General features: G+C 47.2%; 1 protein-coding gene and 1 long non-coding RNA gene across 2 annotated transcripts in view; one reads left to right on the top strand and one right to left on the bottom strand.

The window, feature by feature from the left end:
• BCL6 (BCL6 transcription repressor) overlaps positions 1-4,412 on the bottom strand; it is a 17,621-nt gene extending 13,209 nt beyond the window's left edge. Inside the window, exon 1 of the mRNA XM_086843242.1 lies at positions 4,242-4,412. The gene's annotated coding sequence lies outside the window, so the exon portion shown is untranslated. The remainder of the gene's footprint in view (positions 1-4,241) is intronic.
• A 45,111-nt stretch (positions 4,413-49,523) lies between these two features.
• On the top strand, positions 49,524-56,167 carry LOC147651318 (uncharacterized). Its single transcript, XR_015274486.1, has 3 exons — positions 49,524-49,779; positions 50,112-50,324; positions 54,833-56,167. It is a non-coding gene; the product is annotated as an uncharacterized LOC147651318 (long non-coding RNA).
• The last annotated feature ends 15,277 nt before the right edge of the window (positions 56,168-71,444 follow it).

Below are 71,444 nucleotides of genomic sequence, written 5' to 3'. Positions count from 1 at the left end.
ACAAGGAAAAAGGAGGACTACATTTGCAGTCTAAATTTGCAGTCTGAAGGAGCTTACTGGTCAGATGCTGACTTTTGGATACTGATCTAACCAAACTGCAAACTGTGAACTCCTGAGGTTTGCCAATGCCTGCTGTAAACATGGAAACCAAGTGTCACTTTTTGCCAAACAGAAGAATGGTTTAAAAATAGATCTAGAGAATACAGGCACTCGGCATACAAGGCTCCTGTTTATAGACTCCCATGCTACTATAAAATGGAGCAAGAGGTTATGAGCACACAAGCAACTTTCCACCAAGTTTAGATTTTGCCAACTTCTCAGAAAAATGAAAACAACATTTCAGACTCCAGCCGAACCAGTAAAAGCTCTTGGAGTGAAGTTCCCAGCCCAGGTATTACAGCATACAGACTAAAACAGGCATGAAACAGTTCTTCAACCTTAACACCATAAATGTATGAAGCTACATAAGTTGCACACTGAGAAATGCATTTGCTGATTAGAGCTTATTTTATTAATCTATAGACTTTGCAAAAGGTTTTCTTTCTTGTGGAGAATCCAAATAAAATGAGAGGACAGTTCTACCACACAGGACTGGCACACAAAGTTATACCACCTGTATTTATATAGGGTTTTGAGGATAATGTTACTGTTTACTAAGAAAAAAAATCTGCTCCAAACCCAACCACTATTCCTACAAATTCATATTGGGCTGCTGCAGTTGGAGGCTGAAAGCTTTCCCTGCCCAAGGGAAAAAAAAAAAAAAAAAAGAAGAAAAAAAGCAAAAAAGCAAGGATTTACAATACATCCTAAATTAGGCAAAAATTCAAGGACAGATTAACACCACAACTCGGAAAGATTTTCACATGTGATTTCATGACCAGACCCAGAGAGAACTCCATATGGAAATGTCAGTGACTTTAATAAGCACTCGGTTTGTTTCCAATTAGGCTCCTTAAGTAAGTTCAGTGGCATCCAGAGTTTCCTCTGCCACCTTCCTCCAAGCTGGCAAGCATTTTTTTTTTTTTTTTCTTTTTTTAACGAGCAGTTAATAAACATGTTCCCACTCTCCCGAGGCTGCCAGCCCCGCGCGGAGCGGCGGGAGGTGACACTAGATGGCACCAGTTCGCTTTGCTGCAGGACCAATTTTTCCCCTTGGAAAATAAAACACCCCAACCAAACCTGGAAAACATATAATTTTGTCGATGTAATTCTGTTTCTCTTAAAACGCGTCTGAGCAACATTATTTTTATGAGCTTTTCCAGCCTTGTTTTGAAAAACTTAATGTTTCTGCTAGGTTTATTTTTGTACCATCCAACAGCCGGCTGAATCCTCCCTGCACTGCAAACAGGGATGTCTAAAAAGTGTCACAAAGACTTCTGACAGATTTTTTTTTGTTGTTGTTGTTTTGTTTTTGGGATGGGATTTATAAGAATCACTTCTCACTCCAACTTCTTCCTTTGCAATAATAACTAACCAGTTAACCTCCACTTCCTCTCCCAATATTGACTCAGACAGTCAGAACTGAGGGGGATTGGAAATTGGAATTGAAATGCATCTCAAGAGATCTTTGATCTGTTTTGCCAATCAAAATCGAACACCAAGTGATGAACTCTTTTCTTACTGGAACAATGTAATAATCCATTCTTCTGGAAAATTTCTAGACACCCTTTGACTATTTTAATGGCTTGGTGATGTTTCATGGGACAAAATGTTTGCCATCTATAATGCAAGCTTTTAAACCTGCAATCCTACCCTTAGGAGAAAATGACAATCTTCGGTTTTGCCTCTCCATGCATACATAAAGAGAGGATTCCCCTAAAATATTTTTAGAGCAATTTTTGAACTGCAACCCCTTCAAGGACTGGAGGAAGGAGCCTGCATTTGCTCCTAAAACTCTTATCCTTTAAATCCTTGAAACAGTATGACAAATAATATTTTTTTAAGCATTTAAAAGCTCGGGAGAGGAATCAGCAAGACTCCCAGATCAAATAAGGGCCTGATCCCAAAGCTGGCCCTGCTGACACTTCCACTAGCACAAGCAGGAATTCGGCCCAAGACACAGATGTCGGACCAATGTAGCAGCTTCTCACTGAGCCTCCTCGGTCTGTCCCCAGCCTCCCTTCGCACTGATCCTGCGCCTACTGAAGCCAGTGGAAAAAACTAACAGGGGACGGGTTTGTTTTTGTTGATTTTGACTCATGATTTTAAGCCCAGATTTGCCTCTTCCCTGGAAATGCAACAGGGGGGTCAAAGGCAGCTTTTTAGGCACATCTGAGAGGCTGCCGCGGATTTTTCTAAACAAACGCCTTGCTTTCTGTTTCCCTCCTTCCCAAGAGGTGATTTCATAACATTTCATACTGTGACTTTGCAAACTACAGGCGGGGGGGACGGCGGGGGGGAGGGGGGCGGCCGGGAGAGGTCGCTGCCGTCCGACCACGAAAGTTTTCATAACAAAGTTGGGCTTTTTCGGTTTTGTTTTGCCTTTTATTTTTAAAGGGGGGGAGGGGGAAGCTTAAAAAAAAAAAAAAAAATTAAAAATAAATATATATATATATACGCGCACACAAGATCACGCACCCAATAAAAACAATTAAAACCCCGCAACAAAGCAAAACAGAGGGCTGTCTCTCTCTCTCTCTCTCTTGCCCGTCCGCTCTGGGCGGTTTCGGGGGCGCAGCGGCGCGGGGGCTGCGCGGCCGCTCGCTCCAGGAATAGCGTGTGGCCGGGGGCCAGCCCCGCGGCTGCCGCCGGCAGATTTACGAGCGCCTGTCCCCACGCCAAGTCCGCCGCGGTAGTAAACACAGGGCAAGGGCTGCGCTGGGGGCAGCGGGGGGCTCCGCACGCATCGCGCCCCGGACCCCGTCCCTCGCATCCCTCGCTTCGCTTCCCCCGCCCGCCGCCTTCCTCCCGGCGGGGGACGTCCGCTCCTCCCCGCGGGTGGTGGTGATGTTGTTGTTGTTATTATTATTATTATTTTCAGCCCTACGCATGATATTCAGAGTCGCTTGGTACACTTTTGCCCCTTCCCGAGTTGTGCATCGGGGCTGTGTTCCCGGCGGGCAGCGGCCCCGCACGCACCGTCGAGGCGAGCGCGGTCCCGGCGCTCCGCGCTGCTCCGGGGCCGGCAGCCGCCGCCGGCCGAGCCTCCCCGCGGGCTCCCCCCTTCCCCGGGCAGGGAAATGCCGCAAGTCTTCTCCATCACCGCCCGCTCTTAGCCCGGGGCTTGACAGATCACGGCGCAGCCCCGCCACAGGTTGCAAAACGCACCATCCCTTTCGCGGTTGCGCCGGGGACGGAATAACAATAATAATAATAATAATGCTTTAATAACAGAATCAGAGAGAAATGGGGGCTGGCACGGAAAGGCCGGTGCCCGGTGCCGCCGAGCCCCCGCTCCGCCGCCAGCCCCGCTCCGCGGCGGCGAAACGACAACAGCGACACAACACGCACACACCACAAAAAAAAAAACCAAACCCCAAAAAAACCACCCCAAAAACCAGAGAGAAAAATTTTATATAAAAAGAAAAAAAATTAGGGAAAAAAAAAAAAAGGCAAAGAAAAATAACACACCCCGAGCGAAGGATCCAGCCATTGAGAGCGGACCCCGAGTCACGCCACAAGCCCGGCGGCCGCCAGCGCTCGCCGCCGTCCTGCGCCCGCGGAGCGGCTGCAGGTGCAGAGAGGAGCCGCCGCCGTCCCCCCGTCCCCACCCGGCCGTCACGCGTGCGGGAAAGCCAATAATCCCAGATAACCGATAATCCCCGGGAGAGGACGGCGAGGGGAGACACCCCCACCCACCCACCCCGCTCCCCTCCCCTCCCCTTAGACACGCTCCCAGCGTTAAAGACATGCAGGCACCCCTATTTCCTTAATTTTTTCTCGCCTGACAGCGGGCAAGGGAAAAGGGGGGGATGTGTATGTGAATGAAATAAATAAATAAATAAGGCAGGGAAAAAAATTTCAATTGAGATGATAATAATAATAGTAATAAAAAAAAAATAAATTAAAGGGCACCTGCAGCGGGAAAGGGGGGGCAAGGAAAGAGGAGGGAGAGGAAAAAAAAATGGGTAGAAATATATAGAGGCGGCTCCGCGCCAAGCGTCGGAGCGCGGCAGGGAGGGAAAGAGGAGGGAAAAAAAAAAGGAGAGAAAAAAAAAAAAAAAAAAAAAAAAAAAAAAAAAAAAAAGCGAGCGAGAGAATTAAAGGGTAAAATCGGCCGCGGCAATAGAAGCAGCAATCACCTGGTCTCCGGGCTTTCCTAGAAACTCCTTGCATCACCACTTCTAAGAACCCCAGTTCTAAGAATCAACAGAGCCCAATTCTCGGAATTTGAGCTGCGGACTCTACCATCGCGAGCGGCATGGGGAGGGCCACGGACCTCCCCCCTCCGCGCCTTCCCCTGCTCCGCGCCCCTCCCGCTGTGCGCGCCCCCCCGGAGGGGCCGCCAACCGGGTCGGCGAGAGGGGGGCGCGCATCCCGGGGGGTCCGCGGCGGCGGCGGGGGTCCCACCGTGTGGCCCCCCGTTCATCCCCCTCCCCGTTCCCCCCCTCCGGCAGTGGTCGCGCCCGGGCGGAGGGTCACGTGGCGGCGGGTGCTGTCGGTGACGTGGGGGCGCGCGGGCGCGGAGCAGCGCGCGCGGCGCGGAGCGAGCAGCGGCGGCGGCGGCGGCGGCGGGAGAGGAAAACGGGGGGTCCCGGGCACAGCTCCGGGCGGTGCAAACACACATCACACCCCCTACCATCACCAGCCTCCGCTTCTGGGGTTGTTGGTTTTTTTTTTTTGGTGTTTTTTTTTCCTGTTTTTCTTTTCTTTTTCCTCTCCTAAACCTCTCCGAAAACGAGCGAAGAGATCTTGGAAAAAAAAACAAACAAACGCGCCTTTTGTTTATTTTTTGATATATATTTAATTATTATTTATATTTATTTTTTATTATTTATTTATTTTGGGGCGGGGGGTCACTTTCGCATTTCTAAAAAAGCCCTCCCCCCCCCTAAAAAATACCCCAAACCAACCAAACAGCCCAGCGATCAAAGCCAGGAGCCAGCGGCGTTGTTCTGGATTTTTACTTTTTTTCTTTAATTATTTTTTCCCTCATTCAGCTTTTTTTTTTAATAATTTTTTGCTAACAGCCACACTCGGCTCAGGGGCTCCAATGGGATTTACTCTTGGGGGGAAGAAGCTTTTTCCTTAAAGATGGTTCCCCATGAACTCCCCATATTAGTTTTTGGTTTTATTTTTCTTTTTTTTTTTTTTTTTTCCCCTTTTTTATTTCTCTGCCAGAATCCTCCAGACAAAAAAAAAAAAAAAAAAGTATATATATATTTTGATGATTTTCTCTTATTTTTTTTTTTTTCCATCCGTGTTCTCTTTTCCTTTCCAGGACACTCAAGTGGTGGGTTAATTCTGTGTAGCTGTTTTGTTATTGTTGCAAAATAACCTGTAAGTCTATAAATATTCTGCTTGTATGGAATTGTTGGACTGTGCTGGGGATGCAAAATCGCTTTGGCTTTTCTGGAAAGAGATTTTATTTCTGCACTTTTTTGCGTCTTGTTGGGCAAAGGCCTTTGCTGGGAGGTGGGAGGGGGGGAATAATGCAAAGCCTTGGCAATCAGTGTCTCGGCTGGGTTTCACGGGGGCTGCACAGGGAGGGGACCGGCCACCCCACGCTGCCCCGTTCCTCTGTGGAAATGCGGCTCCCCGGATGGAAATCTGTGGACATTTCTCGTCTCTGTCCCCCAGCATGGCGGGTTTATTCTCGGGGGGGCCTGCAGCAGGGGTTGTGCTTGGGGGTGGTTCGGAGCGCTCATTTTGCTTTCCCGCTCGGGTTTTTGGGCTGCGAGCTGCCGCTCGGGGTGCTGGGGAGCGGGGAAAGGCACGCTCTGGGCTCTGAAGGCATTCCCGGGCCTGGTGATTAATAGAAATTTGTTTACGAGAATCACCACCGCAGGTCACGGTGCCCTCGGTCCGCCGGTGCAGTTGCTCGGAGCTACTGATTCCAGCACTGGCGAGCCCTCGGAGCGGCCACCTTGGACACAAAGTGCCCGGGTGCTGCCTTTATTTTGGTTTCTCAGCCGAGCTCTTGAACTGAAACATTTTAAAGCAAGGAGGTTTGGGGAGGGGGTGGGTAATAAATTAGGAAGAAAGCCCTTCTGCTAATACGACTCGTCATTAAAAATAGCGCGGTGGCAAGACAGGGATGGTACTCCCGAGACACTCGAGGTGGTACAGATATGCAGGAGAGACGGCTTCCCTGTAGTTGACATGCGACATGGAATTCCCGGGGAGCTGGGTGACTTGTGCCACTCCGATCCCGGCCCCGGGCAGGGGGGGGCTCCCGGCTCTGCGAGTGACCAAAGGAGGGACGGACCCAGGAGTAGCGACTCTGTTCCGGGATTTTGATTTGTTTTGTTTTGTTCGGGTTTTTGGGGTTTTTTATTTGTTTTTTTGTTTTTTTTCCTCAGTACTGAAACCCCAAGGAAGGGGGTTGTTGGGGGCGACAGATGTGTTTGTCATTTCTCTGCAGTGTGTGACGCTTTGGCTTTAGCCGGAGCCCGGCGAGCCCGGCGCCCGCGGGACGCTCGGGAGCAGCAGCCAGAGGGAGGGCTGCGCCCGGGGGATTTTTGGTGGAGACCCGAGGTCGAGCACAGCTTCCGTTCAAGTAGCGCTATTACGGGGGAGATTTCTCACTCTGCCTGGCCGCAGCCAAGCCGGGCTTGCATCAGAGTTTCCATCCTAACCCGCCTCGTTGCGGGGACATAGGGAGCAGCCAGCAGCATCTCTTTCGGACTGGGAACCGAGCGGCCTGGGCGCCTTTGCTGAGTTTTTGGCCTTTCTGCTCTGGTGTCGTACCTTCTCCTACTCCCTTACTGTCGCTCAGGGCCCGGCTGCAGATACCCACGGGCTCTTGCCACCCACCTCTACACTCCACTGCTTCCTGCTGCCCCCAAAGCAGCAGTGGTCCCTGTGGTGCCTCGATGGGGACTTCAGGGAGCTGGGGATGGAGTCATTTCCCTGGGAGCCCTCTCCCAGCATCGGCCAGAGGGACCTTGCTGAGTGAGGCCTTGCCACCCTCTTCCTTTGCCTTCTTCCTTTGCCCGTCCCAGCTCTGGGGACCAGCACGGCAGCCGCTGGCAGTGGTGGTGGCTGCTAGGGCGGCAGTGTCCCAGTGGGACAGCTTCCCCTGCCTCCGCAAGCCGACAGCAGTGTCTTCTCTCTGGGGCAGAACGCTGGCCCCGTGGTGCGGAGGGTCAATGGTGGGAGCATGCAAAGCCACCAGCATCCCCTTGTCGGCTGTGGGACGTTTCTCAGCGTGGCTCCTGCACACCCACCAGGTGCCTGTGTGGGACGTGGAGCAGCAGCAGCAGCTCGGCCCTGCCTGTGGGAGGCTGTGGCAACCTTGCTGGGGGCTTGAGCCCCACACACCCCTCTCTCAAAAACACCCTCTACGCTGCAGAGAGCTCCTCACCCAGGCAAGGGTTTGGGCCCTCAAGTGCCACCCCTCAAAGTGGTGGCAGCGCTGGAACAGGGGTGATGCTGCTGGGACATGGTCCCCCTTGGAGCTGGAGGGGGTATTTCTGCCCATGCTGGAGTAGCTCCAAGGAGCAGGAGCAGAGGCAGGAGCAGTGCTGGGCATCGCCATAGGTGCCTAGCACCCTCCCACGGACTGTCCCTCTCCAGCTTTTTCTCGTCTTCCCCTGGCAAAGCTCGTGGGATGAAAAGCAACCCCTCTGCTTGTGTGCTGGCGTGCAGGGCACAGAGCAGTGTGAAATTATTCAGCCGTCCCTGGGAGCTGCAGCTGGATATTGAAGGGTCTTAGAGCTGGAGGTGCTGCTTGGCAGCGAGGGGAGTCCTGGGCTTGTGTTGTTTCCCTCCAGGGGACACAGAGCAGGTTTTTATGGTATATTGAGGCCAGTGCGTATTTTTCCCAGGTGAGCCGCACCCCTGAAAAGAAGTACCTTGTCTTCTACAAAACACTGCTTAAATAAACAGTACCCCACTATAATTTTTTCTTTTGAAATTAACTCCTTCAGGCCATAAGGCTTCCCCATCCTCACACAAAAATAACTGACAGGACTCCTAAAGGGAAAAAAAAAAATAAATGTGTGAATGAGCGAAAAGTTTAGCCTGACAGAAGAGAGCTGTGAACCTCTCCTCTTCCCCATGGCCCTCAAGGATGGGTTTCAGGAGCAGCCTGCCCGTTTCGGGGCTGGGTGCCGCCGCATGAATGTTACTTAAAAGGAGTTTTGCGCATATTAATGCGAATGCAGCAAGGCCAGGCTGCGCAGGGACAGCCGAGTCCCTGCCTGAATTCGACTATCTTGTTTTCTAATCTAACCTACTTTTTTTTCTTTTGCCTTTTTTTTTTTTTTTTTTTTTTTGTCAGAGGCCAGTGCTCTGCAGGAACCTGTTTTCAGTGCAATCTCAGAGCTTTTTGTGGGTGTCTGATTTCTGTGACACGTTTTGGTTTCCAGTATGAATGTAATGTACAGAGAACATCATGACACTGGTCTAGGTGTATGCGATCTTATCAACCTGACATTTAAGGTTTTTTTAAACCGTCCAATTGATCTGATTTGCATAAAAATCACATGATTTTACTTTTTTTCCTCCTTTTTTTTTTATTATGTATCATCATAACAAACTACTATGGTTTACCAGGCTGTTTTGTGTCTGGCAGCATGAACATGGGCCTGTTTCTCTCGTCTTCATTCCTCCCTGGTGGAGGCTGGGGATGTGAAAAGTGGCACTTGGAGGGGACTTGTGATCCTGGCCAGCCACTGAAATCCTTAATAAGCAAATGTGTACAGTTTAACTTCCCAGAAAACAAAGCAGCTGAGCATGCAGGCCATGCAGTTGTTAATTTAAATAGCCGAGACTTCTTTTTATTGATAAGGAAACTCCTCTGGAACAGCCCCCCGGATCCCAGCAGGCTCCCCCTGCCGCAGCCGTCCTCATTACAAAACAAGGCCGCAATTAAAATAAACTCCAAGAGCTAAACAAACTGCTGCCTCTCGCTGGTCATGTGTTAGCTTTAGCCTTTAACGCAGAACAAAATGTTTTCCTGGGTATCGGAAGAGGCATGGGCTCCGACTGGGAGGAGAAGAGGGAGCAGCTGCTGGGTGTATGGGAATGGCAGGGACTGGGGTGCTGCAGTGCTCATCGGGGCTCCTTTCTCTTGCTTTCTTTTTATTTTTGATTGTTTTAAATTTGAGTGTTTTTAACTCGGTCTTTACTGCAAGGGAAAGGGCTGGAAGTGGAAAAATTTAATGTCGTGGTAAAACCTGGCTGTCCCAGCACGCCCTGGGCACACCTGACAGTACCTCACCCTCGGCCAGCTGGGCTCCCACTGAGCCCACCAGCCACGAGCCCCTGGCCCAGTCTGTGTTACACCCTTCACGTCTCGTGCAGAGGTGGCTGCAGATACCTCTTGGCATCTGCCAGCATCTGGAGGGGTATTGGGAAGGGAAGCACAGGGTGCCCTGGAGGACAGGACCAGGGGAGATGGGTGGAGGGAGGGACAGCCAGGGGCTGTGGAGGGGTGTGTGGCTGGCCAGCCTGCAGTGCCTCCATGCCATGCCATGCCATGCCATGGCTCCCCACACCACCTGAGAACACATTTTAACCCCCGTGCCATGTCTGGACATCCAGTTTGGGGTTATGAATCACACTCGGATGAATACTCTACAAGAGGAGCTGCTCTGATGATGGAGGGGTGTGCATCCATGCCGTGCGCACATCAACCCCCAGGATAATATTCTGGCAAAATTGCCCACATAACTGGCATATCTGCTTGGTGCTGGCTGCCAGGAGACAGTGTAGACTTGCCTGTCAAAAATTACTTTCTTGCCACATAGGAGCAAGATATCTGCCTGTCTCCTGCTTGATTTCCCAAATTGGCTGAGCGTAAACAGCAGCTCTCGGAAGGTGGGTAAGGACTGTCCCCATTACACTGAGCACACACAGCCCCATATCGGTTCTGCCCCATCTTTGATTTAAAAGAGAAACTTAATCCAGAAGTTTTCAAGCTGCAGATAATTACCTCCCACCCCCCCTGGGCCCAGTGGATTTTTAACCAGTTATGGACCAAAGCCTGTCCTTGCCTCAGTGCGGCTGTACCGGGCAAGAAGGCTCCTGGCAGGGGACATGGTGAGGGAGCCTTCACCCGATCAGCATCCCCAGTCCAATCCCTTGCTCGTCCCCTAAATCTTGTCATCCTGGCACCCACCAAACTGAAGTGTGTGACCTGTGGAAGCTGAAAATCTCTGGCCCGTGACTGAGCAGCACTACTGACCTCTTTTCTTTTCAGCAGACCTGTCAGCATTCAGACGTTATGATAAAAAAACCTCACTAACCCCTACAGATACTTCCCTGATTAGGAGTTGTGCTGACGTAGTTCAAACCCAATGTCTAAGTTGCTTTGTTGGGGGAAAAATAATAAAAAGAATAAAAGGCAGTGCTTGCTTTGGATGGTTTATGGTATTATTTATTACTCCTATGCCTCAGAGAATCTTGCAGATACCTGATAATAAAAATCAGCAGAGAGCCTAAGAAGAAGGACAATGCCTCAAACTTTTACAGGCACAAGCACATTGTAATTAAAAGAGGGATTTGCATTGACCCTGATTGTTTTGAAAAAGGCCTCTAAAGTTCAGGCTAAACTAGCCTGGGTTATTTCTGTTTTTTCTTTAATAACTCCCCGGACGTCTCAGCCAGCAGAGTGCTGTGTGAATTTCAATTTCTCTCTTCAAATAAGAAGACGTAATTTTTATATTCTTTGAAATGATCTGTGCAATTTTGTTCACGGAAACTCTTTGATTTAGACTTAAAGGATTTAGTGACTGGATAGGAGGGTATCTGGAAGTAATGGTGAAAATGGTAATTATTTGTTTTACTGCCTTCTGGAATTCTTTTATTTCTCTGTACTATCTCTAAAAGCATGTCTGGCAATAACAAGCTGTCTCTAAAAGAATTCAATTAAATGTATTGCCAACAGAATATTTTATAATTTTTTATATCAGTAGTTAGAGTGTTAAATAATATATTAGTAGATTTATAGACTACATTTAGGTATGACTATGTATAGCTACAGTAAAAACTCAGAATATTCATGTAAAAAGGGAGGGGAGGAAGTTTGGTTTCTGGGGTTTAAGATTTTTTTTTCCTCGTCCTTATTTGAGTTTCAGTTTTAGGACTTAAAAAGAATTAGATTTTCACATCTTGTTTCTGTTATTCTCAAATGACAAGAAAAAGTCAGCTATTTTTTGAGACAAAAATTCCCGTGAGATTTCTCCTTGTTTTAAATAATTAAATATTAAAGGAGTAAGAAAGAAGAAGGCAGATCCTACGATATGGACATGAATCAAATGGGATATTTATTTGCATAGGTACATGGCAAATAGGAAAAAATCGATCCTGAAGCTGTATGAAATTGCCAGTTACTCCATTACAGTGTTACAAATAGATTATTACCCATAAGAACGTAACTCTTAATGTCCTAAAAATAATTTAATGCTAGGATTATTTTTATTTAATTTGGTAAATGACAAATATATTTTTGATTCCTATAAAGCTGAAATAAACCATCTCCCAGGAACTGGGTACTAAACCAAACTGCTCCCCCCCACCTCTCTCTTTTTTTTTTTGACATTTTTTCCTTTTTTTTTTTTAATTTTTATTTCTTGTTTTCTGTTTTCTTTCCAAAGTCTCGTCGACTCTTCTGAATTTTACAGTTCATTTCTCATTTTTTCTCTCTCAATAAAAACACTTTTCATCAGAAAACTTGATACTTTTTTCCTTCCGAGCCTCCCTGCGAATTGCCTCTCTCCCTCCAGACAAGTTTCGAGGATCAACAAGTTAACCTTCAGAAAGATTACAAAGGTACAAGTGGGCTGCTTAAGAGGTGAATCATTAAACGTAAGGTGAAGCATACGACTGCAGAAGGTTTCAATTAAAGTGACAGTCGAGGCAGCCTTTGCCTGCCCGGGAAGGTTTAGCTTTTATTGTCAGAGCCGTGCTGGGAGCTGTGTCCATCCCAGGCAGGGAGGTTTGGTTCCCGCTGTCCGCGTTCTGCATTCCCAGGTCTGCTGCTGCCCCAGTCCTCACTCCTGAAACAGCTCCACCGGTTTCAGCATGATGAATTCGACTGTGACCGCATTAAAATATGGGAAAGGAGCCAGATCTCTTTTATGTCCCATCCAGGCTGGAAGCAAGGAGCCTGCCTCGGAACTGCCTTCACCCTATGCTCCTCATTACCCCATCCTGAGGCAGAGCAGGATCAGGCCCACAGCCTTCCCCATTACTTCTCCAAATCCTGCTCACTCCTACTTATTTTTATGTTTTTAAAGTAGCTTTGTTTTACTCTCACAGTATATTTAATGAGCAGCCCCAGGGTGGAGGGAGAAACGCGAGATTCTTGCCGGGTGGTGGAAATCCTGCCCCACTGCTGCCTTGTCCCCACGTCCCGGCGTCTGCTCGGCGTGGGACACCCCTGGTCCTCCTGCCAAATGTCTCATGGGTGCCCAGGGACTGTTTGCCCTGACACAGAGCCTGTGTCCATGCACAGAGGGTAATGCACAGGCAACCAGTCCACAGGCAGCTGTCCTGCATGGAGGTCCTGTGTGCATGGGAAGAGTACGTGCCATGCTGGGTTTGTTTTTTTTCCTGGCTCTTTGGAGTACAGGGAGCACAGCGGTGAGGCAGGAGGTAGAAAGGAGTCAGGCTAGATATTGCCCTGACACAGAGCAATGCTGTGACATTTTTTGGCACTTTGCTGTTTTAAAATTTAATTATTTCTGAGTTTTACATTTTGCTCTGACATGTTCCCATATGGCAGCCCCAAGTGTGGATGGCATCCTCTCCACAAGGATGCTCCAGCGATTGGGTTAATTCCCTCCTACTAATTCCTTACATAATCATGTGGGCTCAGATCCTCAAAAGTATTTGTGTGCCTGCCTCCCTTGGAAATCAGAGAGTTTAATTGTCTGCTAAAATTATTGTGTTTTGTTTTGAAAGCAGAGCAGGAAATAACAAACTTGGATTTTATGAGATTTGTTTGCCTCTCTGTGGTCACAGAGCACTTTTTTTTACCTTCGCAAATAAGTTTCCTGTTAAATAATGTAGTGCCCAGATTACAGATGGGTTTTTAGACAGTGACCAACAGGAACTTGAGTGCCAGAGTAGGCTAGGGAAGCTGGGTCTTGGCTTCTTGGTACTTCTGGTCCCAGTTAGTAAAATGTGCATAGGACAATGGCACAGTCTTGAAGAGGTGCTGGAGGGAAGAATCCATTAAAGCCTGTGAGATGCTGAGATAGGAGGATAATAGAGATCACATCAGTGAGAGATGCCATCTATTACAGATAACGATTGCACAGCTGACTGCATCTCCCCCTCTGGAAATGGCTCCTTTCTTAGTTTCATTTTTGGTTGTACGACCCAAAAGAATTTTTCTCACTCCTTGGCATTTGTCCCCTTCAGATATTTCATGCAATACGGAAGAGGGAGGAATCAAAATACCATGACATTGAAGTTCATTGCCGATTCTGCTCACGTCAGTTGAAATCAGTCATTAAAACCTCAGCCTGCAGGACCCTGTGCTCTGTATTTTTCTAGTCTAGGTAATCGCGATGGCAGCAGGGGGAGGTAAGTAGAAGGAAAAAAGAACTGATTTCATTAAGTGTTAGAAGAGCTTATTAGAAAACAGGAGGGAAAAAAGCAATAAAATTATGAAGACGGGAATTAAAACAAGTGATGAAATCCAGTCTCTGCTGAATGCAAGGGGACACTTCTCACGCACCCTTTCTTGGTTTGGAAGATGCCCAGGCACTGATAAACATTTTACGAGAATTCAACTCCACAGCAGCAAGCGGCGGCGAATACCAAGAGAAAATACACTCGTGTGCCAGGATCAGCCCAGCAGCTTCAGAGGCAGTGTTTAACCTGCTGCCTCGCAGCCTCTGGGCCCTGTTTGGGTTTGTTGTCAGCCAGCAATCTGGATCTGCACTATACCTGGGTTATATTTAGGACAATTAAATTAATTGCTGGAACAGACAACCCTTTTTAGACCCAAGGCACTTTGCCCCCCTTCTCGATACCGTAGGGCTGATGTAGTGATTCTGGGGCTTTGGCTTGGCAGTCAGAGCATGTGTGTGTTTTATGTAAGAAGCAGCAGTGGGGATGGATGCTGCTAGACAAATACTTGGTTAATTTTTGTAATTATTAGTAATAACAATACTCTGCTTTCTCAAGTTCCTTTCATGTCTGTGTGCTTTTGAAACACTGGTAAATCCAAGTGATGCAGCTCCATTCTAGGGGCTGTAATTAGCTTTAGCTCCACGTTGTAGATGTGGAAAGTGAGGTGGAAGGAGGGGAGAGGATTGGAGGTACAGCAGATTTGGGGGGCACTGCCCTGAACAGCAGCCAGCAAGAGCTACCAGAAGTAAAGCTCAGGCCTCTGCCAGCCTCTTGGTTGAGCAGTCCTGAAAGACAAGCTCATCTCCCCATGCCGTGCTGATATTTGGGCCAGCTCCTTTGCTGGGAGCCTGAACTTTTCCTCCTAGGAGGTCCAAATACAGGAGAATATCCCTTGGTCACCTGCCCCACCTGCCTATATGATCTTCCCTCATTGTCAGAAGTGATGGACAAGATGGTTTCATGTAGTTCCTCTTCCCAACCCTCCTCCTGCCCAGGCTCCACGTGCCCATGGGATGAGAAGGGTCCCTCAGTGACCAAGAACAGGAGGGACCTGCTGGGCTTTGGAGCCCGGTCCCCACAGGCCTGGGTTGCCACATCCTCTTTGGCCAGGCTGGCTTTTTGCCTCTGCCTGCCTGTCACAAGAGCTCTTTCCCCATGTGGTTAGGGAGTATCTTCCAGTTTCCTCCCAATGCTGGTTCACAGACCATTGGTCCCCCACCATCCTTAGGTCATCTCTGTACCAGCTCTGCCCTTTTGCTCCAGTCTGCTCTAGATCTCTTGGACATCTGGGTGCAGGCTGGGTTTGTCTCGCTAACAAATGGGTAACAAATTTAAGAATTTGGGATTATCCCTTAGGAAATTCAGTATCTCATTCCAAAATGAACCCTCTGAGATTTCAAGGCATGGTTGTGATTTGCATGGGCTCTTCCAGTCTGCGCCTTCCTCTAGTAGGGCCATGTCATGTTAGCTGGGACCTAGGCCTAAAACAAGGACAGGTAAATTCTAAATCTAATCTTGGGTTAAAAAAAACCAAACAAAACCCAACAACAAAGAACTAATAATCTATCATTTCTGTTCTATTTTTTTCTCTTCTGTTCCATTCTAATCCATCCCGAATGTGTCTTCCCTGTGAATTCCCTGGTTTAGGCCCTCACTGCCAGCACAGAAATTCTGGCTCTAATGCTGAAATTAGTTGAGTCCAGCAGATCGTCAAAGCTTCAACCCGACACAAGGATTCAATCACCTAAGTATATTTCAGCTCCCAATTGACCTGGTGCTTCTCTCTGTTATTATCTGTGCACAATCTCTCCTGCTGTGCCAAGATTCCTGTGTTCTTCATTTCTCTTCCATCTCTGATGCCACAAAGTCAAGTGAATGTCTTCAAGGAAATCTTGGTAATAAAACCTATTTCCTCTTCCCAGCTGCTAAGAGAAAGCAGAGTAATAGTTTCTTTATCCATCAGGGACCGGTTAATGCCTCACTCCTCATCATCACCAAATGCAACTAATAAAGGAGTAAAGGAGATTTGGCAGTTTAATGCAGCAGCTAATTTTGTGCCTGCTGCCCTGCCAGAAAGTATTTTCACTTTTGGGTGATGCCAGAACAGCGGAGCTGATTAATTAGCCTTCTCTCGAACAGGAAGAGCTCAGCTAAGATGCCTGAAGCCCCCAGACATCCCAGGAATTGGCCAATTTTGTTAGTAGCCGGCATTCCCAGTATCTCAAGGGTTCTTCGGTCTGTCTGCCTGGGTAAGGCAAAAAGACGACAGTGCAGAGCTTTCCCTCGGGAGGGAGCAGGTTTGTTTCACAGGTCAGGTCTAGCTCTGAGAGTGAGAGAACTGGCTGGAGAATGCTCAGAGCATGAAGGTGCTGGCACAGCAGCACTGCCGTGGTGGCTCACAGCAGGTCACTGTAGAGCCCAGCCTTGCAGGGAGGCAGTGCACAGACTTCCAAGTGCCTCTGCAGATGTGGCTTTGGAGAGGTCAGCACTGCAGCTGTTGCACACAGGCATGGAGTTCCATGGAAAACAATGCTCAAGAATAGTAAATATGTTTGTGAAATGAAGAGAAATGCAAAACAAGGGAACTCCAGCCTTGATAGAGAGTCTCTCAGCAGAGGCATTCAGACATTTTCATTGACTGAGAACAATCAAATACACAGAAAGCACAAGCCACACGTGGGGAGCAGCGTGTGCTCCACAAGACTGCAACAAGCAGAGCTCCTGTGCCAGCTAAGTAGTGCTCTCCATGGGTCATTAACACCTCCTGAGCTCTCCCTGTCCTACCTTCATCTTCCACGAGGTGTTTCAGAACGGCTTAAGCCGATGGACAGATTAATTAAACTTGAGGACAGGAACAGGCAGTTTCTGCAGGGCCTGGTCATTTTCCTTTCCATGTAATTTCTCAGAGGTTTTATGGTAATGTCTGTAAGAGTTTGCAAGACCAGGAACTCAGTGAGTGTGTTCACAGGCAGAGAAACTTCCTTCAAGCAGACATGAGATGTGTAGGATCCAGCAAAACAAGTCCTTTGTTCTTGGTTGAGTCCTCTTTAGATGCTTTGACAGTAATGATAGTACTGAGAATTTCAGTCTGGAGACTTGGACAGCCTCTGCTGTCTGACAGCTGGTGAGGGGACGAGTGGCTGCAAAGAGGGGGGCAGGTGGATGGTGTGGGATTGCTTCTCCTCTGACCTGGCACTGGGCTGCAATGAGAACCCAGGCAGGCACAGCAATGAGAGCATCTTCACAGGGGCTGGATAACTCCTCTGCTTTTGTAATGGGTGCAGGAAAACAGATGCTCCAATGGCCCTTCAATGAAAGGAGCAGTCCATGGTAGGCTGGTTGTGCCCTGCAAGGACCTTTACAGACCACCAGATGACTGCCTCAGGTGTGAGCACCAGCCTTGCAGGTGTTCATACGCAACCCCTGTCTGGGGTTCTTCTGGCTATTCCGGCCTCCTTGGGCTTTCAGAGCATCACTGCTGTCAGCCCCATGTGTCAGGCTGAATTTCCCCACTTGGTTGCTTATTCAGGGAGACAAAGGCTTGAACAGCTTGAGCACATCCTTTGTAGGAAGCAAAGGCTTATACCCTGCTGCAGGTGGGTGAGGTTTAAGGCAGTCTGTAAAGAAATGCAGTTGGAGGGAAGCACGGTGTGTCTTAGACAGGGACACAGAACAGCTGGTGATAGCTGAAACTTGCCATTCCTACGTGCCAGACTGCTAAACTGCAACACGCACAGAGGAGACCTTGATCCAGCAAAGGAGATAAGGTGTTTCAACTGGTACAAAGTAGCCAGTACAGAACCAGACTGAACACACAGAGAAAGCTGAAACTATGAGGTGGTGGTGCAGCCTGGCGATGGGGGCAGCCTTCAGGCACAGCGTGCTGTGATGTGTTACGGAGATAAGGGACAACAAGAACACAGCTAGAAAATGGAAGGAGTATCAGTTTTGCATTTTTCTGGAGTGAAACACTTTTTCTTGTAAAATATGTGGTGCTGGCATTTCCTTTGCACTGTAACCAACTTCATGACGGGGGTAAGAAGTTGCTTTTCTTGCACAATCCAGCTTTGAGATGGTTAATCCAGTTAGTGTAAGACCCTTGGGGTTGCTTATAGGATGCAATGATGACACTGTTAGGAAGGGTGGCCTTGGTGCTTCCTGGGCATGATGGTGTGTGTGCAGATGGGAGCCTGGTGAGGCTGAAGGTCCCCCCTGACCATGGAGGGCAGCCCCTGTGCCCAGGTGAGGCTGCATGGTTTGGGTGGGCTCGGCACAGACAGGGCTGCAGGGGCCATGCACTGGCTGTGCTCTTCACAGGGATTGACAAATCAACTCACCTGGATTTATCTCGCTTTCCCAGATGATATCTCGTAATGTCTCAATGCTATTGCTCCAGCCCAGGCTGGCAGATGAGAGGCAGCTTGTGCCTCGCTGGGGCAGGGTTTAGGCAGAGAGTGAGTCCAGCTGGCAGGAAGAGCATCGCCTGACTGCGAGGGGACGGAGCTTTCTGCTGCGGCAGTCACGAGATCAAGAAATGCTTTTTCTTCAGAAGAACTTGTTGATTTTAAAAATAAAGCAGCCATGGCCTATGCTCCAAGGAATGTCTGGGAGCAGGAAAAATGGAAAGACATTTTTCTGTTCCTAGAGCAATTTGCACTGTAAAACCTAAACAATGTTTGTTCCTCTGGATCTCCCCAGCTCCACACTTCTATGGTATTTATCAACACAGTGTTTTAGTGAATGACCTTCCTCCAATTAACTAGCATGACTTAAGTAGCAAATTCCTGATATCTGACAGCTTCCCTCTTCCTACCCACAGCAGCCAAGTGGATCAAGGGAGTGCTTCATTCATGGAGCTAACAGCCTGACCTGAAACTCTCTTTGGACCAAGCCAAGGTCCAAACCTGTAAAAACTTCTGCACTTGCTCAGATTTTAGAGCATGAGGAATCTCAGAGACTGAACATATTAATGCTATCATTTATTCATACGTACTATCTCTATGCCTCTCTCCCCTATTATCTCAGTGTCTTGTAAACACTAATGAATGATTCTCAGGTCCCTGCACACTGCTTCTTTGTTTGGGCAGCAGGTCACAGGAAATTATTAAAGTGATGGGAAAAAAATGGCAGGTTGGATTTAAAAATACCTGGATTATTAAAGTTCCTTTACCTAGCTTCTGGAACATACAAAATTTAAGGTACATTTTAGAAAATAGGAACCATTTTCCAAGCTGCTTTGTTCCATTCCCTTCTGAAAGGTTCATGAAAACCATTACAGGTGTCTCCAAACCTCGCTGCCATGAAAGAGTTAATGTACATGGCTACAAACCAGATTTTCAGGTCATTTTGGATGAAAAACCATTTCCTCTTATTTAACTTACCTCTTAGAAAAACATTGCTCCTAACCTTGGCTACCTTCTTTTATTGACCACTGCCATTTTCAGTGGGACCTCAGCAAGACAGGCTTGGCCAGGGTCCGGCCAGGGTGGGATGTGTGACCAGCTGCCTTCATCCCCTGGGAGAGAGCTCATCCTCTCCAGCCCTGCATGCAGGGAAGTGGCCTCTGTGTCCCCCACCAGGAAAAGGAATTTCACCAAGGAGCAAAGCCTGAAGGGCTGGTTTTCTGCAGCCATGCATGTGAGATGGGGATCTCATGTTGAGTGTTTGGGAGTGACATTTTTGTCTCTGGACCCATGACCTGGTTGCTGTGGGGTTGGAACAGGTTGTTGCAGTGTGGGATCATGACTTGGGGTGGGTTCCCTGACCTTCCCTAGGGACTGGCCTTGTGCCTTCTGCTGTTGTGGGAAGGAGAGTGACACACATGAACTCAGCCAAGAGCTGGAAGGCCTCCACCTGCCCCTTGAGCTCTCTGTGTGACACCACACTGGGGGGAAACCTTGCCAAAATGTCGAAAGGACAGAGCTGCCCAAATACAATATGGAAAGCCTGGCCTGGAGATGTATTCTCAGCAGTGAGAGGTTTGGTATGAATGTCCAGTAGAGTTAGTTCACACAATGACAAAGGGCTGGGAGATATCCTCAATTCCCAGGCTCAGAGCTGGGGATGGGTGCAATTATTTCACCTGAAACTTCCCTTGTGTGAAAAATGCAAATTTGGTGACAAATAGTTTTGAGCATTAGTGCTGGTTGAACTAAATTGTTTGTCCTGAGAAAAAAAAAATTCCAAGAAAGTACATTTGCAATGTTTATTTCATTTTAAAATTCCCCTCCATTTTACTTGTAAATAGCTCCAAATCAAAGCACAGCATTTTCTCCTCACCTTTCACATTTTCTGTAATTTAAATTAATAATCCTAGTTGCAATCTGAACTAATTCCCTCCTTCCTGACTTTTCAGAGCTGCTCATGAAACAAAACAACTCCAAATTCATTTTTTCAGACATCTCTCCTCAGAATCATTAGACACATTAACATCCACCACATAAATGAAACCACAGGCTATCAATGTTTTGAGACAGCTGTATTTCCCACCAGAAATTTGCATAGCACCTTTGTAGCACTCTGAATTTCTCTACCAATATTTTTTCTTTTTGGGAAAAATACAACTTACCTAGAATCTAGAATTAGAATACTAAAAGTCCCCAAGCAAAACCCCAGCCATGCTCTTAGCCACCAGTCCCAGGTCTCTCTTCCTGCCTGTGTCTAGCACTGGGCAACCTTCATTCCTTCCCCACCTTTCCTCTTTCTGTCTGTCCCTAAGAAAGTGGTGTCATCCTGTTTTCCTAACCTGTTTCTCCTCTTGCAAAGCCATCCTGCTGAAAGATCTGGTGGAATGAAAGGTTTTTAAACTCTTTTTCATCACCAGAGCATGACCTTTCAGAGGGTTCCAGCAGCTATCTCTGCAAAATTTCCATTTTTGCCACCACTTAAGGTTTTCATCAAACTCCCATCTAACAAAGTGTAGTTCTCAGCAACTGGAAGCAGAAGCAATTCAGCCCTCTGGGAAGTGATATTTGTCTGCATCAAGAAAATTCTTGCGATTAGACAGAAAATGGATATTTCTTCCCGTGTAATATATACTTTTAGAGAAATCCCCCTGCTCAATTCCCCTCCCCCTCCAAAAAAAATAATAAGAGCAGAAACAGAAAATAATGAAAAAAAAAAAGCTTTTCCTGCAGAAAGCACCGTTTCCTGGTGAGCTCTGCCACCAGAGCTCCCACTGTGTCTCTTGGGAGCTATGGGCTGAGAAGGTGCAGGAAGGCAGCAGCTCACCCTGGTAGTTGTGTGCCTCCCACACCCCCAGGAAAGTGCAAGGTTTGGTTTCCCACAGTCAAGTGGAGGACAGTGGTGGGGCAGATGCTTTTCTCTGCTCTCTGGTGAGCCATGTCTTCTCATCAGGGATGCTGATGGAAACACCAAGCTCCCTCCACCCAGTTCCATGCTGGGATGTGCAGTGGGGCAGCTGAGGGTGGTGTCCATGGGTGGAGGGGCTCGGTGTGCGCTCCTCAGGCCCCATGCCTCCCACCAGAGTCCCTGTGGCTCCCACAGGGTGAGGGAGGCTGGCTCTGCACGGCCCTCGGGCTGGCAAAGCTCAGCACAGTGAGCTCACCCCACCGCCTGCACCCAGGTGGAGGTTAGGCAATATTGAAGGAAAAAAACATGGGGGTGGAAAAAAGGGAAATGAGAAAGAAAAAGAAACATGAAGGAGATGATGATGAAATGTTTGCCCTGCCTGGAAAACTGCCCTATCAGGGCAGGGGCGATGCGAGCCGCACTAGCAAAACACGCTCACGCTGCCCCAGAAACAGCCTGTGGAAAGATGTGGGGCAGTTAAGATGGGTGTACTCGGGAGGCCCATGCCCAGAAATGCCAGATGCAGTGGGAGCCCTGCTGGGCAGGAGCCAGGGCGCTGTTGTTACATGGCCATTGCAGAGATGTGCTGCCAGGGCTGCAGAAGAGGAAGAGAAGGAGGAGGAGGAGGAGGAGGAAGAGAGAAGGAAGGTTGTGGCAGTTTCTCTCATGTTATTGCCATGTGCAGCCCAGTTCAACACCTTTGCCTTGGGAGGTTTGCGTCTTGTCTTGCCAGGTTGTGCTGGAGCAACTTGACTGAGTGAGGAAGGTCCTGAGCAAGATGATCCAAGATAGGCCCAGGCTTCCTCACTCCATCCCTTCCTCTTGCCCAGTGAATTGCTCAGTGAATTTTGGGGCTGGAGCTGCTCAGCCATTGAAGACTTAACCCCTGACCTGTCTCCCCAGAGCTCCTTGCAGAGCAGGCCTTTTCCAGCCCATGCACTCTGAAGTGTTGTCCAGGAGAGCTGGGTTCTTGCAGAGCTCATTTACAAACCCTCATGACAGGTTATGGTACAGAGTAATCCTCTGCAGAGCTCTCTCTTCTGGGAGCAAAACTCTTCCTGAGGACAGATCTGAGAGAGGCCTGGAGTTGGTGCTGGATTGTCAGGCTCCAGCAGGGATAATATTTTGCATGGAAAAACTTCCTCTAAGAGGAAGAGTCTCTGTGTGCAGCAGCATCTCCCACAGGTGTTGGAGGCTGTGGTTTACCACATCTGTGTCATGATGCTTCACAGGTAGGAGCCTGCAAACTGTCCCATGTGCAGCGCTGTAGCAAGTCCAGCAGCAATAGCTAGAGAGGTGTTCAGAAACGTGTGTGTCTCCTACAGCCACAGAGCTGGCAGCTGGCAGTGGTTTGGCTGGCCCTGCCAGACACCATTTTCTTCCTCCACATTTGGCAAAGGCTTTGGCACTTGCAGCTGCTCCCTGAGAGACTCATAGGAATGGAGGAGCTGATGGCTGCTTGCAGAGCCTAGCGTGGCAGATTTGTGGAACAAATCAGGATGAAAGTGTTGCATGTGAGTAACTGGGATTGAGAGATGCAGCTAAAGAAACCCATGGCTGGGGACCACCTGTTATTGCTTTCCCCAGGCCATTTGTTTGGGCTCCACAGAGATGTCCTAGATACTTAGAAACTCTCAAGTTCTGAAACTTTCTGCTTGTATCAGGGGAATAATGAAAATACAACTCTAGTCATCAGGTTCTCAAATTTAATCAGTTTTAAACATGTCAGCATTAATCCCAGCCCCCATGAATACTTTATGACATCAGCTATGTGTTGACACTTGGAAGTCAGGTATTTTTTAAAGGATTGTTCAGATCTTTTATAACTAAAGGGATTAAAAAATATAGGAATGTATTAATTTTTCTTCTAGTTTCTTTCTCCTCCTCTTCTGAACAAGCCAATGAAGTAATAAAAAGCAGGTGTAATGGAAAACAAACCCAGAAGTCTCCCTGCTGGGAAATGTTGTCTAGCAATGTGGGCTGGTTTTTTGTTTTGTTTTGGTTTGGTTTTTTTCTTTTTTTTTTTTTTTTTCTTTTTATATTTCAGCAGGAGGAAATGGTGACATCAAAATGATATTGTAACATAGTTGGCACTAAACAAGAATAAAGTGTTCTGGATGACAGCACATCATATCACATGCCTTCTATGCTCTAGGTATTGAAAATAAACCACCTGTCACGTAGACCATAAATGTATTTCAGAGTCTGAGTGAGATCCAGGAACACTAGATATTGCAGCTATCCTTGATGACTGGTTGCACTAAATTTTCCTCTCCCTGTGAGGCATTTCAGAAGCATCCTAGTGGTCCCAGTGGTTCCAATGGTCAACAACAACATTGGATGAAGCACCAAGCCTGTGTGCAGAATGTTCCTGGCCTCGTGCTGTCACCTTCACCATGGTTTTGCCTTGGCAATCACACTACAGCTGGTCCCCTGGACATCCTCACCAGGAAGCAAAGGATGAGCCTGTGGGCTTGCTGAGCAATTGTCTCACTTGCTTGACATCCAAAGGTGTCCCACCTTTTGCTCAGGGCATCTCCACCTGCCTCTCAGCTGCAGCTGTGTCCCAGGTTCCCACTCCTGAGCTGTATCTTAAGCTCTGTCCCTTGCTTTCCTGAGTCAGACCCTGGGCAGAACAGTTTCTGCCCTTTGCATCCAGGACCTGTAGCCTTGGAAGAGATTTTTTGAGTTTATACCATCCCCCTGGGTCATGGGAAACAAGAGGGAAGAGAAGCAAGACTTGGACTCTGTCTCTTGGAAAAGAGACATCTCTGAGCTTCCAAGACCCTCCTGTGCCTGGTTACCACGGCACAGAACACGTGCCTCTGACCAGCTCCCTGTACCAGCGGCTGGCAGTGGTCACACTGACATTGACATCAACAGCTTCATCCCAACACTCAGGTGCTGGTTCTTGCTTCCCCATGGGCACGTTACCCACCAACTCTCTGAGTCCTGCATGTATAAACTCTCCCTGCCAGGGAGTTGATGCAGCACGGCCAAGTATTTGTCTGACTCCCACAGGACTTCCAGTGAGACCAGCCAAAGGTGGTCAGGCAATGAAGACAGGGTCTGATAGCAGCACAGGGAGTCGATTCAGTAGTGGGGGAGGCCAGCTGAGGAATTTGTGTTGCGCCATGATTGGAATCAAAGATTGAAATACCCAGGTGGTTTGGTTTGAGGTTAGCTCTCTCCATTCTTCTGATCCTGACTCTCACCTCATTCCTTCCCACGTCAGAGCTCACCCACTCCTTGCCAATCTTATGTTCATCTTCTCACCACTGGTGCCCTGCTCACGCTTGCTATCCCTCAGTTCTTCCTCACCTGAATGCTCTGTTTGCATGTTGAGGACACAGGTTAAACACACTTTCCTCCCCTCCTTCTCCCCTTAGAGGATTGGAAGTAACCAGTTGAGGAAGAACTGGGAAACTCCTTCTTCAGACCCAGCTGACTTACTACAATGTCCCTCTTGTTGGAAGGGACAGAGAAGTCATTCTTGCTGTGTTTTGCCAGTTCTTAGGATAAGGTACAGCATGATGAAGAGAAAAAAGCCCCCAACCATTTATTTGTGGACTTCGGGACCTTCATGACTGACTCAATTTGGTCTTCGTGTTCAAGTGGGGAATGATTGAGCAAGAACTTGATTTTATCGGAAGGAGGTTGTCCTTTCTCTATTCCAGCAGGGATTTCTTTGGTTATTATCTATTCATGCATTTAATTTCTTTAGAAACAGCATCTGCCCAAAAGCTCTGGGCAGTCTGCCATTCCTCTGATGTACAAAGTGTACTTGTTATTGAACCTGGGAATGCATTAGCTACTGATCAGGCCTTGGTTTTGTAAAGCCTTTTCCATACACTTAATGCTAAACGTATAGAAGATAGAGGAACAATGTGAAGCTTGCCATTTCTCTTTGCATTGCTGGAGCTACAGTGGGTCACATTCTGACCACTTTTAAATGCTATTTCACTTTTCACTTTTCCTAGAATACACAAGGTCCTATCCCACACGGACATATGGAATGCAATGATCTTTCCCAGCTGTGAAATTGTGTCAAATAACTTGTGTTTTCAACAGGTGTTACTTGCTATTTAATTCTGTAGAAAGATCTCAAATAGAGCAATTCTTAGTTGCAGTCATGTGGTCTTGTTGTTACTCTTAGGAGGACTGGATGGGTCCTTCAAGTGTCCCAGGTATGCACCTGGGAACGGATTTAAAACAAGCACCTGCCCCTGACTGCACAAATCACAGGTCAGTGGAGCAACTCAAGTGCTTTATGCAGCATCAGTGAAGGGACATACAACCTCCTCCTATAATTTCCTGCATGAAAGCAAACATTCACCTTTGCACAAACATTTCTGAGAACAGAAGCATCCAGAAGAAAGAGGATTCCAGAAGACCCTAAATCTAGATAAGGACAAGTTCCTTGTAAAATATGCACAGATGCCTCTGGAGAAATCTCCAGGTGCAGTAATTACCAATAAAGCCTATTTTACACCTTTGCGACCAACCGAACTTACGCAATCCCGCTGCTCCTTACATAACGCTGGCAAAAAGCCACCCCCTCCCTGTTCTGGGAGAACCAAACTGACGTGTTGGAAGAACACGATTGGAAAGGCTGGCCTGGGCCAGTGCTTTGCTGGAGCACTTAAAGCACGTGTGGAATATACTTGAGATGCCATGAAATAATAGCCTATGTCAAACTAGTTCCAGGTCTCCTAATGCGTCTTGATCTGGCCACTGAACACACCTGTTCCCAAACTGGGGTGACACGTCGCTCCTTCTTTGGGAGCACATGGGTGGACCCAGACACGTCCTCCTCTGCCACACCCAGCTCAAGAGGGTGGGTGAATCCAAGAAGGCACCATGGCAGGAATTAACCACGTGGGGAAACCCGTGATGCTCCCATCCTCCACCAGTAACTCGTTTACAATCAGTCCCTTATGAGGCGGTGAGCACACACCAGTTCCCTGGCTAGTGCCAGTTTCCCCTCCTAAGTAGAAAGGACCTCCCCACTCCTGGGTTATGATGGGTCAGATGTGGGCTCTTCATTCCATTGCTGCAAGGAGGCTGCTCGACGTCAGTGCTGCTGAGGATGTTCTCCCTCAGCTCATGTGGTTGTGTGAAATTTTGTGGGAAGGGATAGCAGAGCTGCTGGTCATGCTTGGGGTTGATGGATGGGGAGGATTGCATTCCTGTGAGCAAAGTTCCTTCTAGCCCTACTGTGGAAACATAAAGGAATATTGAAGGTGGAAAAATAAGAGAGAAAGTGAAAAAGCTTCTAAGAACCTTCAACGAGTTTTGTGGACATTAAAAATACCCTTAACTGCAAACCAGTTTCTCTGACTCCAGAAGCAAAGAGGAGCATGAGCACGTGCAGCTGGGGACCTCCACTCTTCCATCTGCACCACAGCTCTTTGCCTTATGATCGCTCGAGTCCAGCACTGGCACCGAAAGGACGGTGCGAGGTCCGTGAGGGTCGGGCAGCACCCAAGGGGTCCAGGCCCTGTCACTGCCCGAGGGGAGCGCAGTGTGCCGGGGCCCTGCTGGGTGCAGGAGCCAGGGCTCAGTCTCGGCCTGTGCTGCAGCGAGCACTCGGGTGTAAACAGCGGGGTGGGGAAGGCGTCTGGGCCGGGGCAGGCTCAGACCTGTGCGGCAGTGGCGGCCCGGCTCCCTCCGTGGGGCTGCGGATCCCAGGAGCAAAGGCGTTCAGAGAAAGCGCCCGCGCCGGGCACAGCGGGCCAGCACCACGCACTGCTCACGCTGTGGTCTTCTTCAGAACCTTTCTTTGCCTCTCTGAAGCAGCTCTTCTGTAATACAGGTGGAGTTATGGGCACAGGCTTTTAATAAAATAAATAGTTTGTGTAAAAAAAAACCGAACAAAAAAAGAAATTATTTTGTGGTTGTCGTCCTCTTAAATTTGCTCATAGAGGGCTACAACAGGTGAGGAGGGAAATAACTGCTGACCTGCAGCTGGGCAGCTTCTGGGAAGGCCCCATCCAAGCCTGGCATTTCACACTAAGTTTTTCAAGGTGTCATCTCATGAAATTTTACAAGCTCAGTGTGAGAGGAGTGAAGTGATGCCAGGAGTGGGTGCACTGGTTTGGCAGGCAGTGCTCTTGCCCATGCCCACCATGCCGTGCTGTGCTGATCCACGCTCTGGGCTGGGGCTGTGATTGTTTCAGTAGCTGCAGGTCTCGTGGTGTTGGCTTTCAGTAGCATTCAGGTGTCAGCCACAGCGGCCAGGCCAGGCTACCAGCGGTGTGGAGACAGAAGGCCACCAAACAGGTTTGAAGGGATGAGGAAACATTTAGGTCATTTTTATCCAGAGCTCATCTGCTATCTCTAAATCTTGCCAAGTGGGCACGACACCAGGAACAGGAGGTGAAGTGCAAGAAAAAAAACAATGCCAGGCTTTTTTTCTTTTTTTTTTTCCCCCCACCTCCTTCTCCTCTCCCATCAGTTTCAGTGAGTTTACACCAAATGTAACACATCTCAATGCATGTGGCATGATGGAGATGCAGGCAGTTTTAGGGGGAGGGAGCCAAACTGGAAACCCAGCTAGTGTGGTGGAAATTAAACTTCACTGTTTAGAGATCAGCTTGTCTGCACAAAATGAACAGCTCATCCCCATCAGCTCCCTGCACTGGGCCTGCCCAGCTGCACTAATGGGGAAGACCACAGGGATGCAGGAAAGGTCTGGCCTAGTCTTCACAGAATAAAACAAAGGCTGCACACAGGGTCTGAAGGCAAAGAGATCCAATTAAGCTCCTAGATTCTCCAGAACACACTGCTTTTTGAGGACAGAGTGGGGCTATTTATTTTTACCCCTTGTCTTTTCTTCTGCTGGCTCTGGAGCAATGTGGGCTGTACACACAGTGTAGGATGTGAGCACATACTGTACATCTGAGGTGAGATGAAACACAAATATGCTTTTCATAATAGCATTTACACCTGGAAGAGAAGACCGGTTTATTACCTTGGTAAACAAAAGTTAGAATTCAAGCAAAGTACAAACTTTGCCCCGGGCTATTCTGACAGCGCACCTTGTGTTTGTGAAGTGAACTCGGTTGCTGTTGTGCAGCGTGAAGCAACGGGGCCATTTCCAACCCTCCCCCACCCCCTCATCTAGGGCCCAAAGTTTAAAAGCTCCTTATTTTTGTGGGGAGAGGGCACCTTTAGGTGCTGAGATGCAGCCCAGCCTCTCTGGCCGAGATGGCCCCTGCTGGTGGGGAGAGCTGTGCGTGGCATATCTCTGCTGTGCATCAGGTTTTCTCTCTTTCCAGAGAGGCTGAGGATTACAAGGTGTGTAGATTTAGCAATGCATGTTGTGCCAAAAGGAGACTTGTGCTGCGGGGACATGCTAATGGGGGAGAAATACCTAGAGTGCTTCTCTGCACATGGCAGCAGTGCCAAGTCCCAGCCTGGGAGGACCTGAGGACCATGAACCTGACTATACCTGGCAGTGTGGGTCTCAGACCTCCAACACTTCAGTGTTACAAGACCTGGAGAGGGCTCTGGGCCACTTGGAAACAGTCTTTTGTTTGGGACACATGGGCCTAAGCTCAAAAGCCTTCATGGAACCAAATTTCACTCTGCAGCAATGAGATTAGTTCCTGTATTGCACAAAAGAGCAAGCTCTGCCCTGTGCCCCAGTTTGCTCTGTTGCAGTCCACACAAGCTGCCAGCTGGGCAGGGAGGAAGGGTATCCAGATAGATCTGAGATGAGTTGGAGCAGCAGGATGTGTCTGGCACCATGTTCCCAACCCATCAATCCTCAGCCATTTTTCTCCATGCCAGAAGATGGTTACTGGGCCAGGCATCAGGCTGGCTCTGGGCTGCCCTGCTCTGTATCCTTATTAGGCAGAGCCATGTGCTAAGGGCAGAAAAATGACAGCTTTGCCTGAAAAATATAGGATGGGCTTCCTGGCATAAAATTTACAATTTCCCTGAAATTTCTAACTCAAGTATTTGACTAAGCAAAATCCCAAAGTTTCAAAGTTTTTTTTTTTTTTTTTTTTTTTTTTTGCAAGTTTGAGATAATTTTACTCTGTTTTTGTTGGTGCCTTTATGTATTTCTGGTAAAAAAGGGTAAGTGACTGCAGCCAAGCAGTTTCAGAGAGGTTGTTGGTTTCAGGGATCTGCAGCTCATAGGGGAGACTGGACTTCTGGTGAGACTGTTCTCTTGAAAAGTTTTTGAAGAATCCCCACTGCTAGGTGTTATTTCCAAAAATTTGAATTGGCCTCACTGGGCCTTCGTGGAGCCGGTGTGCCCAGGGCTGCAGTGAGGATGGAGGCATGCCAAGACAGCAGAGCTGTGTCTGCTGCCTTGCAGATGATGGTGTCCCCCACAGTGGCATCTGCTGACCCAGCTCTGGAGGTCATTAGCAAGACGAGACATATCTCACCAGGCCATGTATTTTACTCCAGGTCACTGCCTGCTCTTTCTGATGACTTAAACACTTTCATCCCCCCTTACAGGAGCCGTATCACCAAGGGGAGCTGAGCTTTGAAAAAATCTTGCCCTTTCCTAGACCACAGTGTTTTTGTTGGTTGTTTTGTTTAGCTCTGTTGACCCTGGAAACCTCCTGGGTTACTTTAACAAAAAAACATGTCTGCTGATTAGATGCAACTGAGCTAGCAAATACACTGGGTATTTATTCTCAGAGACCCATGTCTCTGGCTGTAAGAACTGATTCCTTATACTTTGTGTGAGCCCAGCTACAGGAGCATGGCGTGCACATTGCAACTTGCCTCTACTGCAGCCTCTTCAAGCTGATAGGAGGGGACCTTCCTCTTTTATGCTTTCAAGGGAAGAAAACTGGAAGGACCCTGGATGATAAAAAATTACTTCTACAATCACATTTCTTTCTGAGTAGCTTGTTTCTCTTTGTGTGAGGTGGAATATCACCCTTCTGAAAGCAGTCACCACCACCAAAGGGCAGACTCATAAGAAGACCTTAGAAAACAGCACTGAATTCACTTAATATATGAAAGAGAGTCTGAGGAGATTCAGGAGGGATGTGTTAGGAATTGTGCTCTGCCTAAGTGAGGGATCTCTGGATGAAGTGTCTTAAGTGAAGGAAGTGGTGAAGGAGATGATGGAAAAGAAATGCTCACTCAGCTCTGTGATAACAACTTCTGTTGACCTGCACATTTTACTGGATTACAAGATAAAGTCATGAGGGTTATATTGAATATGAATATAGCAACCACACTAATACAAGTGTGATCTCAATTTGTTGAATGATGGCTTTGGCTATGTTTATTGCAAGGTCTTAAAAATTCTTGGAAGATGAATACTTACAAAAATTAAATGCATTTCTGCACAGGAATTTTTTTAACCACATCAAACATGCATGATAAGTATACATTGTACAACTGTGGGACTTGGTTCTGATCAGAGATACAAGATTCCCCAGTGCCCCTGCCACAGCAATATGACATAACTTTGCCTGGCTGTTCTAGTCTCTTTGCTTGAGTGATTAAAAACAAGACGAGGCAAAGCAATGAATATAGCCTAGGGAAAAATTCTGCCTCACTCATGAAAGATTGCAAATGGATCTGATAGATCACTTCCATCTCTAACTCCTTTAGATTCTGTCATGGTTCTCTCAGGCATTTTGCAAAATACGTGTGACTGTACACATGGATTTGCAATGGGTCCAGAGATAAATGATCTGGATGTAAACCTGTTTGAGAGCAGCTCTGTGAACTGAGGGTTCTGGTCAGTGTTATATGAAGAGGCCTTGCCACATCTCCAATTTTCAAGGTTTTAAGCTAGACCAGAACAATTCTTATCAGTTATGAACATCTGTTCCACCTCTTTGCATGTGACACCTACCATGGCCGAGGGATTTACAACCGACTTCCAGGGGTCTCAGTGCTTCTGTTTGACCTAAAGTTTGTTTCTACAACATCCCTCCAGAAAATCTCCAACGGGAGACAACACAGTGACTGGAAGACAATCTTATCTTTGTTCCCTGTGAGACATCACTGGAGTGGCACAGCTACACCTGTGCCCCAGGCAAGATGGGCCACATATGACTGGTTGTATTGGCATTTACAGCACTTGCACCAGCACTTCACTGCAGCTCCAGCCATCTGCATGTGGCAATGAGACCAGCTCCATTCACTTGTATAAACACTCCACACCTGTGCAACACTGCTAAACAGTTGCCTTGTGCATCGAGCAAGCATGTGCTGCATCATGTGCAAAACAGCTTTGTCCAGTGTTCCCTGAGATGAATCTCTTCTGACATTGGTCCTCCCTGGTGCTGGTTAATAAAAAAAACTATCCAGGAAGATTGGAGATGGAATAGTGAGGTCCCTTGTTATGAGCAAAGATACGCCCAGGAACACCAGCCTGTGCACCAGGCTTCCTCTGCACAAGGCTGGCATGAGCTTAGCTGCAGCCCAAAATTGCAGCTGAGGCATGTGAGAGGCATCTTCAGCTCACAAAGGGCTGGTCATGAGTTGTCTACCTGCAGACAGAGCCATAGCATTCTCCAGTATGCCTGTTTCCCCAGGAGCAACAGCTTGGCTAACATTACAGCCCCAAAAAAGACTGAAGCTCTGAAAACTGCAGAGATCTTCCAGACCCAAGTGGAGCTTGGGCATGAGGATTTACAAGGTGAACCAGAGAGCAGAGCCTGAGATTGCTCAATGGTCAAGGCAGGAACATCTTGTGAGTCTTTTGGGGACAGTGCTCAGTGGGGAACAGGGATCTGGGTTTTACCCCTGCAAACCCTGGAACACAGAGGTGTGAGCTTGCAGGGCTGGACTATGGATGAGAGCTGAACTGGGCTTTGTTTCCCCATATGCAGGTGCCAGTTTCAGGTGTGTCTGCTCTGCTGTGCCCCTGTGGGTGACTGAGACTGCCTGGGCAACCTGACATGCACCAGGGAAGGTGGCACTGAGAGCTGGGAGGAAAAGAGCTTAGTTCAAAGGCTTGAAATGCTCAGTTCAAAGACATTTTAACACTTCACAGCTACTTCCTCCTTGCTGTACTGTCTGCCCCTTAACTTTAATACAATAGTGACATTATATCCATGGTAAACTTATTGTACATAATGGAACCTTCTATTCGTTACTTACTAAATCAACAACTGGCTTTATCCTAAAGCATAAGACATTCTCAGCAAAGGCTTGCTTGCCTAAGATAATGTAAAATGTTGAATAGCTATTCAGTTTGCAAGTCACGGAGTATTTCTTAAATACTGGTAGAACAATAACAATAAACTGTGGGCTTTATTTTATTCTATTATTGAGGATCTTACAGTGTGTTACAGAAGGTAATTTTTAAGGTTTCACAACAAGATGGAGTTGGGTATTGTTTTGATAAAAACATTATCTGTTCGAAAAACACTGAAAAGTGTCAGATGTTGAAAAAATTGACAAATTCTCCATGTTTCTTGGCTGGATCTGCTTCCTTACCAAGGTTGTCTCTACCCAATACACTACTGTCCCCTTCCCAAAGAGCCCCACTAGAATTTGGAGGAATGTCCAAGGGTTTGGCTGCCACAGTGCCAATACAGCAGGCCTGGCTGTGGCTGTTCCTGTGGGACACACGGCAGCTCAGTCCCACTCCACACTGGTGTTTGGCTGTGCTCATCAAGAATGCTCCCCTGCACTTGTGGATCCATACCTGGAGCAAATTCAGATGAGCTTCAGACAGACAAAAAGGTGCTGCAAGGGGAAATGGGAGAGACAAGTTCTCCCTGTTTGCTAAGGCTCAGCTGCAGCTCTGGGTTTATCCAGCGAGGGGAGGTTAATTCAGAGAGGAGGGAGCAGCTGGGTGAGTGGTGCCCTGCCAGTGGGAGTGGAAACAAACCCGTATCTGGACAGACCCAAGGAAAAGTCAGTCAGTGCCTTTTCCAAAGGGCTTGGGTACAGTCCCACCAAGCCAGCCATGGGATGCTCTGATCTGGCGACCTGGGCCTCTCGTGTCCCAGCTTTTCATGCAGGAGCATGGCTCATCCAGCGTTATTTATGGTGAGCGGCTGAGCGCCCAACCATCTGGAGCCCAGCCCCACTAATCATGTCCTCTGCCAAAACAAATTGAACCTAATTGGTTGGAAAAGAAGCGGGGGGAGAAGCAATAACAGCAAAATCAACAACAACAACAACAAATACCCCAACTCACCCCAACCCGATGCTGAAAACATATCATTAAGTATTATCTAAAGTCAAATTGCACCAACTGTCTGACTGAGGCTGGTCCAAGTCTGGCCTTATCAGCATTCAGCACCACTGCCCCAGGATGGACGAGGAAACACAGAGCACCGCTAAAGGGTAAGCCAGGGACAGAGGGCCCATGCTCCTGTTTCTTCTCCAAGGCCTTTTATGCTCTTTTGGAAAATAGAAATAGATATATCTAACTGAGAAACAGATCTCTTCATTATCTTTGATTAAACTGGCTGGAAGATGTCTCTCTTTCTGTCATTTCTGCTCTTTGCAGGCAGTGCAGGAGCTCCCACTTCCTGGCATTGGGATTGGCACAAAGCTCAAGGCTGCAGGTTGGCTCTGGCCTTTGCTGCAGCTGTGAGAAAGTCACCCTGCAGCCCTCCTTCTGTCCCATCTGTTCTTCCATGGAGGGGCTCAGGGCCATTGCTCAGAGTCCACCTTGGCACCAGGCACTTCCTCACCTTGGGGTGATGCCAAGGGAGGAGAGTGGCCTGTGTGCCTGGACCTCCATGACCTCTCTGCCTTGTGGTCTTGCCTCAGGGGTCTCCTGCTGCTTCCTGCTCTGGTGGCTTCTCACCCCACCTTGTCACCACAGGACCTGATCTTCCTGCGGCGCTAGGCGCGGTGACACAGTTCACATCTGCCTCTTGTTTGTTCTCTCACCTCTCCCTGGGGGAGGACCATGTGCAATGGACTGTTCTGTTTTGTTTTCTTTTCCCTGTGTGTGTATACATATTTTTATATATGCATATGTGGAAACATGGATACAGATACAGGCCTGGGTTTCCCAGCTTTTGCCTTCCCTCCCACTCACAGATTTATACCTCTAGGCACACTGCTCTCTCCCCAGAAATAAGTGAGGCTGTTTGGCTGCACAGTCTCCCACCCCCAGTGTATCCCGGCCCCAGATCTCTGTTTTAAAGAATGCAGACATGAAAAAATACATCCATGTGTTTTACACCTACCAGCCGGGGTACTTGTTCTGGGGTGGCACATTGAAGACCTTCTCCTTCCTAGGCAGGTTCTGGTTTCTGAAATGCTGTGGTTTCCCCTCAAAAATCTTTCCACCAGAGGACTTTCTCTTGGCCATAAAGGAGATGGTTCCATTGAGACACAGAAGGGGCATTGCAATGTGGGACCCTTCTCCTGGACATGGTGTTTCCTATTCCAAGGCCATGGCTCAGATGTGATGATAAGGTTGGGTATGGAGGGGTGCATGTCACCCACTGGAAAAACTCCCTGCTTCCACATGCACAGAGCTCTCCAAAACCAATGGTTTTCTCCTCAGCAGAGGATTTTATGTGTGTAACTAGATGGGTACAGATAGGCAAGTCCTAGCTGAAAGCAATCAGATATTCTTTTGCAGATTGATTTTCCTTAATCTTTCTTCTGTGTTTCAGAGTTGATGGAAATCCTTTGGATTCACCTAGAAAAAACATCTCTGATGTTTCAAACGGCAGTAATTAGAAGACAGAAATGCCTTGGATGCTGTGGGTTTTATTTTATCTGCTTACAAGCCAGCAAGTCTTCCAGGCAAGTGGTGCATGGATAAATACAGACCACTTCACAGGAGAGACAATTCCCCAGACATTGTTGACAAGGTGAGAGATGTTTCACCTATACTTCCAAGAGCTCTTGGCCTCTTTTGTCCTTTTCAGTGAGGCTTATCCATTGCCCATCTGGAATTGCTTTCTTCTCTGTTCTCTGTGAGCCTCCTCCAGAGAGCTCAGTTCCAGTTCTTGCTTTTCTATTTCTCATTTTCTCTGCCCCTATTCCAGCTAAAAAGGCCTTCTCAGTCCCCTGCTCATTCAACATTTTATAATCTCCTCCAAAAATTACTCAAGCTTCATCCTCAAAATATTGCCATTCCCCAGAGGCCCCTTTCCTTGCAGGCAGCCGTTGTCAAATTCCTTGCCAGCTAGAAACCTCCTAATTTTTATCCCAAATATTCTCATACAACAACTGATCCCTCATTTGTTTTCATGCCAACAGGATCTTTTAGCTTGAATAGGTCTTCTCCTACCCCACCCTGGTGTGTTTACAGACAACAAAGCTATGCCCTCTCCTCCTTAGTTTTGCTAGACTAAACAAGCCAAACTCTCTTGAATGTGTGTGAGAAATGCATTCCAGAGACCTGCTGAACCTGGGACACCAACAGAAGCAGCTGCTGGGGGCCATTTGGAGCCCTGAAATGCTTTTACCATAAGTTGCTGGAAGCAGAGTGCTTGTCTGACTGCCAGAACAGTTCTTACATCCCCATCCTTGGACAATTCTTCATTGTGTCCTGCTGGACAGTTCCCTCACTCCCAATGTGCTCATCTTACTCCAGCCCCAGGCTCTGACCTGGACCTCTACACACTGGGAAGTTCTGCATCTGCCTGTCTGCCCAGCTTCCTGCACTGGGTTTTTGGATGGCAAAGCTGTTCCCGTGGGTAAAAGCATATTTGCTGTCTGGAAGAGTGTCATGTAGGCAGGGAGGCTGCAGAGCCATCCCTTCCTCCCTCCCTCCCTCCAGAAAACGTATCTGAGGGATGTTTATGCTGCTTTCAGTGCATTGGCTTTTTAACTGGAGAAAGGATTGCCATCATATTTTGAGTTGAAATACACCTCACCTGGGGGAGCACTGGCCTCCCTGTGAAGGTTTCAGGCAGCTGCAGTGCTGGCTACAGAGCCTGCCCAAATGATGGCTTTCAGCAGCACAGAGGAGCAGCTGTGGTCAGCTTTCTCTTTTTGCAATTTCACCTATTTCGGTATGACTTTTGGCCAGGCTGCACCCCAGACCTGCCACAGCCTGTGGGCAGCAGCACACAGAGCAGCACATTCATATCATGAAACCATACAAAATGTTGCAATAGAACAGCTTTCCTGAGGGCTCTGCCTCTGTTTTGTGTGTCTGTGCACACACATAGGCTGGTGTTTCAAAATGTGATTTAAGAGCAGAACAAGTGAGCAGAGTTCAGTGGGGAGTAAGGAATGGGAAGGTAAGAGTATAAATATAATGCGTTTCAAGTCTAGGACCACCTTGCTTCATTTTAAGAAAGCCTTGGGAACAGTGTATTTCAGCTGAAGCTTAATTTATATTTGTCAAAGAGTTGTACTTAATTCCACACGCCACATTGTTCCTGCAGAGCACCAAAAGCACTTTACAGAAAGACAGCAAGCTACTGAATCAGATTTGAAGCCTGCAGCTGTATCCTTGAGACACTTTTTTGAGACAACCTTGGCCTAGACTATTTTAAAGCAGCATGAAACTCAGATGGGTAATTTCTTTTCCCTAGCACAAAAGAGCTCTCTACAAGAAAGGTTTGAGATGTACTCAAGAGAGACAGAGCTCTACTAGGCAGCCAGTCCATGGCAGTGGAATCCTTCAGCCCATGATCCCTACTCTGAAATCAAGAACTGGGCACTGAGATGAAGTATGTCCCAAGAAAATCCCAGCTCTGTCTCACCCACTGCCCAGGAGTAAAGAAACAACAATACAGGACAGATTTTTTGTTGCCCAATTGAAAAACTCTGCAATAACATGAAGAGCAGGCTGCTGGGAGAGCCCAGGAGAGAATTAAACACCCCTCACTGTTGCACAGACATCCCTGGTGATCATCCAGCAGCTGGGGTCAGGTTCCCTGACCATCACTTGTGGTGCATGGGCAACTTTCACCAGTTTATGGAGAAGCCTCTTGTGCTCATGAGAACTTCATAGCTGGAAGCCAGAGTCCTTTGCTGCTTCAGGACGCTGCAATGTAAGCTCAATGTGTTTCTGACACCTGCTCTGTGCATAACATGGCAGTTTCAGTTCACAGTGGCTTGGGCAGTCACTTTCCATTGCCTTACCTTTATGCCTGCTTGAGTTTTGCTTTTGGTTTAGAGCTCAGACTCACCCAAAACCTTGAGGTGAAATGAGCTTAATAGAAAGTATCATGAAAGAAGACACTACCCGCATTTCCTCCAGCCTGGGCCTGTGAGAAATGTGCATGAAACTTTGAAATTGGAGGCTGTTTCATGGTTTAAATAATATTGTAAACAAAAATGTTAATCAAAACATTTTCTATTTTCCAACCCATGACACAAGAACTGATTTCAATGCATCCTTGCAAATCTTTAAAGTGCCTTGGCTCGTTCACTGAAAAGCTCCCACTGGATCCTCTAATGGGTAGTATGGTTGATGTGACTTTTTCACCCAAACTGGAGTAGTTTCCAACTTCTTTTCATTGTACCAACAAATCATCTCTCCTTGTTAGAACCAGATATCACCCTGATAGCCCGAGGGATGAAGTCTGAATTGAACTCAAAACTTAGTAGCTGTGTTATTTCCATTTCTTCAGTATTTGTCTTGAGTGGTCCAGCAAACCTTAGATTTTCTTGTAGGCTTCCTACCTCTAATCTACTTATTACAGAAAATTCTGGAATCTAAATTTCCAGAATTTTCTGCAGTAAGTAGATCATATGCTCTGTAACCATATATCCTTGTCCTTCACATTTTCTCCCCATCCTCCCAGCTGTCTCTGATCTGCTGTCTTCATGGAGTCCAGCTTCACTTCTAGGCAGAATCATGTGTGGTTCAAAAACATCACAGCCTTTAACAATGCTGCTTCTTGACACATTCTGTTTTCTAGAAGCAGGTTCATGCCCTGTGATTTTTGGATATATCACAGCAATTGGCCCACAGAGTGATACAGTGGATGGGTGGCCTGCTGTGATGACTCCACACTTTTAATTGGACTTCAGTAACTTTCAAGATAATTAAAATCCCTTCTGTGCAACCTTTCCATGTTCTGGGTCAGAGAGATTAAAACACAAGCCCACACACACCAGAGGCAGACTTCTTGTTCTAATATGTTCTGAGCACAGTGAGACAGTTGTTCTGTATTGACTCAGAAGGAAAAGCACATTCTATTGAATCAGCAACACCACTTCCTTCCTCTGCAGTTGTACCATTCACTCCGCTTTCCGTGAGAGAACCAGCGAGAGCAGTCCTGAGGATGAAAGGCTGAGGATGCAGAGAAAATGTAGCAAAAGAGCCATAGGTAAAACACACTGGAGGGGGAAAGCAACCTTAATCCTCTGCAGCTGATCTCTGTGATTATGTGCTCTTTATTAAACAATGTAGCTTGGCTGGAATGGGTGTCACTGAGCTTAACATCCTCGCAATAGCTGATGAAATGCATCATGTCACACTGCCAGGGCACGAATGGTCACTGAAGGGGCTGCTGTGGAGAAGGGTCACTGACCCAACAAAAGGGAGCAGCTGCTCTTCCTAGGCTATGCCATCTGATGGCTCTGTGACCAGACACAGCTGCCTCAGGATGTTTGTCATTGCCCGTCACAACAACGCTGTGGTGAATGACTGATTTCTCTTCCCTGCTGCAAAACCCCCTGGGCAGCAAGACCCATTTACCAGCTCACCTTTTCTGGCAGGATAATTAAAAGGTTTCCCTTTTCTCAAGACCTATCATATTGCCACACTTGGCTCTGCTGGCTGAGGGAGGCCTGGAGCAGTAACAATCCCACGTGCCAAGGCAGGGAGGAGGGCTGGCCACAGAGCTGAGCTCCCCACCACAGAATCCTGATGTTGACTGCTGTGCTTTGGTGGCCAAGGGTCCAACTCTGTTGCCTTCCACTGCCTGCAAGTGGGAGCTGCACATGGCTTCAGCTGTGATGGGGATCTGTAGATGTGCTTGGCCATGGTTGGCACAGGGAACTGAAAAGGTATTTAAAAGATGTGTAGTTTTGGCACTTAGGAGTGTGGTTTAGCAGTGGGCTTGGTTGGCAGTGTGGGGTTTGATGATCTTAGATGCAGGCCTTTGCCAACCTAACTGGTTCTGCAGTTCTAGGCCACCATGTCCTTGGTGCAGTTATTCTACACTGAATTCCACAAAACCCAGTGGAAAATGGGACAGGGAGACACCAGACACATCTACAAAGCTTCACAAACCCTTGTTGGGATGTTGCACCATTCCAGGCACTTTTATGGAAGGGGAAGACTTTATAAAGTTGAATTCAGTAATGATCTGGACAAATGTCACCTGATTGTCTTCACTCAACCTCAAACTGAGGCACAGGCATGTGTGCAGTGTCCATTATCAGCATCACTGGCCAGAAACCATGTCAAGGGAGCTGTTTACAAGGACAGAGAAAGAAACCATCGCTCCAATTCCTAGGCAAAGAGCAGTGATTGGGATTTACGTGGCACAGTTGGATTTGAAGCAGAGCCCACCACTCACTAAACAGTCATACTGGTATGAGACCATGGGGACAAAATGCATACACAGGCAATAGGAGAAAGGCCTCCTTTCAAGCTCCAGACATGGTAACAGGATTTGATTTTTAATTTTCCTGATGTTTTACTATTTTGGCACTGTTGTAGTGTTTTTTTTACTGTTTGGTTTGTTGTTTTTTTCATTAAACCTCACAGAACCATGTGAACCAGGGAGCTCAAAAGGTGGGTGAAATTTTTGCCCCAGGCTCTCAGCACATAAGATATGTTCGTGTGTGTGAATATACATGTCTTCATATGCACAGATGAGTCATTCTCACTCTTGCTCGTGTTATTTCCGGGAGGGGGAAGTGGGGTGGTTCAATCAAAGGTAGGACAATGCAGCACACAGACCTCCTGATGCAGTGGATGGCATGCACAGAGGGTTTTGTGACTCAGCAGAGGTGGCTGGAAGGGGAGCCTGCTGCCACTTTCCCAGCAGACGGGTGGGCAAAGCAGCCCTGTGTCCCCAGTGCCTCAGCTGGTCAGAAAGTGCCAAGCACGTCTCATCTCCATTCTCTCAGTTTCTCTGTGTCACTGTGGGCAGAGGCAAGACTCAGAGAGGAAACCACAAGTGGTCCAGGCTGCTGAGTCTCAACAAACAGCAGAATGGGCTCCAGGTGCAGCCTGTTTGCTTTCCAAAGAACCCAGGGCATTGCTGTCTGTCCTTCTCCTCGGGAAACATCACCTCCTGCATGTTTGCCAGGACATGCCACCTTCCCCTGCCCTGTCTACCCTGCTCCTTCCATCTGCTTCTCCAATAGAGACTGACCTTTTTTGCCTCTTTGTTGTCCTTTCTTATTAAACCTATGTGATGGCTGGCAGATTTAGGGCTGGCAAAAAGGTGCAGGTCCAATAAAAACTGACCCAGATTGTCACCCGTGATTTGTACCAAACTCAAATGGGACCATTCCTGAGGCTCTCAGTTGTTTAATTCAGTGTAAGATGAATTATTTTTAATCATCTCACTCCTTCTGGATCCTGGCTGGGGACAGTACCGTCTATATTATCATACATTAAAATGGAACTGAGGTTGAAAATACACAGGAACAGCAAAGCAAGCTGTTCCCAGGCTAATTTATGGCTCATCCCATAGCAGAGACCAATAAAAAGCCTCCAAGAAGGTGTATCCTGCAGAGAAGGTGAGCCTGAGTCTGGAGGACCAGCATGCAAATAAGATTTGTATAAACTTTTTAGGACCAGATCATTGGTGCAAGCTCTGTGGGAATCAGAGGAGGGAATTCAGGCCAGGGTCTGGCCCAGACTGTTGGTTGTCACCCACGTCTCACGGCTGCGTGGGAAGCACGGTGCTTCTGGCAGAGCTGGGGGTGCTGTGCCCCACTTCCCAGCACCCACACTGCCCCCCTGGCTTTGTCACACGGCCCCTTCACGTGCCCTGGGTACCCCTGAGCTTTCTGCCTGTGCACACATTTGGTGTCCCCACGTAGCACATCGCTGGTGGAGGCTGCCCTGGGTCCCCAGCTGCGCTCCTCCTGCCCCGGAGCATCGCCATTGTTACAACACAAATCATCCTCAGAAGCTTTCCCTCAGCACCCAGGGCAGGCATGTAACTCCTGGACTGCAGTTTGGGACTCCCGTGACACCTTCTGCAAGCAAGCTCCCTGGGAGGTACCAGCATCATAAAGTCACCCCAGGACAGTGACACACAGGTCCTCTTGTCCCCTCATACTGTGCTCGTGGCTCCCGTGGTTCAGAGTTTTGCAAAAGCCATTGGCAGCTTTGTTTGCCTGGGCGTTGCTGAACATATGCAGAAGCATCACAAGCACAGACATTTCCAACCAGCTCTAAGGCATCAGGAAGAAAATAAAGTGAGCAAACAGCTCCACTGGACTCCAAATTATATTAAAGACAGCTTCCTCCAGGAAGGTGAGATTTTCTTTGGTGGCAGGCAGTGGTTGTTTCTGCCTGAAAGGAAGAGGGAGCAGGCTGAAGCTTCCTCTGGGCAGCAGTATAAGAGTCATCAGTAAGAATGAGTAGCACAAAAGTAATTTTTTGGGGTTGTAGCAGGCACCTCAGACAGCAGAAGACAAACCTCCCTCAGCTGCATCCCTTGCTGCCATACTGGGAAGCACTGGTGCCCTCACAGTGCCAGCTGGTACAGCCCAGGGTTGCTCTGGAGGCAAGCATCCCACTCTGCAGATGGGATATCTACAGCAGTATGACCAAGAAAGCCAGTCATGGACATCCCTCCTACGTCCTTTCCCAGAGCAGGGCTAGCTCTGGATCATGGTGCACTGGGAGCTGCAGCTTGGGGTAACTGGCACTCGTGGGGAGCTACCCAAAATTTAGGAAAGCCATTGTGGTGCCAGCTTTGCTGCCAGCTCTAGGGGCTTGCTGCAGAAGGTGAGGTTTCACCTGAGCTTGGCTTGGCAGTTCATAGTGGGAGGTGCAGAAGCTTCAACACAGGGTCACCTAGAAAGGCACATAAGGTCAGGGTTTCATCCTGGATTTTTATTCTTTATCCAGCAACATACAGAAGGTTTTCATCAGTGTGAATATGGACATTATTGACTTTGCAGTTTTTTGTGTCATTCTGGAAAATCCAGTTGACTTTCCCTTAACTAGTGGACCTTTTCCAGGCACACAGAAAGGACAATTGAAGTATTTTCAGTGAGCTATTTCCAAACAACATCAGAATGCATCTTCAAAGGATTCCTAGAGAAGATGGAGAACCTTGACATGGTGGTCTGACAGAGACCAGAGATGTCCAGCTAATGTGGTAAACTGTGGCTGTGTTTTTTGTAGCCTTTGTGAGTGTTAAGGGGAGATCAGTGCACAGGGATGTGATAAGGACAGTTGTGGTAGATGTTCTGAAGAACCAGAGAGCTCGGGCTGATGCAACTGCACGAGAGCAGGTAGTTGTGGATGTACAGTGATCCTTCTCCACGCCTAGGGCCATGGTAAGAAATGCAGATGTCTGTGCAGAAGGCATTTATTAAAATGACCTCACCCATATGAATACATTTTAATCAAGTCAGTGAATGCCTGTTGTGTTTATTTTTAATACAGCACTCGTTTTGATGTTACAATTGTGATGATGTGGATCTAATGGCAGTGACTCTTCATCTTAGGCCTCAAATCCAGAGCTGAAAGTGAAAAGACACTTTGCATTACTTTAAAATACAAAAGGGAATGTCCCTGGGCAAATTAATCCTTCATTTCCATTCTAGACTGTAGTCAGGTGTCTGCTGCCTGGAGTCCACAGTGCACAAGCTGCTCTGGAGGTCACCTGAGGTGCCTCCTCCCGCCGTTGACCGACAGGTGACAGAAAGACAAGCAGACCTTTGGAGAAATGTTCACATACACCCTGAACTTCAGTATCACCTTCAGGGCAAAACACAGTCTCTGCCAGCCTTGCACTTTGTTTGAGGTGCTATAACTCTTCTCTTTCTTGCCTCGAGTATCTCCCCAGAAGTCCTCAAGAGCAAGGTATGTACCCTAAACTCAGGTCTTGTAGGGCTTTCCATCAGACAACCTGGTGCTGTTATCTCTTGCAGTAGCAGTTCCCACCAGCTTTTCATAGAGTAGAGGTGTAAAGAAAAAATGTGTAAACTGAAAAAAGATCAGCAGAGATGCTGTCAGCCAGTCCATGTGACGGAGCCCCAGGAAGACTGGGGATTTCTGACTTCAGCTTTTTCCCTAAACTGTATTATTGTCATTTGGTCTGCAGAGATCTCACAGTTTTGTAATGCATGATGTGTGTCTGTGATAGACAGGCAATCCAGCAAGCTGAGGGCAAGCTGCCAGCCTTCCCTTCACTTTGAACGCCCTTGGCCGTCCTGAGACTCGTTCCAAAACATTTAAATTGCTTAAGTGTGCAGCGATGTGTTTTAATTAATGCAGAAGAAGGGGACAGTAAAATACAGGTCCCTTCAGTACTAATTTGGCCCTGTGGTTGAGGCACAGGTGCTAGAAATCCAGGAGTGCCTGGATGTGCCTCTGCCTCATCGCAGCACGAGCAGTGCCACAGTTTCCCCAGCCTCAGTGACGGTGCTGGGCTGCCTTTGCCAGGTGCCTGGGACACAGGCTACCACGGGAAAGGTGAGTGCAGCACACAGGTATTTATGACATCTTGCTACTCTGTCTAGGAAACGAGCTCCACAAAATAAACAGCAGGTTTATTATTAAACAGCGGGACCTGAAGACTGAAGCCTTCCCGTGACACACTTTGTGAAAACTTTCAGGAAGTGGCAGAGTCTCCTCAAAGTCCTCTCTCCAATGCAGGGCAAGCAAGAGCTTTGTATGAAGAGATTGCTGCTCCCATCGCACGGGGGGGAACAGAGTTTTCACCCAGCTGCCACAGGAAATGTGGCATCAAACTAGGCCTAATGGAAACTATCTCTGGAGGCTCACACTGTGATTTACCACAAGATCACCTTCTGTCAAACCCCCCCCAACCAATCTGTGTGTAGTCCTGGAGAAGGGATATTTCTGAGTCCATTTTTGCCTTGTGAGGGCAACAGAGAAAAGGAAAGTGGAGAACTTTATGGGTCATGAGTGATGTCACAGGGATCAGATGGTATTTGAGGATGACACTTAGGTTATTAGGGATTACATGTTGTCTGACTGAAGTGCCCCAACTCCATCATCTACATCCAACCATGATTCTTTAATAGAGGGCACATATCTTGATCTGACCATGTGAATGAATTGTTCATTGCAATGCCAGGAGCACTTCCTTCTAAGAGACACAGAAATTATAAACCATGGCTCAGCCTGTGAACTGGTCAGAAGACCTGGCATTGATCTGGCCAGTGAATGACCCTGCTGAATTTGGAAATAAAAGGTCAAATTCTCAGACAGGCTGCAATGGATGTGGAAATTTTTATGAGAGATTTCCCTGTAGAAAATCACCCTATCTGGATCTTCTAGACTCCTTAGATACCCAGATTTTGAATGGCAGCTGGGAATGCCTTGATTTTGTAGAAGTTTTATTGGGGAAATTTAACCAACACCTGCAATTAGTCAGCATGGGTGTTACCAGAATGGTCAGTTCCTTAATTTAATGAGCATTAGAACAGTGATTCATTTCAAAGTGGAACTTGGTTATAGTGCTGCAGAAAGAAGAAATGGCAGAGAGGAACAAAGAGAATGAGGAAACAGTTGTTTTAGGCTTAAAACAGACCAATATGTTCCTGGAAGTACGCTTTCAGCCTCCATGCAAGCCTGGCTCAAGCTGAGGGAGAAACCTCTGTATACACTTGGCTCAACTTCTATTAACAAGGCTGGACTGACCTTATTTCTTTAGGCCAAAGTTCTGCAGGGCTGCAGGTACTGGCTAACAACCCATGCCAGGCTAATCTGCACTGCAGAACCATGAAAGGAGTATTTTCCATGCATTTCCTTGTTCCGTGAAAGCCCTAACAGGTTAAATACTTGCATAGAAATGTAATAATAATGCTTAATGCATTCCTGCCCAGGTTCTGGCTTTTCTTCTGGCATAATTTATCCTTCTTCAAGACTACAGATCCTTTGCTCATGCTAGCCTTCAGTCTAACTAAGTCAGCAGGAGACAAAAGTGTTTCACGTCTCGCAAGATGAAACCCACTCTTGATCAAGTAAACACCTTCCAGAGTAACAAAAGCAATGGAGCAACTAAGCCTGTAAATAGGAGTCCAAGCAGAGAAATGAGAAAACATTCATTTGCTTAGGAAAAAGTTCTGGCAAAGCTCATAGTGGTGAAACCAAATGGAAATGTTGCAAACTTTCACCTAGAATAAACAATCCGAATCAGCTGGAAGCGCTTTCCATCGCACTGGTTCCCAGGAATGGGGTTGCCTCATTTTCTTGACACAAGGCTGCCAAAATCTGTAGTGACAGACTAGAATCCTGCTGATTAGCCAAGCTCTTGGCACATTTGTACGGCCAGAGATTTTTATTTATTATTTTTCTGGTAAGAATCGCTAGTAGATTAAAAATGGGAGGCAAGCAACACAAATACATATTTATTTGGGTGGAGGAGACTTTGGCTTTAGGGTAGAATAAAGCGTGGTGTTACGTGTCAGCTTTCTGTCACAGGGCTTCAGATGTGAAATGCCATTATTAAGCTTCCAGCTCCGTCTGTGGCAGGTGAGACATGCTCCATTTCTCAGATGGTCAGAAGCTGGCCAGAGATATGAGGCACCAAATGCTCTTAGATCCCCTTGAGTCAAGCCTGACTTGCTTATTCCTGGTTCTGAGGACCCCACTCCATGTTTTTACATTTGCTGTTGAAAGCTGCCTGCAGCACCTGCAATTAGTAGGTGCTCTGGCAGAGAAGTTAGTGCCACACTAGAACTCAGGAGCTCTGGCTTTCTTCCTCTGCTATTTGTTGGATTATGTTTGGAAGCAGGGACACTGTCCCTTGGTGTTTGCCCTTCATAATTATTCTACTGTGAAGAAAATCCCTGTTTTCTTCTTTCCTTCACAAAGGTCTTTTATTCCATGTTTGTTCCTCAAGCACGGCCAAGCCCGTCTGCTTCAATGGCTGTCTAGTCCCCAGTGCTCACAGACCAGGTGTTGAAGCACCTCTTTCACCCACCTCATCTTTACCAGCTCTCCCACAGTGCCTACTTCTTCTTTTCACTCTCCACTGCCTGAGCCAGCATCCCCGTGTTCAAGGCAGCCTTTGTGCACACTTCCTTTTTCTCTGAAACTCTAGCAACACAAGAAATATGGGCTCAGAAAAAATTAAATAGCAATACTAATATTTCCCTTTTTCTCAGCTCTTTCTGCAGCGTGGCTTTCTTTGGGAATTCTGTTCAGAATTTCTTGCCATTTGCAACAGCATCCAGGGAACCAGGCTGCAACGTAACACATCTGGGGCTAAGTTTGAAAGAGAAGCCAGATGCGGACAGGCATACTGGAGAGGAGGGGAAGGAAACAGGGAAAGTTCAGACATAAGTGGACATCCAGCAAAGCCAACTGGCAGCCCTGTCTTCCAAGAGGCTGTCTAAAAGCAGAGATTTGTCTGAATCAGAACCCTCCATCCAAACAGACGTGAACTTTGAGAAGGGTCAGGTCCAGACTGTCCCCAGCTGGGCTCCAAGCCCTGATAAGAGAGTTCCTCCCTGGGGCTCAAAAGCAGCTGAGTCCTCAGGCAGCCTCTGCACTGACCTCTCCTTTGCTGGGTCTCCAGGATTTTTTACCCAGTTACTAGGCCACGATCAACCCTCTTTGGGATTGTTTGTTTCACTGTCCAGGGACATTTTTCTTTCTTCAGGGAGCTCCGCAAAGCAGTTTTTCGGGAGGGGAGGAGATTCAGCGTGACTCAATGGTGTTTGAGAAACAGGGAAGACAAATGAGGAGATCCTAGAGGTACTTCCTTTCTAAATAGCTCAGAGATTAGTAACTCTTTGCCATACCTGTAAATAGTTCACTCACAGACATGAATGCCAAGGAGTGCTCGGAAAAGCTGCACCTCACTGCCCCTCATCTTCAAAGTGTGTTTGTGATTTTTCAGCAACTACCTACCAAGTTGAGAGAGAATAGAAAGATCCCTGACCTTTCACTGCTCTGATTTCCTAATAATTTGGACACCTTTAATCCTTGCCTCAGTCTGAAGGGCACAGTTGTGTAACACAGGCAGAGTCCAGGAAGAGACTGGCACAAGAGAAATGCTGGACCTCGATGTACAAAAAAAGCAGGAGGGGTGCAAAAGAAAAGCATTTCTGGGGGATCACAACAACATTAGCCATATTTCTGCGGTGTTTGGAGAATCAGTCACTGTGTGGAAATCTTTTGCTTGTCACCAAAATGTCCATGCAGAGTGGTCAGACGAGTTGGGCAGTGAACACAGGTACATTAATATTTGCTGTCACTGAGGTTGCAAAATAGAACAGACAGATCATTTCAGGACTTGGCCTCCTTATCTCCATCTACCACAGCCTATAAAGTTGCATAAGAAAAGAGGACTGAATAAGAAGAATTTTGAGGTGGAAACCTAAAGAAGAATGAAGCAGATGCAGCAACACCAAATGGCAAAGCTCCCTTAGAATGGGATTTTATGGTAATGGCAAAGTAATTCTGAGCTTGTCACCCCGACTTCAGGTCCTACCCATCTTAGGCCAAAAGAAGTTAAAATTAAGAAGGCTTCTTTTGTGGTTTGTCAGATACTCTGTGATTATGGACACTGAAATTGCTTTCTACTGAAAGACTCGAGGATGTGCACCTACTGGAAAACTTCCTTGTTTAACGCATATAATTCCAGTATGCAAAAAACTTAATGACTGAGAAAAAGAGGAAGATGTTCCCACTGTGGTTTAGTGGTGACAAAAGGGTTAATCATCTCCCGACAGGACACACTAAATGCCATTGAGTCCTCGCCTTCCCCTAGGCTCTGAGAGCAGCACAGAGGGGACAACCCCATGCAGAAACAGGGTCCCACAAATACCCAGCATGCAGCAGAAGAGACAAAGTGGCTCCAAAGTGCTTTTGATCTGTTGTAAACCCTGACTTTGTTTAAGAAGAGTGAAGACTTTTTTGTTTGGGAGCCATGAGCATCTGTTTAGTGACTTCTTGGGGCATGGGAGAAGCAGCTCACTGGTGTCTTGCCAGGTGAGCAGCAAACAACATTAGGTCATTGCAAACAGTTCTCCTTGGGCTCCATCTGTCAGATAAGGACCGTGTCACTGGCAGGATGTTTGTGCTGATGAACTCTCCTTCAGCTTAAGAAAAGCCAAATGTGAAGCTCGTTAAGGAGAGAACCTGAGATGCCCTCCCTAGACCGGCAGCAGCTGATTTGCTGCTACGGGTTAGTTAATCTCTCATTAGCTCAGGACAAAATGAGCTGTGTGAGGAAGAAATGTCTCTGTCATGACATGTCAAACCTGTGGAGCCAACTGAGTCCCAAGTGCAGAAGCTGTTAGGGGCCACGGGGGTGGTTCTGGCTCTGAATTAGCCACAGCTGATTATGTGTGAGTGACTCGTGCAGTCCGGGTGTGACCAGCAGCCTTCTTGGGGCTCAGCCTGCAGGAGACAAGGTTGTGTTCCAGCTCACCTTCCCTGGCTTTGGTTAGTGGTCATTCAAATACAGTGCTGTCAAGGAAGAGGCACAGCACCTAATAGTGGTGTAGATTGAGATGAGATTAAAAGAAAACCTGTGGTTCAGAGGAATGACGCCATGGAAAACATCAAGGAAAATGAGCTGGAATGTGCAGTCATTAGCAAATTGCTTTATTTATGGCTATTGGACACTGCTGTTGTGCCAAATCTTGAATTTATTTGGTGTCGTGGATTTCTTAATTAAAATCGTATTATTGAATTGTTATTTGGTGCAGTTTGCAATGATCATCCCCTTAGCTATTTTTACATTTGCTCTGTTTATGTGTGTATGATCCTATGAAAACAGGCCAGTCTGTGGGGAGAGAGCACATTTCCAGTCATGCTTTTTAAAAGGCACAGCTGATTTTCTCTGAGTTGACTCACTTCTCTCCTCCATTTTGCTTTTCTGCTTCACCTCGCAGCCTGTGCTGCAGTGGCTCCAAACCCTTTCTCTCCCAGTTATTAATGTTAAGCTGACAAGCTTTAAGTAAGGATTTTCAGGTGTCTTTACAAAGCTTGTGTTGGCTGCTAGGTGTTCCCAGGAGGCTGCAGATCCTGGAATCTTCCACCCTGGCAATGTGCCCAGCCCATCACAACTGTGACCTTACTGAGGTCTCAGTACTGGGATTTTGCAGCTGTTCAGAGGTCTCCAGACACCACAGCAAATGATTTCTGCTCTCTGAGTCAGCCAGTTCCTACTTCAGATGACACAGATCCCAAGCCTTCCAGGTTTTCCCACTGTTCCTTAGGAGAACCACCTTCAGAGTTGGTCTCCCTGAGATGGAGCAACAAGTGGAGGTTGGTGACTGTGTCATTTGCCTTTAGTTTGCTATATGCCAAGGCAGATGGTCTTCAAGGAAGACATATGGAGATGGCAGGATGGGGGAGAGCTGAGATCTCCAGAGATGATGATTGGATCAACAACCATTTCTGCACAAGAGCTGTACTGTAGAGAAATCACATCAGCTCTCTTCCCTCATGGTAATTAAATCCATTATGTGATGCTGTGTCGATCCAAACCCTATTCAAGTAGTTTTATGCTTTACAGGCTGCTGGATCTCAGTCACAGCTGTGCAAAGCTGACAGCAGCTGCAGAAGGACAGAAGACAGAGGGACCCCTGAGCCCTGCTCCCTCAAACCCTGCCCTCCTCTGATGCACACTCGTGTGCTGGAGCACCCCACAACAGCCCTAGAGCTCAGACTTTGGCTTGTCCCATCATATCAAATCATCAAGATTAAAAGGTCTTCTGACTCTTCTGAGCAGACATAGTCATAGTGAGAACATGGGGCCTCTGCAAAGCAAGGTAAGGTTGGCTTTTCAGTGACATGCCCATCATCAGTCCCTACAGGAAGATTTTTCAGTTTAGAAGCTCACAAGTACATTGTGTACCCTACATTCTGTGCTGCTGTTTTGCATAATGCTTCCCAGCCTGTTTGAACCTAGCTTCAGGCTCTCTCAGGTCTCTTTCAGGTCTCTTTTGTCCCAGGGACAAATCTCTCTTGAGAACTGCAGTATCAGCCTCATGTGTTGCTCAGTTTTAAGCAAATAACCGGAGGCTGGTTACAGTAAGGTTCATTAGTAGGTTTCACATCTTGCATGAAGCAAGATCAAAAAAGATTTTTTTTTTTTTCCCAGTGATTTGGAGCACTCCGGGTGTAACCTGGCTGTCAAAACAGGCTGGAACAGGCAACACTTGGGACATTCAGGGCAGGGGGAGTGCCACTAAACCATCTCAGCAGGTGCGATGCTGTCCTGCACCCATCAGTTTGCAGATCTGTCTTTTTCTCCAGGACTTCATGAGGTGAGAAGCTCCCTTGTGACAGCCTCTGCTGCATGGATTCGTGACAGGTGAGCAGCAGTCTGTGCCCAGACGCTGGGTGTGCACTCACCTGCCTTCATGTGTGACATGTCTCAGCCCCTGATCTCCAGGGTGGAGGATGCTGAAAGGCCTATCCTTCTTATTTTGGGTCTTCCCTTTGTCTTTCTCCAAGCAAAGGATGCGTACCAGGAGCTGCTCCCCCTGGTAGTGGAATCTAAATAATCCCTCTAATCAGAATCCTGGCTCCCCTCCCAACACACACACACACACCTGGAGGGTTGGGTGCAGAGGTTTCGGGGGAAGATAAGATGCTCCTCTGTCACTCAGAAACACTGTGAACAGCATTCACGCTGCCTTTGTGGGACTGTTGTGTATTTAATGTCCCTTCCTGTGGTTCTTCCCGGGCTCTTTCTGCGGGGGAAGGCACCTGGCTCTCGAGGCTGCCATCCACAGACCAGCCCGAGCACATGCACACACCTGCCTGCAGCAGGACCAGCACAAGCCATCTGCTGCCAAGGAAGGTTTCCTCGGCATCAGAGTCACTAAAACTTCCTTAAGGTATGCAGGAGTCCTTCCAGACTGCAAAATGAAAATCACTGCTCGGAATCACTGCATTCAAAGCGGGGAAATATCTCTTTAAGGAAACCCATTGGCAATATAACTAAAGGCCCTTAGGCCAAGATGATATTCAACATAACTCCACCAAGTCAAGAGAAATACACCAGGGATTAAGTTTGGCCCAATAGCAAAAACCACAGGCAAGTGAGACTGATTCCCAGAATCAAGTTGACCTGAAAAATGTAGTTAGGTTTTGCCCTTAAAGGAATAATTTTCTTAATAACAACAGATAAAATTAAATGCTTGTCAAAATTATTACAAGCATATGGGGATGAGATGATCAACATTGCATGAATTATTTCCTTCAGCAGCTGTACTTCTAGTTCATTCTTTCACTGCTCTTTAATTCCTGAGCTTTTGACCTTTGCACTGCTCTTCTAGATTTACTACCTGCCCTATCCATTCTTGGCTTGTTAGACCCACAGGCTGTGTGGTTTTGGTGATAATCCTAGGTTTGCCACTTTCTGTGGGAATTTCATGGCTTGACTTTTTTTTCTCACTATCCTCCAACTCTATGTCTAGCAGTACACCAATACATGAACTATATGCCAGACAATATTAAGGGTTAAATGCCTCATTTTATCTTTCTGGATTTGGCCCTTGGTCTCCAACTTAATGCCTTGCAACCATTACCAAGCAAGAATAGTGGTTAGCATAAGGAAAGAAAATTCTCAGAAGCAATGCCTACATATGGGACTTGCTTCCTGAGAGAGGAGAATGAATGACCACAGAATAAATCTCCTTCAAAACTCTGTCCAGAGCTCATTTGTTGTGTTTAACTTGTTCTCAGCAAGTCCTAAACAAACACTTGCAAACAAAGAGTGGAAAACCCAACTGTAGCTGTTCAAAAAAAACAAACCAAAACCAAACAGGAGTAATTTGCAAGCATACTAAAAAGATCACTACCAACAAACATCTATGAAATAATCAGTTTATTCCACTTACAGCATTGAAAAGCCAATAAAAGAGAAAGGATTGAGGGGTTTTGGGGATGTTTATCAGTTTGGAAGAAGTTACCAAGAACTCCCAGGCTCTTTCACTTGCTTTCTCACCCTCTTGTACCTTCCAAGAGGCAACAGGCCTTCTAAATAATATTTTTCTTATTCAGCTTTGTAGTTCTCAGTCCCAAAATTCATGGCTGCAAGGGAGGGCTGGAGTCTCCCTCCTGCACTTGAGGATCCCTGACTATCACTCCCTCACCTCTGTGTTTAACTCATGTTTGGCAAAGAGCAGCTTGATCTCAATCAGACCTCCTAGGAGGGCAGCCAGATTGGATTTGATGGCATCAAGAAACGTGAATCCAATCCTGCCTCTGGAGCTCATCCCAAAGTGTGTCTTCACTGATACAATGCATGCTACTTTCTTGAACTTTCTGGGCTGTAGTGCTCTTGTTGGGAGCCTTACCTGAGGTTAAACACTTTTCCTATCACCATTTTGTCTTGACAGTGCTTACACGGTGTGATGACACCAGCTCTCATTTTCTGGATGAATTTAGCATGTTAAATTCTTCAAGTCTTTTAACTTTTCTTCTTAAAATGCAGAGACCAGCAAAGGGCAAATTATTTTTCTGTTCAAGACCATTTGTGGAACCAGAACTGGTCCATACTTCAGTCTGTCTCTCTTATCTTCACCCTTATCACTCTGCAATGTCACACGCAGGTTGGGCTGCATGCCCACCTTGTCCCCAGCATCCTTTCCTGACTTCCTCTGCTTTCCAAGGTAGGTGTTCTCCTTCCATACAGACAGCTGCATCCCTGTCTCCTTGGCACAGGGCTCTGGCTGCCTGAACACACGTGCTCTGTCTGTCAGTGACCCACATCTCCACATCAGCCACCTCCCCACCTGCCTGGTGTCATCTGCAGGTTTGGACAGCAGTCATTGTGCATTGCCTTTCATGCACTGGTTATAAACATTGAAAATTAGTGATGTCCTGTCACTCCCTGAGGGTCTCCTCTGGGAATGTGAGTTCTCAGGGACTGCTCATTTGGAAGAACTTTGATCTCACTGCTCTCTAAGCCATGCAGAGCTTGTGCTATTCATACCATGTTATTAATATTTGTAAGAGAATCTGCTAAGTCAACCACCTCGCCAAAAATCTATCCCATCCAAAGTCACTTTCCCAACAAAAGTTTTAACCTCTCCAAAGAACATAATAGGATTTGTCTGCATGGCCTGGTTTTCATTTTGGAAAGGCTGAATAACAGCCACAGTTTTAAAACTCCACTCCCCAGTTCAGCTCCCCAACAGCTTTTCCATCATGTTGTCCACAACTGGTTTCATCCTATTGTGTGGTGCAGTTTTGCTTTAAACCTTGTCCTGCCCTCATGATTTTGAAGATGCTGTGGCATGCTGGGAGATGTACATGATGGGGTGCCCAGTGTTTCCAGGAGACAAAAGTCTTATCATCTGCCTTAAGTGGGCCAGGTATTGGTCTGAAACTGGTGGAAGTGCTCTAGTCTGATGCAGCTTCAGCTTACATGCAGAAGTGGGGGACTTAGTGCTAGGAATAGCATGGGAATTTTTTCCTTTTCCTTTTTTTCAACCACTTTTACCCCTCATTAAGTGCTTTCAGACCCAGCCTCAGGCTTGATTTATTTTTGAAAGGACATTTTTAGCCACTGTGTCTTGAAGAAAAAAAAAAAAAAAAAAAAAAGGAAAGTCTGCAGAGATTATTTTTAAAGAAAAAGCCATGCACATGCACACTCTGCCACAGTTTCTTTGCTTCTTGATATCCCACAAGGTCTTCTCCATTGTGATACAGAAGTATTGTTCCATTCCTCTCACCTGCAGCTCTGTAACAACATCAAGGTGGCAGCCCTTCTGCTATCTAGGCTGGAAGGATTATTGCTCTATTACAAAGAACAGTAATCTCACAAAACTACCAGAGTCAGGAGCAACCCACTCCAGAGTAACACACCTAAACCTCCAAGTTGTGGCACACTTTGGTAAAGCAACTTTTTCTGTTCAGCAGTGGGTGTAACAGAAGCTGGAGAAATATGTCTTAAGCAGGTATCTGTCACTGTTCAAAGCCAGGATTTTTTCCTGGCTCTGATTTGGTTCTTGCTGCTCTTAATTTTCCTTTCAAGCTGTCCAGATAATATAAGACTTTGAACTAGCAGCCTCTCCCCTTGAATCTGTAAGTATTTACTGAGCAGTATTTAGTTAAAGGACCAGACAGAGATGGAGACCAAAGACGGTGGAATACGGAGGGCTTGTGGTTACAGCACAAGGCTCTGAATCAGGAAATTGTCAGAATCAACTTTAAGAGATGAGTCCAAGCCACAAAGCTCAGTGTTCTGCATCTTCTCCTGCTCCAGCTGCCCTGGAGTTTAGTTTGTTTCGGTCTGTGCCAGTTGTGTGGAGATCACCTCTGCTTTCCTTGGATTTACAAAAAGCTAATAATTTTTAAAGGTGCACTGGGTAAGTGTGCCAGATCAAGAAGAGGGTCCAGTGCAGGATTAACTCACCAAACAGCTTCTCAGCAGTGAGGAGTTTGGACCCCATGGACATCACCTGGCTTGCAGGTGCTATGAGAGCTCTCTCAGCTCATCCCAAGTTGTGCAGTGCACACACAGCCATGGCTTTTCCCCAAGCTGAAATGCAGTGGCCACGAAGCCCATGGCATCCCTCTTCTCTGAACTATCCATCTGCATCAAGGCAGAACTGTCTGTGAGGAGCAACAACAAATTCCCTCCCTGCTGAACAGCACCGCAAAAGATGTGCAGTATCTGATTCCCAGATGGCAATGTTAAAAACAGAAGGCAACATGTCTGGGAAAGTACCCGAGGCATACCTGAACAATAGAAATAATAGAGATGTAAGAAGAAGATAGGTCCTTTCTTTTTTTCTGATATATGCATGCCTATGATCACTTAAAAAAACAAACAAACAAACACTTTTTTTTTTTTTTTCCCAACAGGAAACAGTCTACCTGAATAAAAACACAGAAGGCTAGAGTGAAGTAGCTGAAATAGGTGAATGGCTGGTAGCACAGTGTGCCAGTCTTGTCTGCTCCTGGTGTCTGTGTTGGGTGTCATGTAGGCACATAAATCCTTGGAATCCTTTAAGATTTATTTGGGTATCAGTAAACTGGGTGCATGTCTACCAGTCCAGCAACATGGAGGATTATTCATACTTGAGGACCAGGATCCCCTATAGCCCGCTCATGAGGCTTGGCACTGGTTTCTATGCATAATTTTTATTTTAGGCCCTCCCAGGACAAGTTCTAAAAGGTTAATGTGCGGAAGATGTGGCTGCCTTGTCTCACACATTCCAGGAGCTAAACACCCTGAAGAAACCAAAGGCAGGGGATGTTTTGTGAGGTACACACCAGCCATCAGTGAGATGGAGATACCACCCCACGAGCAGCAGGCAGCCTCATGCAGACACACCGCTTCTGTCTCTCGGCTCCCGCCCCGCCTGCATTTGTTCCTCCTTTGCCTGATGGCACATCTCCCCCACACAATGGCATGTACAATCTAATCTCTACTGAAAGCTCTGCAGGGCAGGAACTCACACATTCAGATCCAAATAGGCTGCTCATGCCTTTTTAATTTCGCTGTATCAGAATAACAACGGCAAGGAAATAAAGTAACAGCCAAAGAATCAAACCAGTACAGTGAAACAGGTCCCTTCCCTGTACATCCACACCACCCTAATGGTAGCAGGAAATCTAGTTACAACTAGCAAATTGTCTTCAATTAAACAGCCCAAAAGGCTCTTGGCCATCACAGCGGACATCACCTGCTGATGTCCACTACGGTGGTGTTCACTATGGCGATGTTCATTATTGCTAAAGCCACGTGAACCTGCCAATCTGTGTGAAGCATCCCAAGGCTCAGAGGTGGCTGGAGAGCCCCTCTGCAGCAGCCAAGGGTCTGGGAAGAGTGAGGCTGGGGTTGGTGCACTCCCACGCACATCTGCACAGGTCTGGCACCCTGCTGATCTCGGCAGCCATCAATCCTGCTGCCATCTGGATGACAGCTCTTGCACAAGATCAGTGCCATTACTTAAGGCTGTGGCTGTTTACATCTTCCCGCCCAGCGCACACCCGCCATGTGTTAATCGGGATGGTTCATAGTCAGTCCTGGAGTAAACAAATGCAACTTCACCAGAAAACACGGGAGCCACACCTCTTTACTCCAGGTGTGCATTTTGGCCCACTATCTGTTTCTCCATAGCGATTAGTGACTGGTATTTAAGACAATTTCTTAACAGGAGTTGGGATCGGTGGTTTATCTCCTCATTAAGTTGGTAATGTCATTAATTAAGACTATGTCAACGGACATGATGCCACAGCAGATGGGTGTTATCAGTGGCAACAGCCTTCCAGGGTTTGGGTTTAGACTGTGCCTACCGCGAGGCACCGCTGGCATCCTGCCCAAGGTGGGGACCTGCCCCTTCCCCACACTGCCTTTGAGAGCCCGCCCCACAACAAATGCATTTGGAGGCAGGCTCCAGAAATCCCCTCAAAAGTCCCCGCTCTCCCACTGATCCCCGTTCCCTCCTGACAAGCCGTCCCAGAGCAGGGAGCGAGCAGTAAACACGGAGTGTTGGCAGCACTGGGCAGGGGCACAGGGGCTGTATTCATGGCCCTACCCACCCCGAGAGCAGCAGTCCCTGTGCTGTGTGTTTGGTCCCACCTAAGGCAGCTGCTCATTCAGCAGTTTAATGGAGTAAAATTTTTAATGGAGTAAAAATTCCTCCATTTTTAACGGAGAAAATGAGCACATTACTGGGAGATGTGGTGGACCCTGTGCCATATTGTTAGCAGCAGGCCAGGATACTTAGAGCAAACAGGCTGCTGAGGCTAGAAGGAATTGAGTGATCACAGTGCTCCCTCTGGACTGAAACCATACAGATCACATACATCATGTATTTTGAAACTTGGGAAGTAAAGAGTGCATTTAGCCTGTCCCTCTCACACGATGCACCTCGATATAGTAAAAAAGCATGAACACCTTTAAAAAACCTTTCTTTTTTTCTCCCTTTTACTCCAGGAGACATATAGTTAAGTGAAACACAGCTTTGGGCCAAGTCCTGCCCTGGTTCTGTGCAGAAGTCCCAATACATCCCAAAGACTCAGTGCACTTTAAATACACGTCAACAGTAGCATGTGCTGGCCAGAAGATATTTTACAAAGTGGTCCTTCAAATGAATGTAGTTTTAGTTGTTTTCCTCGGTTGTTTGAGGTCACTGTTCCCCCGCCCTTATTAATAAAAATGTGATTAATGACTTTTGGCAAAGCTGCTGCCTGAAAGAGCCAATGCTTTAGGAAAGGCAAAACCAGTTTTCAGGTATTTTCTGTAAGGTTCATCTCAGAAACACACAAATACATTTCAAAGCATTTACAAAGCACGCTGACGCCTCCCTCACCCCGTCTCCACCCCCCTGCAGACACATCACCCCTCATAATCTGCTTGATTCTGTTCATTCTACCTGGAAGAAAGCTCTCACTGTGCCTTCAGCTGGAAAGGTTCCCCCTCGGCACGGGCGCCAGGCAGAGCAGTTGTCACAGAGCTTTCTGGAGTGCCCGTGGTGCAGTAATGGCTCTGGGATTACTCTCCCCAGGCTGAGCAGTGCCCAAAAGTCCTGAGTGAAGCCCCCACGTCCCTCCTTAAATAAATCACAGCAGTAAGGGTAAAGAAATCTAAAAAGAAAAAGAATTGAAGTTGTTTTCTCAGAGTGGGCTGGACTCGTGGTTTTAAGACTGTTTCTGCAAGCAGGGAGGCTTAGAAATACTGGTGTTTAAAAGCAAGATGTCAAAATGTGGGACTTTCACAGCAGGGCTGAGGGTGCTGCAGTGGGATTTGGGGAAAATCACCAAAATTCAGGGTGTTTATGCAAAGGGCAGTACCAAATGTAGGAACTTAAGCTGTGCTGCCTCTGTCAAGGACTAATTTCTGACAGGCAGGCCCTGTTTCTCACGAGGGTTTGATGTGGCTTAGCTTTTCCAGTCAGGTGATTTAAATCTTCTCATTGATGGGGTTTAATCTGCAACTTGGGGGCCTGTGCTGCTTTTGAGGGGGCCACACAGGATTTCTGAAAAAGGGTAACTCCTCCCTGGGGATGGGGATAAGGATAAGGACACCGATGCAGATGCAATAGGCCAGAAATGATACCTGAAGACTCATGCATGGGGTATCAAATCTGTGCTGTGAATTAGCACCACAAGAATTAAGACCAAATCAGAGGTGTTACTGTCTTGTACTAAGAGGGTGCAAGACCCCATCAGCTCCTTAGTCCTCCACACTGATCATTATCTTGCTGGACCTGGGCTCTGAGGATGGAGCTGATCTGCTCCAGGCAAGCATGGCTTGGGCCAGGGCTTGCTCTCAGCCTCTGTGGCAGCTGGAAGGAGAGCTGGGGGTGGCTCTGATGTACCACACTCTGCTTCATACCTCACTTTGTAAGGAGACAGCTGTGCAGCTTTGCATGGGATGCCATGGAATATGTTGCACCTGCAGCACGCAGTGCTTGACAGAACTGGTGTTTTTCCAGCTGCAGGAAGCTGTACTGGGGAGATCCAGTTTGGATGAGCCACTGACATTTTATAATCCAATGGAAAATAAGGAGTGAGGGCTCCAAAAGGAGTTTGTCCCCAAAGCTGAAGCTAATGCTTTAAATTAGGAAGGCAGTTATGCTAAAGGCTGATACAGAAATTCCTTTTGCTGTGACTCTCCTGCAGGCACTGAGGTGGCTTAAAGCCCTGCTAAACTCCAGACAAGCAGGAGATGTGTCTGGGAGTGCTGGCCACTGGATTTCTGAACTGGCCCAGTCCAAGCAGATGGTGAACTGGCAGCAATAAGATCCCAATCCATACACTGAAGCTTCCCCAAAATTGCTGTGGGTGGCTCTAATTATAACCTGTATCCTACCGCCTCCCCTTTCTGTGAGTAGGAAGGAGCTGAGCTTCCTTGTTACTCTAGCTGCCTGCCCGTTACCAGCTCGAGATTGCTGGTGGGATAAGGGCCTTCCATTTGTTTGGAGCACTGATGTCCTACTTGGCAACACGTGCCTCATTCCTTCAGCCCTACAAAGGGAAGAGCCCCGAGCAAAGCAGGTTTGCAGCTGGCTTAGCAACAGGGCTGCTCTGCATTCCTGTAAATTTCCAGGTTCAAGTACAGTTTTTTCTCTTTGTTGCCAAGCCAAGTGGACATCTAGCTCCCCTCATACCACAACTGAACCTTTGGGAAGGGTGATGGGGTCTGAGAGGAGTGTCTCCCAAAGCAGGCAGCAGCCTGCAGAGAGGCAAAGTGGCTCATCTGTGCACATGAAGGTGACCAAGGGCTGTATCATTTGCCCACCTTCAGACTTCCAAAGTAAAAAGAAAGCTTGCCCTTGAGGTCTGAGGTAAAGAGGTAAGTACAGGTATAGATCCAAGTCCCCAGGGCTAGTCTGATTTATTTGGCAATCCAGACAGTCAATACTTTCAATCTTGGATGTGATGACTTTTCTTTTCAGCATGTGGCTCATTCTCAGATTCCCATTACTTTATTCCATGTGGGGCTGGTGTTTCTCCATTGTTTTCCCCTGTGCATGATCGATATGAGCAGGAAGGAAATGTGGAAACTACAGAAACTATTCTCTGTGCTGAGGGAAGGTGCCTTGTATTCTTCTGAACCTGGCCCCATTGTTTGGTGCTGCACCCACAGGCACGTTCTCTGCCTCGCTCTGGATGGACCAGGGCATCCTCACCCCCCTTCAGGCAATGGTCACCCAGCAAGCATAAACAGCTGACCCCATTCCCACTGGAATCTGTGGGAGTTTCACCCCTGATTTGATTGTGGGAGGAATCAGGCCCCTACTTACAGTATATAAATAAGAAGGATTTCATTTGAGGCAGATGGATACCAAGTTGTTCTGAATTTTTCCCGTGATTTCATTAGAGAGGTGATTTGTGTTACAAGGAAAACTTGTTCTGAAGCTGTCATTATTTACCTGAAATGCATCTGTGCTTTGAAGTAGGCTCTGGAAACACAAACAGAATGAAATTGCCCATAAAGCAGAGGTGGAGTGCTTTTTTCCGAGGTTTGAGACTGTTGGGTTCCCTCTATACTGGAATGCAAAATTAATGCCCTAAATTTAAACACTCACTAGGCTTTTTTTTTTTTTTTCTTTCTTTTTTTTTCTTCTTTTTTTTTTTTTCAAAAAAATTTTGCATTCGTGACTTGAGAATGAATTCAGTCGTAAAACGAAATGCAACTGACACATTTGGCATGCAAAACAACCATTGTTTTTGCCAGGGGGTTTAGGGGGTTTCACGTGCACACGTGTATGTGTTTGTCTGTAAAATGGCTCATGAGCCTCCATGGAAGACTTTCATGGTGGACAAGTTGGCTTGGGCTGCCCAGAAGAAGTTACCAACCACTTGTGGTCCTCAGTCTCTGTGTGGATCATCCATGTCCTGCTCAGAAGGATTAACTCATCTGTATCCAGTTTCCAAAGATTTAACATCATGCAAGATCACTGCAATCCCAAACCATTAAATGAAATAATTAACCAACTGGATTTTTTGGCTGGCAACTGGCATGAGCTCAGACACAGCGTGCAGCTTTGTGTGTGCACCTTGTTTTGCTGCACTGCTTTCTTCCCAAATGAATGGTGTGATAAAAGTAGCAGCAGCAGCAGCAGCTTGGTGCAGAGAGCCTAAAAAAAGGTGTTTGTTTCCATTGCAGCGCTTAGCTCATTGTTCCTGCTCCTCGTCCTGTTGACTGGCTGCTCAGGAAGGCTGTGTTCCCACCAGCTCCTGCCTGCTCCCCAGTGCTCTGCCACCACCTTCCTAAATCCACACTTTTTATCTCCTGTGTCCCCTTCTCTCTTTTTGCTGAAAGAGGTGGTTTTTTTTACTTTTCTCACAGGGATGTGGTGGGTACTTTTAAAACCTTTGGAAGCTGCTTTCAATTCTTCAGATGGCATCAGTGAAACTCACACTGGTATAACTGGCTGGAGATACAGGGGTGTTGACTTGACAGCACTCTGGCTTTCCTCCTACATCTCCAGGCCATGGGAGGGTTAACTGAAATTCCCTTGCATGCTGCGCTTGAATGAAAATGCCAGCGAGCTCTGGTATGATAATATTTATCTCTGAATCATTTCAGTCAGTCTTGGGATGAATGAGATCTCACCAAGACGGAGGTTTGCTTTCCACTTCACTGTTTTTCCCTGAAGTTTCTCTTTTTCCCAGAGAAGGGACACACATGAGCAAACCCCTCAGGGCCCTGGGTGCTGCCAGCGTTGCAGGCAGGGTCCTTGCCTCCCTCCTGCCTCCTGCAGCTGGGGAACATGAGCTGGTACTGAAGAGCAAGAGACGTGTCCCCATGCTCACCTTCTGTGCTTTGGCTTCCTGAGATCAAGCATTGAATTACACAGCCCACTTTTGGTTGGCTTTTTTGTTGTTGTTGGTTTTTTGTTTGGTTAGCTTTTTTTTAATTTGTGCACCAGATCTGGAACTGAAACCATCAATTCATTTCACTGATAATCTCATTCTCAACTCAAGTCAGCAACAGCCACCTCAGCTAGCAGCAGGGTTCTACCCACTGCATCAGCTGTCCCAGCTCCTATGGGAAAGAAGATTCATGTATTGTGATGTGAGAGAGCGTTTTTTATTAAGAAAGCAATGTGAGGAGCTTCCCTAGACACTCACTACACATCTTTATGTCCTTCTTGGAGACACATTAATTAACCCTGCTGTGATCTGCTGAGGTGGGACAGAGGAGGGGTGACAGTGGGAAACATGGGGAAGATCCAGCTGAACAGGAGATTTCCCATCCTGAGCCACAGCACCAGAACAGTGAATTACTCCTGTGATCTCCAGCTGTGTAAGTTTGAGATCCATTTCCCAGATCACGGGTCCATGTTGCTGTCATTGCCATCATCCCGTGTCACACTGGCTGCCTTGAGAGGGTTGAACAGGAATGGGGATGGCAGTGGGAAGGAGCTCTGCTGCATGTTGGTCCCATTGTGCTGTGTCAGATAGGGTCAGTGCTGCCCTGAGCTCCAGAAACCCAAGCTCACAGTATCTGCTCTCATACCTTTCAGGGCTGAACCAAAGTCCACTGAGATCAAGGGAGTTTTCACACTGGTGACCATGAGTTTTACATTCAGCTTCCTCAGATGAAAGTACGAGGGACAGGCAGGAAATTATCCACTGGGAAATCTGTTTCAATCATCCCCTTTTATGACATATGCTTTGGAAATGATTATGTGCTGTGTAAAGAAATACGGCCTTCTGAATTTATTCAGGCTAATTCTGAGTGAACCTAAAGCTCTTTTATACTGTTCAGGCTGTGTAAGGAGTCTTAATGCGCACAGAAATTAATTTACAACCCATTTAAATCACCTCTGCTCTGTCAGAACCTTAGAAAGCAGAAAAGACTGTGTTTTCATACTTGTATGTTGGTCAAGAGTGTGTTTTTCTTTAACTAGTGCAATTAGGGTGATGGAGTAGGCATTAGAGTGATAGACAGGAAGAGTAATTCCCTAGGGTGATGTGGTGCTGGCTTTGTTTGAGTGTAATTTATCCCACTTCTCATAAAGGAGTGAGTCCCACATGTATAAACACCTTTATAGAGGTACAGTTCCAAGCACAGCAGGGAAGTTTCCCGCTTTTCCACAAGCAGCACTGGATTACAATAAACCCTGAGGTCCAAATCAGCAAGGAGCTCCTTGCTCCATACTGTGGCATGAGTTCAGAAGAAAGCAGTGGGACAGATGATTGATCTTTTGACATAAATCTCATTTGTGATGGCCTTGACAAACTTCTCTTACCTTCTGTTTGCTGGAATTTCATGTTATTTGCCACACACCTTGGAAGGTCTCCAGCTGACATCAGTGGGCTTAAGCCTACCTTAAGGTGCCTGAGAGGGTCTTTGCACAAAGAGTTTTCTCATCCCCACCACCAAATCAACACTGGGCTCAGGCAACTTCCAGCAAGGACAGTAAAACCGGGTGTGTCAGCCAGGACTAAGTAAGGCTGGTTGCAAAGCAAAGGGAGATCACAGTTTATTTTGTTCTAACAGAAGGAGGGCTCTGTTTCATCTTCCCATAGCCCTCACAGTTTTTTCCCCTACCTGGCTGGTTTGGGAGAACCCCCCACAAATCTATCTGCATTTAGGAAGGGCAGTTAAAATATCACTTTTGTTCCCCACTGCAGCATCTCCAGGCTTAGGGCAGCACTGAGCCCATTTCTGCCAAAAGGTCTCTGTGTTACTGGCACATGGACCAGTCACCAAAATCAACCTCCCTGTGTATCCTTAGACTGAGCAGGCATTAATGGCTGGCTTCAGCCAGGAGACATCTGGCACATGGTTCAAGCTGGGTGCCCGGCTTCCAATCAAGACAGAGATATTCACCATGTGAACCACACTGCTACTCAGTCAAAACAACTCAAAATAAAAGTGCCGTCAACTAACAGTGAGAGGAATTTTTTTTTTTGGTATAGTTTACTTAGCAAATAATCTTGCACTTCAGATACATTTCAGGAAATCATGACCTATTTTTAGATGACTTATCATGTCCACGTGTGGCAAAATTCCTTTAATAAATCAGTTGCGGTGAATGATTTAATTGTTGTTTTTGTTGTTGTTATTATTATTATTATTACCTGCTTTCTCCATCTTCAATGTTCTGAGACAAGATGAAAGTACTGAAACTTCTAATGCCTCCCTGCTGAGTTGCTATTGTAGGAGTGAAAAAGAGCAGAATGGATCAGCTTTTAGTAAAACCCATGGTTTATGTAAAGCATCTGATTCAAAACCTATTTTCTATGTAGCCTTTTCTTGTGGACTGAAATAGTAGGCTGCATTCAAACTAGACTTTGAGCTCAGTGAAAAGGAAACGCTGATGAAAATCACGACTCAAACACCCTTGCATCATATAATTCTGTTTGTTTTATTGGTGAGATACCACCTAGGCCCCATTCCATGGCTGCAGAAGGAAACTCAGCGAAGGGCAGCGGGCCAGGCTCAGGCTTAGGCAGCAGCTGGACAGCAGTCAAACCCAAGGGGTGAAATTTGGATCAGACCAAAGTCCATGGGGACTTCACCATCAGGTTCTTTGGGCTCAGACTTCATCTTTGTGACAGCTCCAAGGGCAGCACTGCAGAGAGGAATGTTTTTGTTCTTAAGACAGGCATCTCTTGTAGAGTTCAAGTTCTCCCAAGGACAGCCCCTCTTCTGTCTTGACATCCAGCCCAAGTGACAACACAAAGCAGGTGCTAGGCAAGACCATGCCCTGCTTTTCTGCATGTGGATGGTGGGGTTCCCCTCCCTTCAAACACCCAGGCAGAATTCATGACGTCTTTCCTGGCTGCCTCAAGGGTTTGTGTATCATTTGCGTGACTTTTGGGTCTTCATATGTCTGCAGCGATTGCAGCTTCTGAAAAACATTTCAAACATTCCTGCCTGGGAGGCTTTTGGCTAACAGGTCATCATCACTTGGGAGAAATGAAGCTACGAGGCCAGCCCTACGTGCAGTGAGTGTGAACGCGTGCTTGTTCCCACAGAGATCTCTGCAGGAATCGCCACCCCCCTCTCCTCTCTATCATCTCTAAGTAGCTTCCCATTTTCAACATATGAAAAAGTAATATTTATAGCTATCGGGGAAGTGGTGACATAAACTCATCCTAAAATGCCTTGCAGCAGAAAAGAGACAAAGCTCTTTGTTGTGAGCGTTGGGCAAACCCCGTGGCTTGGCTCCTCACGTGGGCAGTGCCGCGGTACCCGAGGTGCTCCGTCCAAGGGAAAGCTGTTGCTGTGCTGTGGAGCAGTGATGTTGAGGTGTTGCCTCTTAGGAGAAAGGACCCTGGCACTGAGCAGTTCCAGCAAAAGCATATCTCTCCAAGGAAGCTGAAGCCAACACTTGAGAAGCTACACAATGGTCGTAAAAGATGCTCAGCCCGCATTGCCTGATGAAATATGGATCAGTGTAATTGTTTCTTAGGCTGCTGAAGTATATCAAAAAGGAACAGAGAGACTTGAAGTATTGTATTACCACTGCACCCTTCAGTGGCTACAGCTAACATCTTATTTTTATTTCATGCTGACAGCACAAGGCAAGTTGATTTATTTTCTGTGCTGTATTAAATATCAGAGGAGATATGTGTCTCCTAGAATCTGAGGCATGTGATACAGCAGATGAGCTAAATGCATGTTAACCAAAGCCTCCTCTTGATTCACTTTGACGTACCTGAGTGTTTGCTAAGTGAAGCTCTTCAGAGCATCTGTGACCAGATCCACCAAGGGTCTTTGCATGTGGCAACTGTGATTTGCTGCCATGGCTCAAATAAGCCACAATTGCACTGACGGTTTCCTACACCCCTTTCTTGAACTCCTTTGTCATACACTTAACAAATATTGCTCCCAGTCAAGAAATATCTGTGATTAGCAGATTTAGATGGAAGGTTTGTTTCATTATTATTTGCCTTCTGGCTCTGGAGCTCTTTCAAGCTTTCTCTTCAACCACAAGATTTAGAACTTTTCTTCCCCCCATTTTTTTAAAGAAAGGTGAGATTCTTATGTAATCACCCACCTTCAGCATCTGGGACTTAAAACACAGGACCGAATATGGCTTGAAGTGGAAACAGTGAATGATCAGCTTTCCTCACATGAGTAGTCCCTTTGAAGGCTAAGTGTCTGTACTCAGGACCAAAGTTACCTGTATATTATGAGAGCTTGCAGAACCAGAACATGAACAAAATACAAAACTTAATTTACCCTAGAAATACAAACCTTGTATAAAGTTTTCATTATGTAGTTGGAGGAAATACCCTTTTTCCTAAACTAAACATACTTCTAATCTTTTTTAATTTTCCTTTGTAAAAATACCTGCTTTGATACAGAAGTCATGTAAGCCTTACAGTTAAGTCTTTCATTAAATGTTTCAGTAAATATTAAGTAAGCTTAAGGCAATAACAAAAGTTTATGACTTTTTAAAAGAGCTTGTTTCTTTCCCTCCCACATTATGTTGGTTTTGTTTTTTTAAAAAAATTCTCAAAACCTACATCTTGATCAGCTCCAGTCTGAAGGGTTCTATTTATAGTTTTTGGTTATGAATGTTTTTTCCTATGAAAAGGTCAGACCTCGCACATATACAATAGTGGAAAGCCCTGCTTATTAAAAAGCAGGCAGATGGATTTGTTAAAAAGAAGTAATTTCATAATGCAGCTGCTGTGAAAGGAGGCTGCTTTAGCAGAAACATGCTCATGCTGCTTTATGAGAAAAACAGGTAAAGGAATTCTGTTTTGTGGTGCAGGAGTTTTTCCTTTCCAAGCCCTCATCCTCATTCACATGGCGTGTGTTCATCTCTATTTACACACTTTGTCCTACACCCACACACCCACCCACACCTGCACACATTCCCTTAACCCATTTTTTCCCACCCCTGCTGCCCTGGAAAGGCTGGAGGAGGTAACACCGCACCAACTCAGTGTATCCTGCATGGACCAGTCACCCCTGGAGTGCTACCCAGGGCCCACCCAGTGCCAGCTGCACTCAGCTCTCCTGTCCAGCGCCCAGGGCCAGCACCCTCGGTCAGCACTGGAAGCTGGGGTAGACTGGGAGGTGGGTCCTGGCCCTGGGGCTGGGCTCTGCAGGCCAGGACCACACCTGGCTGAGGCAGTTTCTTGCTCAGGGTGACCTGTGAAGAGTCAGTGTTGGCTGACAGATGTCCTTCACCAGCACCCAGAGGAGCTGCTGAGCACAGGGCATTGCTCCGGAGCATGGGATTGCCCTGGGTTTCAGAGAAACAGCAACCTGCAACTTCCTGGGTGATGACAACCAAGAGAAACTTCTCTCATTTGATACTGGGAAAAAATGAGAGGTCTTGGCTGCTTTGTCCTGACTCTGAGTGAGGAGGTTTGATTAGCTGAACAAAAACCACTTCATTCCAAAAGCTTTTCTTTTCCTCCTTCCTCCCTGAAGCACCCTAAGCACTCTACACACCTGCAGCACCCTGGAGTGATGGAAACAACACATGTAGCCTCATATTTCCTAAAAATCTGTGTTATTAAGGAAGATCTCTCTTGTGTTTTATGAAATCATATGCAAAATGTCCAACTCCTTTAAATTAAACTTTTAAAATAGCCACTTCTTACTAATTCCTGGCTACTTTGTACAAAAATGGCTCCCAAACTCTGACCAATCTCTTCTGCTTTGAAGGAGCAGCCTGTGCAGGAGGAGATGGGGTCACTGATGAATGCACAAGGTGTCCTCCAGTCTCCAAAGGCACATCCCCATCAGGGTTTAATTTCCAGGAGAGCACTGCTGTACGTTTACTCTGAAGGGCTTTGTCTGCATCAGCTCCTGCTCTGCAGCATCCTCCAAACAAGTTGTCCCCAGGCTTTTAAATTCAGGGATCCACCTGTGCAGGAAATAATTTGCCCTATTAGTGATTCCACCACTGCTGCTATCCATCATGTCACTCCTGTGAGGAAAAATGAGGATGGATTCACTGAAAACCCTCTCCGTCTCCAGAGTGGGTTCAGCCCAACACCTCTGGGCTTATTAATCAGCTTCTTCTTCTACCATGAAATAATGCCCTGGGTGCCTCCTCCACAGTGCCTTCCCACGGGGTGCCAGCCCTGCTCCCATCTCGCTGTCCCCATGTGAAGTGACAGCAGTGGGAGAGTGGCCAGGGCTTTCCCCACAGGCACAGCCTGTTCCAGGGAGGCAATAGCTGTGATTAGCCCCAGTCAGCACCACTGACTTCCCTCTGGATGGTGACATGGGTGGGCAGCTCCACCCACCCTTCACATCTGCTCCTGGATCTGTCTCTGCAAATCATAGAATCACAGAATCACTGGGTTGGAAGAGACCTTCAAGATCATAGAGTCCAGCCCATGCCCTAATACCTCAATTAAACCATGGCACCAACTGCCATATCCTGCCTTTTTTTAAACACATCCAGGGATGGTGACTCCACCACCTCCCCAGGCAGAACATTCCAGTATTATATCACTCTTTCCATGAAGAACTTTTTCCTAACATCCAACCTAAATTTCCCTTGGAGTAACTAGAGACTGTGTCCTCTCGTTCTGTTGGTTGATGTCTGGTGAAAGAGACCAACCCCCACCTGACCACAACCTTTTTTCAGGTGTAGAGAGTGATAAGGTCACCCCTGAGTCTCCTTTTCTCCAGGCTAAACAACCCCAGCTCCCTCAGTTGTTCCTCACAGGGTTTGTGTTCCCAGCCCCTCACCAGCCTCGTTGCCTCCTCTGGACGCACTCCAGTGTCTCAATGTCCTTCCTAAACTGAGGGGCCAGCACTGGACACAGCACTCCAGGTGTGGCCTCACCAGTGCTGTGTACAGGGGAAGAACCACCTCCCTGCTCCTCACTCAGGGTTTGGATGGTCCCTGTGCATCTGCAAGCAGAGCTCAGCATTTCTGGTGGGATGCCATCTCACCTGAGTTTTCAGGAGCAGAGCCCAGCAATGCCAGTCAAGTTATTCACGGAGAGATATGGCAGCTTCCACCTACCTGCAGCCCAATATGAATATCAGCATATTCCCACCTGGAGTTTTTTCACCTGGTTTCACCAACAGGGTGAAAACAGGAATATTCTGTAGCAACAAGACTCAAGGGATTTAGATCTTAGGTGGTGTGTGGATATTTTGCCCCAGGTTAATCTCACCCATTTTGAAATCTAATCCAACCTCTTATGGGATCTTGTATCAGTCATCAGTACAGCTGGAAGAATGGCACTGGAGACAGGCAGAAAATGCACAAGATAAGTGGATCTAGCCCAAGAGTCGGTGAGTCTGGAGTTTGGAAACATGGAATGAAACATTGGCCTTCATGACAGGCCATGTAGGTGTAGTACTCATGGTTTTATCTGCAGTGAAATCTATTAAAAGGTTTAGTAAGGCAAAAGTGGAAAAACAAGAAAAAACAGTCTTTCCAGGTGACCTGCTGTACCTTCTCTTGATTGTTTCAGATATGAGTTCCTGATAGCCATTCAGGCCTGGCTTTAGCTCACCTCACGTCTCCTGTCCTACTCTCAACTCCCAGGCTTCTGGAGAAGCATTAATTACTATTGCCTTTGCAAAAGAGAGCATCTAATTGCACTGCAGGACCTGGTATGTGTGCAAGAGGATACATCAAATTACAAACCACTGTTCCTCTAAGCTGCAGTGTCTGCATGTGCACTGGGTGCAAGTATCTCTGGCAAGAAAAGGCATGTTACAGATTTGTAAGGTATTGCACGCGTTAGTCAACGTGGCCATTAAAACCAATGCAGCACTTGTAGGGGAAGATGTTAAAATGCTTGTATCTTTCATGGTAACCATACTAATCCAAGAGGAAATCAGTTTGTGATCTATCTCTTGATGGCTAAGAGTGAGGTTGTCAAGATTTCCCCCTCCACACAGGAGGCAGCTGTGCAGCCCAGCTGTGCCGTGCCTGGCGAGCAGGGTCCCAAGCCTTCCCGTGCTCCGAGCATCCCTGGGACCTGAACCCCACCTGATGGCCCTCAGCATCATCCACATTACCCTGACTTGGCATCCTCAGACCTCTCTGAAGATTATGAAGCTGTGACCCACTGAGATGCTGGGGAAAAGCCCCGAGGTCTGTTGGAGAAAGGATTATGCTCCAGCAAGGCTGGAGAGGCAGGAGGTGTGCAGTGCTGTACACCTGCCTGCCCACCTGTGAGCCTGCAAACCAGGGGAAAGTGAAATATCTCTGCCCACACCACTGTCACTGCAGGGGGCTGGGGAGCAGGGAGGGCTTAGTAATACCGAGAGCAGAGAAGTCTGCATTAGTCAGATATTTTTAATGATCTCTCCACACACAGGGCAGGAAGTGAAACTGAGGTCCCAGTCAAACCCCTCAGCCGTGCTCCCCCCCGGCGGGTCCCGCCGTGCCGGTGCGTGGCAGTGGGTGAGACATTGTGCTTTCAGTCAGCATGAATGGGATGCTGTGACCTGGGCCCCCACACCGACAGCCAGCACCCTCCCCACCCCCTGCAGCCCTCTCAGCCCCCATGCCACCCCTGCTGCCCTCGGTAAGGATGCTCAGACAGGGCTGGGCTACGGGAGGGGGACCAAGACTAGATTTCTGACCTGCTGTCATGTAATCTAGGATGATCTCTTCCTGACCTTGTTTCCAGCCCAAATGGGACCTGCAGGGCGCGGTGAAGCCCATGGTGACCACATATCCCAATCCTCGAGGGACTGTGTGGACAAGCTGGTCCTTAGCAATTGCTCCTTTGCAATCTGTGGCAGCACTTATTTTACTGCTGCCGTACTGAAGCCTGTCCCCCTGGTGTTCTCCTGCTGACTGAACAGCATGTGGTCAGCAGATTGGAGGGGCACCATCTGACCCCTTGCAAATGCAACCCTTTGTGAAACAGAATGCAGGTGCTGTGTGATGTTGCACAGCAAGAACACTGAGCAGCTCAAAGCAGACACTGAAAGGAAAGCAGGGTGGAAAGCAGGAAACAGTTGCTGCCTGCCAGGGCTCCCAGGTGGAAGAGCAGTCCCAGTGCTAGAGCTTTTACCAGCAGAGCTGCAGATTAGCAGTCCTGCTGGGAAAAAACCTCTGGGACAAAGCACAGACTTGGTCCAGCCCTGTCCTGTGATTCAGCTTCAGTTGCTGAGGGTGGGTGTCTCAAAAGTGGCATAAGGAGGTGATGATTTGGTCATCTCAGATTCCCAGAAAGATCTTTGAAAAGTAAAATAACTTGAATGTGATTGAATGTAAGTGGGCTGAGGAGGACATTATATTGCAAGCTCGTCTCCAGGTGCTTCTTGATATCTATTCCCATGGCATTTGAAGGAAGGGAATGTCTTAACCTCCCATCCCTGTGCTGGACCCTCAGGCAGGTGTGTCCAGCCTCCCAGGTGAGACCCTGCGGGGTCACTGCCCTGCTGGCTTCAGGAAGCTCCAGCAAATTGTTCAGTGCTGCTGTGCCTGGGTGGCTTTGGGTGGTCAGAGCACATTTCTGCTGTACACAAAGAGGCCAGGCAGAAGAGATGGCTGGCAAACAAACTGGGACCTTGGGTCCATTCCCTCTAACAAGGACAGCTCAAGGGAAGTGACCGAACAGCGGCACGGTCCTCCCCTCCTGTTAGCCTCATCTGCAGGGCTCGGGCAAAGGTCTTTTTATTACTGTTCTCTGCTCCAATTAAAACATCCTACAGATTGTGCTTGGCAGGCTCTCAACGGCATCCAGAACTAAAGCCTGTTAACAGGATACAATCAGCGAGGTTCAGGGTTTGAAGTAAGCCAGAGGGGTAGGGAGTGTTTGCCAACTGCAGAGTGCCAACTCCTATGGTCTGCCCATTTTAATTCTGGCTGTTAATTGCTTTCTAGAAGCACCCACAGGTCCCAAGTGACAACCAGAAGCCAGTGGCCAAAAATGCACATGGGCAACAGGAAGCTGAGCTTCAGAGAGCTGCGTGTCCCCCTTGCACCCGGGATGTTCCCATGGACCGAAGAAGGGTGGCAGGGGCGGAGTGATGGTCTGTGCCAGTAGATTTTTGTCAAACCACCACAGTGGCCTTGAGGACACAGTGCCCTCCTGCCAATTGAGCATT

This window comes from Cyanistes caeruleus, chromosome 10 (genome assembly GCF_971803275.1).
Source record: "Cyanistes caeruleus chromosome 10, bCyaCae1.hap1.1, whole genome shotgun sequence".
Classification (NCBI taxonomy): domain Eukaryota; kingdom Metazoa; phylum Chordata; class Aves; order Passeriformes; family Paridae; genus Cyanistes; species Cyanistes caeruleus.
The sequence above is the reverse complement of the archived record's forward strand: the minus strand, read 5'-3'. Positions and strand labels throughout refer to the sequence as shown.